Source organism: Cryptomeria japonica, chromosome 7, assembly GCF_030272615.1.
Source record: "Cryptomeria japonica chromosome 7, Sugi_1.0, whole genome shotgun sequence".
Classification (NCBI taxonomy): Eukaryota; Viridiplantae; Streptophyta; class Pinopsida; order Cupressales; family Cupressaceae; genus Cryptomeria; species Cryptomeria japonica.
The window spans coordinates 10,055,632-10,127,720 of NC_081411.1; the positions used below are offsets into that span (position 1 = coordinate 10,055,632).

Sequence of the window (72,089 nt, forward strand, 5' to 3'; positions counted from 1 at the left end):
AAAATCTTTTCATCCAATGGTGAAAACCACTTCTTGTGGCGCCTTGGGTAAGTACCATGATGAGAACTTGGAAAACAAGCATCATGTGTAATCCCCTCATCCCCTTGCACTATACACTTGGGGGCAAGCTTCATCCGCAAAATCCTCCCATCCATCTACATCACATCTAAGTCCATTCTCCTTTCCTATCTTTGATCTTGACTATCCTATCCATATCCTCCATCTCATATTCCTCATCCTATCAAAATAAACCCTCCATTCATATCTTTCATCTTGATCATATAAGAGGCAAAATAATGAATCATGCATGCATGCTTTAGAGCATTCAAGCCTTAATCGCCTTAATTCTCTACCATCCATATCCATTACACATTATCCTCCTTCAAACTCATACATCTTTACCCACCATCCTTGCATCCTTAATTCCACTACCTCTAGTGTGGGGCATTGCACTCCTTTGCAGCATAGTCCTTGGGTCTCCATCACCCTACCCTCCATCCTTTATTCCTCCATTTCCTATCCATATCCATCCACTTATTCCCTCCATCTCCTATCCAAATAAATCCCTACTTCCATTCATCCATCCTCTTACCCACCCATTGTTTCTCCCTTGTCATTGGTTCTATTCAATCAAAATCCTATCCACCAATCCACCCAATCCAATCCAATTTCCAATCCAATTTTTAATCCAATCTTATCTTATCCAATAATATTATCCATCTCTTCCAATTTAATTGATAATCCCATCCCCAATCCAATCCTATTCAATCATCCATCCCCCTTTTCATCCTATCTAATCATTTATCCTTCTTCCAATCCTATCCAATCCACAAACTGAGATTTCCCCATCTACTTGAGCTTCCACTAACTTGTGCCTAATCCAAGCACCCATCCATCCTTTGCTAATAAAATCCAAGTGGCAATCCTCTCATTTGCACATATTGCACATCCAACTTGTCTTTTGTCATCCATCAATCAATCCATCACCTGCCCATCGGGATATATCCTTCCCTAGTCGACAGTTTATCCAAATTCATGTCCTACTCTTGGCAAGAGATGTAAGTTGGTCATGTGCATGTTGTTTGCATGCTTGAGATTTTCGCTTTATTTTCACCTTGTGTCCCAGGACTGCCTTGATCATCCTATATCTTGGTATGTCTTGGGTGGTGTATAATGGGGCATAGTTTTCATGGCATGGTGTGTTTGAAGGTCTTCCTTGTACGAACCGACAACCTTGCATTAGTGTTTATCAACACTTGCATGATTGTGTGCAAGGCATTCCTGTTTGACTGAGCATTAGTCCATGCCTCGGATCTTCATATCATCCTGGTTCTTATAATCAATGGTGTAGACTATCCATGGCAATATCAAATCTAGGTTTGCTCTCTATATTTACTCAACAAGAAATCCAATCCATTCACCATTTCTTTGTCTCATTTCATTCACAACACTCCAACCCATCCTAGTTCCATCTTTCATTATCTTCATCATTTCATCGCTAATTCTTCTAATTCCTTTTCAAGAGCACACCCATGTTCTTCGAATTCGCATGTCCTTTCGAGGGGGCATACCACTACTTCCTCGTCATCCTTCCCCCTTATCCTTTTTATTCATCCCATGATTGGGGCATCATGCTGCTAGTCATTATCTTTTTTCTTCATCTCATGATTGGGGCATCATGCTACTAGTCCTTATCCTTTTTCTTCATCTCCTGATTGGGGCATCATGCTACTAGTCCTTATTCTTTTCTTCCACTATGTTTTATTCTTCTTTGATATAACATCATTTCACGATGCTATATCAAAGAGGGGCAAAATGTAGACACCTAAAATTAATATTTAATTAATTTAAGCCTATCAACATAATTAATTAATTTAATTGTGTTATCCTTATCCCTCTCAGAATTAATTAAATTAAATTTAATTAATCCTATCACTATTGTCCAATAATTATTTTATCAAATAAATAAATTATTCTCCTATTCTTCTAAAGTCTCCTCCAATAATTAGTTCCTCTAAACCCCACTTAGTTAATTAATTCTAATTAATTAACCTAGTCATGTGATTCCTACAAATCACTTTTCCTAATCCCACTCAACCTAATTAATCCTTCTATAATCTCTCATAATCATGCTTATCATTATCCCTCATTTTAAAATTCCCACCCATGTCACATCAACATTGAGTCTCTCAAAGAAATTCAAATTTCTTTGAATCCCTCAATGCATCTTTATTTTGGAATTTTTAATTCCTCATATTTGATATTCAAATTTCTCCCCCCTTTTCCCAAGGAATTTTATATTCCTGTTTATTTTCCCAAGGCACCCTTGATCCAGGCCTTCTATCTCAAATCAATCTCAACCCTTCATAATCAAATCAATCTTGGCCCTCCATTGGCCTTCTCCAATCTATAAATTGGAGCTTATTCTCCTCACAAATCATCCACTTCTCATGCATGGTCATGATGCCTATTTCTTCTCTCGTCCTCTTGTAATCCTCTCTCAAATCTATCAAATTCATAATCCATCACTCAAATTCAATCCTATCAAATCCATCAATCTATCTTGTTGAGCACAAATGAGATCAATCCACATCCGAATCAATCAAAGGAGCACATCAAGTGGAACATCATCAAAGGGCGCCTTCACTTCATCAAGCTCAATCCGAAGGAGAAGGTAAAATAGGAAGGTAAAATGATCTTTTGATGTTTTATGGTTTTCATGCTTATTTTATTGTGTTTTTTATCATTTGACCTTCTAATCCATTTTCCCCTCTTCGGGAGTTTCTAAATTTCTAAAAAGATGTAGTTAAAAATTCATAAATAATTATTTACTTTATAAACAAATATGTGTCACATCCGGACATGAGTCTAATACTTATATTATAAAAAAATATTATGATTTGATTGTGATTAGGGTGGTCAGACATACATCTACTTCTTATCTTTTTCCTGAAATTTAGTACCATTGCATTGAAATTTAAAATTTTCATCAAATAGGATTTTGTTTTTCAAAAAACAACTAGTAGCTTAGAAACTATATTCAATTTTCTATAGATTCTCTTCTTACATATTTTTAAAATAATGTTCACAACTTATTCAAATTTTCATGTCAAGTTGCATAACTCTGATTTTCTGAAATTTCATTGCCACTTAAGGGCCTGTTTTGGCACACCATGATCCTGCATATACTCACTTACTGTAGAAGTATTATCTGACTGTGGGTAGTCTTCCCACTATGGTTTTTCCCTTTACCAGGTTTTCCACGTACAAATCTTAGTGTCATGTGTTATGGTTGGATGGTAACTGCTCTGTGATTTATGTTTATGCTTAATTGTTCTATCTACTATTCTGGTATTTAGTTTATGCATTCTGGTATTGAGATTATGTGTTCCGGTAGTGAAGTTTTGAATGCTTAAAGTTCTATAATCTGTTGACAAATGATTCACCCCCCCTCTTAGTTGTCCTCCGATTATCTAACAATTGGTATGAAAGCTTGGTCCTCTTTTGCATAAGCTTAACCACTTGAGGAAGATCCTATGGCATCTAGTAGTTCAAATTCAACAAGTTCATCTGCAACTATTTTTCAGAGAGAAATTCCTAGGCTGGATGGAACAAATTATAGGGTATGGAAGATTCAGATGGAGACTCACCTGAGATATCTTGGAAAGGAAATTTGGGAGATCACTGAGAAAGGTGTAACACCTTATAATCTGATATCTGACAATCCTCCTCCGACAAATTTGGATAAAGAGCTTGAGAATGATTATAGAGATAGAGAAGCCCTTTTGTGTACACTTTTTGATCAACAGATAATGTGACTAACTGATAAATAAACTGCAAAGGCTATATGGGACAAGCTGGAGACTCTGAATGAAGGTGACCCTACTATTAAAATTTCAAAACTTGATGGTTACCGGGTGAGGTATGAAAACCTGAAGATGGAAGAAGATGAAAGGATTACTGCATTTATGGAAAGGGTAAATGAAATTGTCATGGGAATTCAATATTGTGGTGGATCTGTGAGCGAAGATAAAATAGTTTCCAAAGCACTGAGAGATTTAGCACCGGCTTATAAAATGAAGGCTAATGAAATTAATGAGTTGAGAACTATGGCGAACACCTCTATTAATAGAGATACTTTGGTTGGAAAATTATCGGCCTTTGAGCTTGAGGAGTTTGGAACTTTTGGAGCTATAAAATCTGAACCTGCTTTTCATGCATCTACATCATCCACCAGCAAGAGTGATTGGAAAACTTTATATGCAAAGGAAATAGAGGATATGAAGATAGAAGATGAATAATTTGAGCAACTTGAAGCCCTATTTTCTAGAAGAGTACCTAAAGGACCGACATGAAGTTAGTATGAAGGAAAATCACCTTTTAAATGTTTTGTATATAATAAGATAGGTCATTTTGCATCTAGATGTCCTGAAAGGAATTCAAGATTTGAAGAAAACGCTAGAAGATCTTTTAGGCCTAATCATGATTATCAGAACAAGCATAAGTACAAGAGAAACAAAGACAAATCATGTTACTATGCTGATGAGGAAGGTGTGACTGATTCTGATGATGAATTGACACAAGATTCTGCTAGTGGATCCAACAATGGAAAGGAATGGGTGTTCTTGTCTATCAAGGAAGATGATCCAGTACCTGAAGAGAAAGCACTTGTTGCTAAAATTGAAAACAATGATGAATGGGTGATAGACATTGGATGTTTACATCATATGACTGGAGATAAAAGGAAGTTTCTATCTTTGCAAGAGTTTGATGGTGGATTGGCTAGATTTGGAGATGACAAAGCATGCATGATGAAGGGAAGATGAACTATATCATTGGATGGTAAGCATAATATTGATAATGTCTATTATGTTGAAGGTTTAAGGCATAATCTTTTGAGTGTAGGACAATTGGTGGATAAGGGATTCCAATTATAGTTCAAGGATGGAAAATGCAAGATCATCAACAGATTTGGATTGGAGATTGCAACTTGTACTCAAACTAAAGGTAACATCTTTCATTTGAACTCCGGTGAGAAGACATGTTTGATTGCACAGATTGATGAAAGTTGGCTATGGCATAAGAGGTTGTGTCATGTGAATTTTGATTGCATTGTAAAGATCAGTTCTACTAAGGTAGTTAGAGACATACTTAAGATTGTGAAGCCCTATAATCCGGTATGTAAGGAATGTCAAATGGGAAAATAGGTCAGAACTTCTTTTAAGAGTATATAAAACAAATCTAATGATTTTTAGAGAGTTCAAATAACCGGAAGACAACTGAGAGGGGAGGGGGGTGAATCAGTTGTCTCAGATTACTGGAACTATTAGCACTTTAAACTTTAATACCAGAACTTAAAACATTAATATCGAAATGCTTAAACCAAATAACAGAATAGAAGTTAAAATAATTTAGCATAAACTATAATCAGAATGAGAGCCATCCACATGACACCAAGATTTATATGTGGAAAACCTGGTAAAGGGAAAAACCATGGTGGGAAGCCTACCCATAGTCAGATAATACTTCTGCAGTAAGTATGTGAATTACAATTGAGGGGCCTGCACTTCCAGGATGACCAACAACCTAGAGCGCATTGATCATCACGAAAGGGGCCTCATTGACTACATAGAAATCCAGACTATAATCTGGAGAAGTGTTGAACTACAAGAGATATCATCTCCTATGCTAGAGTACATTTCCAGTTAATCTCAATACCGGAGGACTCAATCCTCTTACATAAACCCAATTCAATCTCCAATGATCGACCAAATCCTCTGCCTGAATGATATTACATTATTTGCATAGTACATGCCTTGACCATGACCTCTAACATAACCATGGTGATCTACAATGAGATCTTACATCTATATATACAAACCCTCGACCATAAACAATTAGGTCGGCCACTAGATAATAAACTAATTACATATTTACAAACCTTGTCAGCCTTAGACCAAACAAATAATATCCAACACATAAGACATCCTAGAAATACATCGAGAGGTCCAATCCACACGTTACATTAAAGTGGTCCATAACCTAGATCAACCGGGACCCAATATAGGTCCACACGCTACAAAAATGATCTCCATCCGCCAAGTCTCAAACATGATCACCAACAACATCCTGAAACTCCACCAAAAGATGCACCAACACCACTCATGCGATTCATCAAAGATCTTCATCAAAAGCTCTGCCGATGAAACCCTTGCCTAAACCAGAAACTAAGCTTCTAGGCAAGCAGGATAGCATCCGATCACCAGACCAAAACCAACAGACTGAATATGAGCATGAGTATCATGAACAAGCCAATTCCATCACCAAACTATACTGGAGCCTACCGGATCATGCTAGATCCAAATCAACCAGAAACCACTCAACCTACTGGGACCAGAAGGGTGCCGGTAAAGCATCCAAACAACTAGTGTTGGCATCAATGACAAAATATCAATGCAACACATAATCAATTCCACCAAATGGCCAACAATGATGTTCCCGATCTTATTCATACTAATTTGTGTGGTCTTGCTAGAATCAAAAAGTTTTCAGGGTGATAGATACTTTATGTTAATCATTGATTTGACTATTCTAGAATGATGTGGGTTACTTTTCTAAGGGAGAAATATGAGGCTTTTGAAAAGTTTAAAATATTTAAAGCTAAATTTGAGACAAAGACAAGTTTGAAGATTAAATGCTTAAGGTCAGATCATGGTGTTGAATTTACTTCCAGTGAATTTAGTAGTTATTGTGAGAAAAATGGGATAAGGAGACAATTTTCAGCTCCCCAGACACCTCAGCAAAATGGAGTTGTGGAAAGAAAGAACAAAACTATCTTGGATGCGGCTAGAACCATGATGATGGAAGCTAATCTACCTCATATCTATTGGAGAGAATCTGTGAGCATGATAGTATACATATTCAACAGAGTTCATATCAAAGGAGAAACCGGTAAGACACCTTATGAGTTATGGTTTGGTCATACACCTAAAGTTAAGAATTTTAGAATCTTTGGTAGTAAATGCTATATCAAAAGGGATGACTCCATTGACAAGTTTGATCCTAGATGTGATGAAGGAAAATTTCTTGGTTACTCTAATGAAAGAAAAGAATATAGATGTTATAATAAGAGATTGCAGAGAATTGTGGAGAACACTAATGTCAAGGCAGATGAGCAAAACAGAGGTCAAATTGGAACTTATGAGAGAGAATTGAAAGTGGAAATGATCATAAATGAATCGATAGTACCTACACAGAACAAAATGTTGAACCAGTTACTCCAGCAACATATGAAAATTCAACAGTAATTGAAGATCAGGGTAGAGGAACAGAAAATCAGAAAACTCCTAAGTATGTAAGATTGAATCATTCAAAAGATCAGATCATTGGAGACAACCACAAAGGAGTGATGACAAGAAGAAGGTTGGCAGCTGATGAAGTATGTTTAATTTCTCAAGTTGAACCGACATCAATAATTGAAGCATGTAAAGATGAATGTTGGATGAAAGTTATGGAAGAGGAATTAGATCAGATAGAAAAGAATAACACATGGACTTTAGTTCTCCGACCTAAAAATAAGAATCTTATTGGAACTAAATGGATTTTTAGGAATAAACTAAATGAAGATGGACAAGTTGTGATGAATAAAGCTATATTGGTTTGTAAATGATATTCTCAGAAGGAAGGAATTGATTATGATGAAACCTTTACACCGGTAGCTAGGATTGAAGTTGTGAGATAATTTCTTGCTTATGCTGCACATAAGAACTATAAGGTTTATCAGATGGATGTTAAATGTGCTTTTCTTAGTGGAGATCTTGAAGAGGAAGTTTATATTGAGCAACCCAATGGTTTGTCACTTTCAGATGATAAAAACATGGTTTGCAGGTTAAAGAAAGCTTTATATGGATTGAAACAAGCCCCTAGAGCTTGGTATGCAAGGTTGGATAAATACCTTTTGAAGCTTGGTTTCACTAAAGGTAATGCTGACAGTAATTTATATTATAAGATCACTGATGATGACATACTGATTATTGAGGTCTTTGTTGATGATATCATTTTTGGAGGTGAGGATAAGTTGTGTATGGAATTTTGTAACAATATGAAGAATGAATTTGAAATGTCTGTGATTGGGGAAATAAAAATTTTCTTAGGTTTATAGATTAATCAGACTGATAAAGGAATTTTTCATCTGTCAAACTAAGTATGCTAGAGAGTTATTGAAGAAATTTGGTTTGGAGAACTCTAAACCGATTGGTACTCCTATGGTTACAAGTGAGAAATTGACAAAGAAAGATGAATCTGCACAGGTAAATCCTACAAGGTATAAGTTTATGATTGAAGGTTTTCTATATTTGACTCAGACTAGACCAAATATAATGTATGCAATTTGTATTGTATCAAGATATCAGAGTGATCCTAGAGAGAATCATGAGAGTGTAGTGAAAAAGATTTTTCAGGTATTTGCAAGGAACAACAGAATGTGGTTTGTGGTATCCTAAAAATGATGACTTTACATTATGTGCATATACAGATGCAGATTGGGCTGGAGATGTTGATGACCGAAAGAGCACTTTCAATGGAGCTTTCTTTTTTGGAAAGAAACTTGTTTCATGGATCAACAAGAAGCAGTCATGTACTTCCTTATCTACAGCTGAAGTTGAGTATGTTGCTGCTACACAGGTCCTATGGATGAAGAAAATGCTGAAGGATATAAAGGTGGATTGTAATGAACTGGTAGTTATTCACTGTGATAACTCTGCTGCTATTGATATCTCAAAAAATCTGGTATTTCATTCTAAGACAAAGCACATATCTATCAAGTACAATTTATTGTTCTAGAGAAGGTGGAAGCAAATGAAGTCAAACTAGTTTATGTGAACACTAAAGAGCAGATAGCAAATATTTTCACTAAACCTTTGCCTAAAGAATCATTTGAGTACTTCAGGGACAGATTGGGAGTTTCTGCCCCTCTGGTAGAAACTTGATTGCTACAGTTTGAGATCAGTCTGGTATGCATTATCAGAGCTATTGTTTATTCAAAATTGATGTGGTGGTGCTGCTACTCAGGGGGAGTAGCCAGCTTTGAGATTCAGTGGGTTCATGCTCTATCTTTGATATTCATGTTAGATCCTTGGCATTGATGTCAAAGGGGGAGAGATATTCATGTGAAAAACATAAGGGCGATATATTCATCAGGAGGAGAGATTTACATAGCTTAACAGAGACATCATTCATAGGGGGGAGTTTGGTCCTTTGGTCCAGAGCTTCATTGTTATACTATCTTGTGGAGATTGTTGGTTGTTTTCCATTTGGGGAGACTGGTTTGGCATTTCTTGGCACTTGAATGTTTTTCACATCTAATGTTTCCATCAATGCCAAAGGGGGAGATTGTTCAAAATTTGGAGGAATTGATTATGTGTTGCATTGATGTTTTGTCATTGATGGCAACACCAATTGTTTTGGTTGTTTACCGCTACCCGACTGGTTCCGATAGTCTGGTTGGTTTTTGATTGATTTTGGTTTAGTTGGATTATTGATTCAGAGCATTCAATATGCTTTGGTTTGTGGAATTTGTTTGGATTGGTTATTCATGTGTTCCTGATGCATATCTCGATCAGTTGGTTCCGAATTTGATGACTCGGATCCTATCATTTGTTCTAGTAAGCCTTTTTATCACCGGTTAGGGTTTTACCCGTAGAGCTTTGATGAAGATCTTTTGATGCACTTGATAAGTGGTGTTGGTGCAACTCCTAGATGGCCGTGGGATGATGTTGATTATCTTGTTCACGTTCCTATTGATCGGTGGTGTTGGATTTGGTTTATGGCGACCTATTTTGGGTTCGACGTTATCTAGGTTATAGACCGGTTTATGTAACGTGTTGATGGATGATCCCAATGCGTTACCAACAAGATTTAATGATTGGTTTACATTGCTTTTGGCCTAAGCCGATGTGGTCTTGAGATTGGTATATATATGATATAAGATCTCTTTGTAGATCATGGGCTATGGGATTATGCAATTAACTACGTGTGAATAATACTGTAATCATATGTAGAGGTTTTTGGTTGATCATAGGTGATCGAATTGGGTTTGCAAGTGAGGATTGAGTCCTCCGATACTGAGCTTAATCAAAACTATACTCAGGCATAGGAGATGCTATTATTGTAGTTCACTCATATTTCTGGATTGTAGTTTGGACTTATTTTGTAGTCAGTGAGGCTCCTTTTGTGATGAGCAGTGCGCTCTAGGCTGTAATCACATACTTACTATAAAATTATTATTTGTCTGTGGGTAGGCTTCCCACCGTGGTTTTTCCCTTTACCAAGTTTTCCATGTACAAATCTTGGTGTCATGTGTTATGGATGGGTGGCAACTACTTTGTGATTTATGTTTATGCTTAATTGTTCTATCTGCTATTCTAGTATTTGATTTGTGCATTCGGGTATTGAGCTTATGTGTTCCGATAGTGAAGTTTTGAATGCTTAAAGTTCTATAATCTGTTGACAACTGATTCATCCCCCCCCTCTTAGTTGTCCTTCAGTTATCTGAGCTATCTAACAATGTTTTGAAAGTTATAAAAAAGGTGCCATTTGTGGTTGCCAACCATCCAATTGATTTAGATAAAATTCTAATAGATTATGAAAGGACAACACTTCAATCTATAGAGGGCCATAATGATATAAAAATTTTAGGAATATGGGGCGTGGGTGGCTTTGGCAAGACTACTCTAGCCAAATAATTATATAATAATAAATATAAATATATGGACAAGTCTAGCTTTCTATTACACATAAGAGATGCTACTTCAAAAAGTAAATTGCATAAGAAACAAAAAAAAGCTTCTAGAAGATTTTGGTCTCAAAGGAGGATCAATTGACAATGTAGAAGAAGGAAAGGGGATTATTGCTAACTGCTTGTGAGCTATTCGAGTGCTTATCATTTTGGATGATGTAGATAATGTAGAGCAATTGAATGCTCTAGTGCCCAAGAAGGACAATCTTGGAAGGGGTAGTTTGATTATAGTCACTTAAAGAGAATTTGAAGTCCTTTGATGTTGGGGCATCTTGTCCATTTACGAAATGAAAGCATTGGATCGACCTCATGCCAAGCAACTCTTTTGTTGGCATGCTTTCTTGCAGCCCTCTCCCAACCAAGCATTTGAAGTTTTGATTGAAAAATTCCTAAATGTTTGTCATGGATTACCGTCTCTAAGTGTTTTTGGAGCACAGCTATATGGTATCTCCAACAAAGATTATTGGGAAATTCAATTGCACAAGATCTCTAGAATTTTACCCAAGATATCAAGGAGAGGTGTAGATATTGTTAGATATTGCTTGTTTCTTTATTGGAGAGAAAAAACTTCAGCCATTGCAGTTTGGGATGGATCAGGTTGGAATGGTCAGCATAGTTGGGAACGGATTTTAAATGCCTTGTAGAGCTCAGTAATGACGGCATAAGAATACATGACCATCTACGCGATTTGGGAAGAGAAATCGTGAATCACCAATCACCCTACCGTCTTTGGTCTCCCCAACAAATTATTAATGTTGTTAATGAAGGACAAGTAAGATTAATAGTTTTCTTTGTGATAATTGTATATGTTTGTGTTTGGTCTCCGGAGTAGATTATTAATGTTGTTAATGAAGTATAAGTACTTGATTAATACTTTTGTTTGTCATAATTGTATTTGTTTGATTCTCGTTTCAGTGAAGTTTAGTGTTTCCATATATATTTTATTTGAATTTTGAATTTTGAGTTCATTGAAAAATTTGAGAATTTTAGAAGATAATGGAAGATGGAATGGGAAATAGGTCTTAGAAGAATTATGGGAGACTGACAGCAATGTAAGTATCTTCCTTTAATAAGTTACATTCTAAAGCTAAGCTCCCATGTTTTTATTATTGTTCAGATTTTGTCGATCTCATTGAGAAATTTTTGCAGGCTCCTATGCAGTTAAGAGAGCTGGTTATTTATGAGTGCTCAGAATTCCAAGGATTTCCAAAGTCAATAGGATGGCTCAGGCATTTGAAAAAGATAGTCGTGAGGGGAGACAACAAGGTGAGGAGTTTTCCAAAGAATTTTGTAGTCTTCAATGGCTTGAGTACCTCGAGTTGGGTGGTGAAGAGCTATCATCGCTACCCAACAATTTTGGCTATTTGAGAAACCTCAGACATCTTAAATTGTTCAAATGTAAGAAATTGAAGAGGTTCCTAGACTCTTTTAAGGAGCTCACACTCCTGCGATACCTCTCCTTAAGATTCTGCGATGAACTCTACTTAGAGTCAGACATTCTGGAAAACATGACAAAGCTAGAGTATTTGAAGATAGGTTGCGACTCGTCACATTGCAAATCAGGTGTCCTTGAGAGAGCTCATTTGTAGTATACAGAGTTTAAGGGAGGCCAACTAAGCAAGTTGCGAAGGATTGAGATTGCAAGTAGTAGATTGTTGACAAGCCTACCGACATCAATTGCAGATTTGGCTTCTTTGACTTCTCTTGAAATTGCTAGGTGTGGAATAACAAGCCTACCGATATCAATTGGAGATTTGTCTTCTTTGATTTCTCTTGAAATTTCTAGGTGTGGAATAACAAGCCTAGCGACATCATTTGGAGATTTGTCTTCTTTGACTTGTCTTCAACTTTGTGATTGTGGAAACATTTACTAAAATCAATTGGGCCCGACTACTTAATCTTCAAAAGCTGCGTATAGGTATTGGCCCAATCAATAAATTGGATCTTGGGGCAGGTTTGTTTACTTGTTTGGAGTTGATAGAGCTATGCGCAACTGAAGTGTCCAAGGTGTCCATTTCTAAAGACTGTTATCTCGAGAAACTCAAACTTTCTAATAATCACAATTTAAAGAAGATAGAAGTCCTACCAAAAACACTCGAGAGCATAGTTTTGGAAGAATGCCCCGAGTTGAACGCACTTCCCAATCTTGCACAATCAGCTTTTCTCCGCGCATTTGATCTCAGAGGCTGCTACAGAGTTAAGGAAATACAAGGTTTGGAACATTGCAGAGCATTAGAGATTGGGAAGAGGCAGGTATAGAAAGTTTGGAGCACATTAAAAGATTGAGTAGAGTGCAACTCAAAACAATCGACAAATCAGGTGTTGAAGGTTGCATTCAAAGTATGCAGGTAATAATACTAGTGCTTTTCAATTGATTGTGCACTGGCTAATGTGTTGATGTGCAAAGGATGCTACAGAAATGGCCAAAAGAAGGGCCAGCCTTAAACAACACACACTAAGCTTTGACTGCTTTGGTGTGCTGTGGGCCCATTCCTTCCCTTAACGTCCTTTCCCGTCCGTTTCCGTTCAAATCACAATTGCCGTTAACTTTTGAATTCAAATAGTGTTCCCGCGTTTGATTGCATAGAACAAAACGAATCACATAGCAAACTCTCGTCTACTTCGTAGCTGTCATAGAAGACCTTTCGCGCTTTATGCAACGGATGAAAGACATGTTCGTCCTCACAATGCAGACAATGCAACAAATAGATTTCCATCTCGATCACTTTCATTTTTCAACGCACTCTCTGCCTGTGCTAAAATGGGGGAGTATGGGCTTCCATTAAAGCAGAACGAACGATAGGAAATTAATATCAGATGCTAAAGTTGGAAATGCTCTACTTGACATGTTTGCAAAATGTGGAAGTTAGACGAGGCGCATGAACTGTTTAGTCAGATGCCTCAAAGAAACGCGGTCTACTGGAATGCTAAGATTGCAGGACATGTGTTTGCTGGAATGGGTTTAGAAACTTCCAATCAAATGTGATTGGTGAGTATAAAGCCGGACTTTGCAACGGCCGGTAGCCTTTGCCCTCTGCAACCTTTGCCAGCATTCTTCCAGCCTGTGCGAAAATGAGAGCTTTAGAGCAGGGTACGAACATCCATCACAGACACGTATACAAAATGTGTAAGCTTAGACAAGGCACTTGAACTGTTTAACATAATGCATCAAAGATTACTTAATATCCAAAACATCCCATGATGGTTGGAAAAAAGCACCAAATCTTTGAGAATCTTAAATATTGGCAATTTTCACTATAAATGTAATCTTAATATCATGAATAATAATACCAATTGAAGCAAACCCATGTCGACCAAGTATACAATTCTAATTATTTTTCAAATATGAACTATAGAGCTTAGTTCAAGAGAAAAATATTTCATGAATTAGGTTCCCAATCACTTGATCCTATAGTTGTTAGAGTCACAACAAACGTAAATTAGAATACTAATGAAATAATAGAGGTTGAATATCTAGTGCATTGTAATGTGGTAGAAAATTTAAGATTTTGACATTAGGATGTTTGTTGATTCCTTTATTATATAAGAAGTTGTTGGCTATGATTGTCATGTTTGTAGGAATAGCATTTATAATTTAATATATTTTTACTATTTTTTTTAATGTTTGTATTGGTAATTTAATGTTTCTTCATGTTTTTCTATAAATTCTTTATATCTAACCATTGTGGATATTTATTCTATTATGAATGCAATATTTGTATTTTTTAATTAGGAAAAGATCCTAATAGAATCCCCAACTAATTAATCTAGAGAAAGATACCACTAAAGAAAGAATTCAATCCTCGCCTCTATTTACAATTACAAAAATTAAGATAAATTACCAATTAGGGAGAATAAAACATATTATTATATCATGTAATGTAGGATAAATTATTGAAATTAAACAATGACTAAACGAAACTTGGGATCTTGAATGAGTATTCTAAGTAGGAGGCCCCTATCCTCAAAACAATTACTTTGTGAAGATACTAACAAATAATTTACGATTGAGTGAAATTCCAAATTTCTATCACACTTTATGATTGATTTTTGAAAATTCATACAAAATTATTCATCATTATAACACATCATTTATGTGACTTAACTAGTTCCAACAAAAAAAAATCACACTAAAATGTTATTGGTAGGAAACTCAAACTATCAAGGCACATTCTAAGTGCAACTTGGGACATTTTCAATGATATGATTTAGTTAGATTCATTTTTTTCTAAAATACATTTTACAATAATATTTTTATTAAAAAAATAGGTTCAACCAAAAAGTTTATATCTAAGATAAATCTACCCCATTTTTTTAGAAAGAGTTATTAACAAAAATGTGTAGTAGCGTGTGGTGTCCAATTACAATTTTATTTTTATTTTTAAAAGTGACATTACCTCTATTTCTATTCACATTAATAACATTTTTTAGAAACAAAAAATATACATTTTTAGATCTAAAAGTATAGTTTCCAAAACTATTTTTTATTATTTTAATAATTAATGTTAATGTTTTTATTTTATTTTCTCTATAAGTAGATCATTAGTGCCCAAAAATATAAGGTTAATTTCTTTCTCGAATAAAATACCTTTTTTTTGGCTCATAGAAAACATAAGGATGACTTTGCCTCATATTAATTTGACCATTATTATAGAGAAGGAAATCATGCTACCCATATTCTATTGTCTATCATCCTCATCTTCAAACGTAGAGTATCAAGATTTAAAAATATCATTTTTATGATGCTAAAGTCTAAGCACCATTTTTTCATGTAGCTTCTTATGTTTCCAACACTATGTGGACTAGTTTGACTAGCAATTTCATGTAGTAGTTTTTATGCATACCATACACTCTCATGGTGTTTAGTGTTAGAGTATTCTGGTATTTACTTGATTAATTAAACATTTGTTTAATTATTTAAGTTCGCTTTATCTCTTTTACACTTAAGCTAACTTTAGGTGCATATAATTAATTATTTTAATTAAGTATTATGTGCAAACCTAGGTTTTCCCTTTTAGGGTTTCTTGAACTATTAAAGGTTGAGTTCTTTGTTTTCATTGTATGAAGAAGGATTATTATTGACAATAAATTTTGGAGATTATTGAGCTCTCATCTTTTGGAGCATATTTTTCCTGTGTATTCTTTCCTTCTGTGATTTGCTTCCTTGCTTCTTCTTGTAACAGGTTTTTCAGCTTGCAGAGATCATTTGGGCTCCTGTGGTGTTGTATTTTCTCAACTCCTATATGGTATCAGAGCCGGACCTTGTGATGTTGATTTTTTTTTCCAATTTTTCTGTTTGACTGTGTTTTTCTCCAGTCAAAGTGGGGTCTCTTTTTTGTACTCCGGGAGCCATAGAATGAGCATCCGAACTCCATTTTTCAAAAACTTTATATTTTTGGAAAGCGTTTGCTGTGTACTTTCTAGCAATCTGAGTTTTATTTCCAAATTATGCTCCATGCATATTTTATTTAGTTTTTTTCTTTTTAGCACTCTGGTGGATATCGTGGTTGTTTCAGGTCCTGGGATCTCTTCTCTGAGTAGGATGTCTCTATTTTTGTTCACGTTTCTATTTCCAGTCTTCTTATCATTGTAGCTTGTATTTATGCAAACGCACTGAGATAAAGTGCCATCATGCATTGTTTACTTGGAATCTTGTATATTTTGTGTCTTGTTGTACATGCACTATTGATCAAGTGCCATGAGGGGGTTGATATTTTCCTGTTGTTTGCCATCTTCCTTTGTCCAGTGAGTGTTCCTTCCATGACATTCGCCTCATGATGACGTGTCTCAGCACCTTTGTTTTTCTTGGTTCTTCGTCATGCTGTTTTTTTTGGCTGTCATTTTCAGTGTTCCTGTCCCTCTCCCACTTCCGCATTATGGGGAGGTTTATCCTGTTGGTTCTAATGATTCCATGGTTCGATTGATCAGCTCTTCAGGCTTTGGTGTCTCATGCCATCTGTATCTTCGAGTTCAGTAGTTTGCCTTTGTTTGCCATCTGATTCGAGTAGTGTCATTTGAGGGCACTCATGCAGATTACAGTCTTCTCTACCTGGTCATGTTCTATTTCAGTGGAGGTTCTCCAGATCAGTAGTTATTTTTTGACAGAGTTTGCAGGTTCTTCATGCTTCAGTGGTATTCTTTTCCATCTCTTTTTGGAGTAGAGTTTTGTTCCCATGTGGTTTTCTCTATTTCTCCAGTTCATAGAGATTTCATCGTATTTGAGTACCTAATCAGGCCTTGTTGCCGGGACCCATCTTTATTGCTTTCAGTAGCTGTTCTAGGTTTTAGCTTCTCCCTAAGTCTAGCTTAAGGGGGGGTGTTAGAGTATTCGGGTATTTACTTGATTAATTAAACAATATTTATTTACTTATTTAAGTTCCCTTTATCTCTTTTACACTTAAGCTAACTTTAGGTGCATATAATTAATCATTTTAATTAATTATTATGTGCAAACCTAGGTTTTCCCTTTTAGGGTTTCTTGACCTATTAAAGGTTGAGTTCTTTCTTTTCATTGTATGAAGAAGGATTATTATTGACAATACATTTTGGAGATTATTGAGCTCTCATCTTTTGGAGCATATTTTTCCTGTGTATTCTTTTCTTCCATGATTTGCTTCCTTGCTTCTCCTTGTAACAGGTTTTTCAGCTTGCAGAGATCATTTGGGCTCCTGTGGTGTTGTATTTTCTCAACTCCTATATTTAGCCTAAGGAGTCTTTGTTAACTAGGGTCTTGGAGGCTTTAGGACACTTGGATTCCTATTTTTCCACTTCTCTTCCTTGACCCCATGTTAAGATAGTAAACAAGTTTGAGAGAATCTATTGGGTGGACAAATACGCATGGTTGCAATTATTTTCATGCATGGAAAGTGATTTAATGTTTGGACCAATAGAGGATAAGTATTTCTTGAACCCTTGAGGATGTGTTGAGCACCACATGGATGTTTCTACATTATTTAACCCTTTGAATATGTAAGTAAATTATTTATGGTTTATTACACAGTAAATGTGGTATTTGTCTTTGTGATATGTTGTGGATAATATTAATGAAATGTACAATTTTTGCTATGCTATATACACTATGTTTTGGATTAAATTTAGGTAAGAAAAGAGGTAAAGGAAGAATAGAGGTACAAAATGGAAGAAGAGTAAAATATATGGTTTGGGATGGGGGGTTGCAAGTATATAATAAGTCGTATGGATAATTTGTTGTCTATAAAAATGTTAGAAAAGAGGTGCAAAACACACGCGCGTGCACGTGCGCGTAAACTATACATAATCCTTTTACAAAAATTAAAATCAATTCTGAAGAGGCAAATAAGCTATCACAACTTTAACATGAATAAATGCCTTACCTATAAAAGAAACACACATGAGCGCGTGCACACATATAAACTATGCATCATCCTTTTACAAAAATTAAAATCAATTCTAAAGAGGCAAATGAGCTATCACAACTTCAGCATGAATAAAGGCCTTACCTATAAAAGCAAAAGGTACCTCTAATGGTTTCATAAAATTGTCAAATCATGTAGGATATACCAAATAATAAATTGGAATATCTTTTAGGTAACTAATATTGTCTTCAAACTATTTATTTTGATTTTTATCATATATGGACCTAATTGCCCCACCCTTAGGAGATAACTATAAAAGATAATTTATTACATTATAAATCCCATCATAAATAAATTTATACATGCTATGTGAATTATAATATTGACCTAAAATGACAAACAAGGAGGTACAAGAAGGGCCACTTAATCACAAATTGATTTTAATTCATTTGTCTAGATGAATACACTCTTAGATTTATTAACTAGGAATGGAGCACTCACATGGACAAACAAAATGCTAGGTTTGAGAAAAATAGTTAAGAGATTGGATATATTTTTTATCTTGCCCAAATGGTTTGAGCATAATTATACTATAAATTATAAAACAAGTTTATATTACTTTCCTCTGACTTAGTCACAGAAGATCATCTAAACCCCAAATGCACCTTCATCTTTAAAAACATGTACTTTAAGGTCAATATTTTTTAGATCTTATCAAACATTAGAGAAGTGAGCTTTAAGAGTAAGAAGCACCAAGATGTATGCTCTAGTAAAAAAATTGTTGTCTTAAATATCCACAAATATTGGAACAATAATACATTTTTTTAATAATATCATATTGAAAAGGAAATGATTAGAATGGAACTAAACACCCTAAATAAATTAATCAGAGTTAGAGGGATAAACTAAGATCAATTCATGAAGGGAAGATCTCTTATCTCAAAATTAATAGATACATACAAGAAAATAAATTTTAAATCTAGAGATAAAATTCTTGAAAAATTTAGCTAGCTAAAGGTGAAAAGAACATAAAACATTTTCACAACTTAACCAAGGAAATAAGAAGCTAAAATAATCACTTCTATCAAATGCCATAGAGGAGAATCTCTCACTAATTCTAACAACTAAAAAGTGAGGAGGACTGAAACTTGTAGGAACAAATAGATTTCTTATAGTTCATCATCTTCTTTATCACAAGTGAAGATATAGTCAAATATTAATGGTGCCTTTCACTAAGGAGGAGATCAATTTGGATTCCTTGTAAGTGAACTCAAACAAATCCCTAACACCTAATGGATTTTATGTTGTATTTTTTTAGAAGTGTTGGTATGTTATTAAAAAACAAATTGTGGTAGCTTGTAGTGAAGCCCAAATATACAAAAGGTACTAAAAAGACTCAATTTTTCTCTAATTTTGAAAATTTTGGATTTGACCATGTGAAAAATTCTCTCTTAATGTTTTGGATCATTCTATGATCCATCATTATACGTAATAACTCACTTTTCCTAATGAAGGATCATGTAGAGTATGATCCAAATTGTTGAGATATAAATGTTCACATAGTCAAATCTAGCAGCATTCAAATTTAATAATATGGATTTTGATAATTTAATGTCTTAAATGACTTATACTTTTACTACACTAACCCCCAAGAATGCTTCCCTTGACTACTTTATATATTTTAAAAGAAACTCCTTTTGTAACAATCTAAATGAAACCCTCTTAAGGTCAAGGAAGAACCATCTAAAAATAGTGCCCCTTTTCTAAATACCCATGAACAAAGTGGTTTAATCATTTAAAGATCCATCATTGAAGGTATTTTCACCATCTACATGAAAGTAATCAATTAATTTCCAATACAAATAAAAAGGTATGATAATCAAGATTAATATTATCAAATCATATGATGAAGTAATTAGAGGTTCCTCATGAAAATCCTAGAAAAAGTTGGCTTTTAGATAATTTGAGGGAATTGATCTTACAATGAAGTAGAAGTTGAAGCCATTTTAAAAAAAAAAAATAATGCAACATTTATACAATAAAAACCAAGGGCATTTTCATGACGATCATTATGTGTATATAGAAAAGATGATTAATTAATTGGAGACTAAACATCAAGTTTTGAATGAACTTTGTGTTATATTAGGTAGTTTAAACTCTTTGATTGTCACACATTACTATCAATGGTTGACCTAGCCTTAACAATATATAGGACCAACAACACATTTAATATTAATGTTGATATAATCAATCCACCTTTTATGGGCATTCCTTAATGGCATGTACCAATCAACTCTTATGTTGGGGTGATACTTCCCACACATTTGATTTGGTTCAAGGAGGTTTTGGCCTCATTATTTTGTTAGATGCTTCTCACTCCCTAACTATATGATAATCACATCTCTCTCTCTTCTCCTCCTCTCCCCCCACCTACCCCACTTCGCATAGGCTCTTTGAAGTTTCTCATTCACTTTGGTGGTGAATTATGGTAGAAATCCATCCTTATGAAAATTAAGGAAGCTAGATTTACAAATGCAAGGTATGGATCTCATCAAACACAATATCACCATTGACATCTCTTCTATATTTGTATGTAATATTTATACCCTCATTAGTAACATAGAACTTATTAAGACCATGGACAAATATTACCTTTCAATATTTTGACAATCTGTGAAGATATCCTCAATCCATCTTGTTAATATCCTGCAATCAAGGGCATTCCAGGAGAACAATTATCTTTGAGGCATTATGTCAAACAGCTCATGTGTCTTGTCTAAGCTTACACATTTTGCATACAAGTTTACCTAGGCAGTTGCGAGCTACAACATCTCTGTGATGGATGCTTGTACCCTGCTCCAAAGCTCTCATTTTCGCACAGGCTGGATAAATGCTAGCAAAGGTTGCAGAGGGCAAAGGCTGCTGGCTGTTGCAGAGTCTGGCTTTATACCAGCCAATCACATTTGATTGGAAGTTTCTAAATCCATTTCAACAATCATATATCGTGCATATCCTGCAATCATAGCATTCCATTAGACCGCGTTTCTTTGAGGCATCTGACCAAACAGTTCACGTGCCTTGTCTAACTTCCACATTTTGCAAACATGTCAAACAGAGCATTTCCAACCTTAGCATCTGATATTAATTGCCTATCGTTCGTTCTGCTTTAATGAAAGCCCATACTCTCCCATTTTAGCACAGGCAGAGAGTGCGTTGGCAAATAAAACTGATCGAGATGGAAAATCTGTTTGTTGCATAGTCTGCACTGTGAGGATGCCCATGTCTTTCATCCGCTACATAAAGCTGGAAAGGTCTTGAGAATATCTCAGCGGCGAGGTATTTATGACAGCTGCGGTCATTTGCTTTGTTCTATGAAATCAAACGCGGGAACACTATTTGAATTCAAATGTTAACGGAAACTGACGGAAGTAACTTTAAGGGAAAGAATGGGTTCACAGCACATGCAGTCAAAGCTTAGTTTGTGATGTTTAAGCACAGGCCCAAAAGAAGATGTAAGTGTATGCACTCGGGCGGTCCCTGATGCAGCCACACTTGTAAACCCCTTTCCTAATCTCTCTGTCGTTGACTCCTTCGCTACTCAGGAATGAGATTTAACCCATCCCTCAAATGGCCCTCTACTGCTCCCTACATTCTTCTATCACTACTACACAAGAGGGGTATTTAAGACATTAATTTAAGACAAAAGATTACTTTTGTCTTAAATATAATTTTTTTTGTTTAATTACTTTTTTTATTATTTAATTGTCTAAAAATTAAGACAATAGGGAAAACACGTTTCTAAAACTATATTGTTTCCCTCCAGTCTTTTATTTTCTTCTATCACTAAGCTCAACATGTCAATGCTTCTCCGACGGCAGCGGCATCATGCGAGGCGTTCACAGTGTTCATGATCAATGGCGGGATCGCGGGAAGGAATGGAGGGGTTTTATTTAACCTACAAAATCCTCCCATATTTTCCCATCCAGCTAGCAGAGGCAAGAGCTACAGGGGAAGTAGGAGCACCGGGAGCAGAGGCAACAAACCAAGCTTTTATTCAGAACCTCAAGATTTTGAAGCATCCGTTGATTCAGAACCTCCAACTGATGTCATTTCGTGTACTGGTTTTCCAGCTCCAGATCGAGGGGTTTAGAGATCTTCAACAGTTTTCGATGCCATAGCCGGCCCAAGGGTTGAATCAGGTAAGTTCTTGCTTGAAATTTCCTAAAACATTTGCAACATATCCATTTTGTGCAGTCCTTGCAATCATTTCATTTTTTCCCTTAACATCTCTTCGAGATGTTCTATCAAACGGTTCAGGTGCATTGCTTATGATTCCACATTTGCATGTGCATCTGCTAGAACATTTCCAACTTTAATATCTGCCAAAAACCCATTTTCTGCAACTCTTGCTATCATAAGCTTCAACCATGAAGCATGGATTCATCCTCCGCTACCATTGCCCTGTCCGAGCCCAAACTCTGTGGGTTAGTATATTCAAATACATTACATTTCTGGGGAACCCAAATACGCATCCTTAATTTGTAATTTATTACCTTTTACGAAGATCAATGGGTAAGCCCTCATCGTCAAATCTCTGGTTTTTGTAAACTATAGCAGATATTTCCATGGAATACTTGTGTGGAAACACTGTACTTTTAGTTAATCCTCCCGCATTTATGAGAATATGGTGACCCATAGGATTGATGTTCATTGTATCATAAAAATGAGGGGCTTAGCAACTTATTAGGGGATGCAGGGCGCTCAGATTTCTCTTTCTGGCGATTACAAATGGTTCTGTGACTGCGTGTGTCCTCAGCCTGAAAACCCAAAACAAGAGCCAAGTCATGATTGAATGGCATTCTTACTTTGAGCGAGACCAACCCAGTAGCTGGAAGTTCTCCCGCTGAGTCCAACAGAGCCCTATGAGGTGGGTGGGAGGAAGAGGGGGTGTAATGTCCCCTTCTCTAATGACTTATAGAAATAGGGGAGAATTAGCTTCTTTCCTCAGAAGTCTCAAACAATGCTTAAATAATGATTATAAAGGTTTACTGTATAATTGTCATTGCTAGTCTGATAGGGTAATTAAATCTACGTAAGGTGGTCTTGACAAATATATAATCCTTTTCTGCAACTTATAATCTGCTTGGATGCTGCTGACACCGATCTAACTTGAAAGAATATGCTATGAGAGATCCTTTCTAGGCTAATGCAAAAAATTAGTTCTAGGCTAATGCACAAAATTAATTCTGTGTGGAAGCTGCTAAAAGAGCAATGAAAATAAATACATTACCAAAGATCTCAATTGTATTTTTGTGTAGTATTTGGATGTAATTTCTGAGTTTGGTGCATATCAATGAAGTTACCTATTAGGGATATTCTGAAAAGGTTTTCTATTATTGATGCCTGATGATTGTACTTAAAGGAAGTAGAGGTGCGGAATGTGCTTCCTACACTAAGCTATGAAAGGAGGTATCATGCACCTTGGATTCATGTTCTCTTTAAAAACAAGTAAGACTCGAGTTATAAGTTTTACTCTTATTGTTGATAGTTCATGGTATATTCAGGGAAATAGCAGCACATCATCATCTGAATATTTAGATGAATGAGCAGCAAGACCTTATCCAAGGACAGATGAATACTTCAATGAAATGATATACCAGCATACTGAACGCACTTCCTTACTCATGAACTGGCAAACCACACCCAAATGACTCAAACTGAACCAAAACAATCTCAAATGATAATATATTTTAAAAAACTCAGAATTTCTGTTTTCAAAACAACTGTAGCATGTAGGTACAGCAGGGTACAATCCTTTATTATTGACAGTACTCACCAAAGTCTACCTTGTTTTGGGTTTGCATCAACAAATATCCCTTAGATGCCTAAGGACAAGGTATTTTGAGCACTCAAATAGGGGTGCTTCAGCTCCACATTCCCACACCCCCTTCTCATGTGGTATGGCCGCCTCTAGGGTGTACAACCTTCTCAAATCTCCATAATTCTTTCTCAATAAGGCACGACCTACAGTCATATATGCTAGTAATAACAGAAATAACAGGTTAAACTAATACCCATGCCCAAAAATGAATCATTGACATGTTAAACTATGAAGTATCTTTCTTTGATCTTCACAGATTTCTTGTGCAATGTGGAAGAAAACCCATACAAATCTTTGACTACCATCCCATGCAACTCACCATGTATTCTTCTTTGATCATTCAATACTGTATTGTTGCGTTCTTCTCACTGATTTTTGAGGAACCTTGTGGGACTGTTAATAACTGCATACCATGGCATTTGCTTTGTGTGTTTGACTTTTGATTTACTGTGTCCACTTTGATGTCAGAACACTTTTAACCCCTGGCAATGTTACTGTTCTTTAGAACTTTATACTACCTTTTCCTCTATTTTTGAGTGTTGTAATGGGATCCTGCAAACACTACAATTTTCAAATCACTGCTCTTAGGCCTATTAATATGAATCTCCAAAACATTTCTTATATCTCTTTTAGGTTATAGTGTGATTGCCTACTTTTGATAGGTATTTTCTGATTATGGTGTTGTGGTTGTCCTTAAGCTGAGCTTTACTGCACATGATTGTCATTTTTGTGTCATGACAGGGAATCTAAATGAATGTACTAATATATTTCTTGCATCATTACATGACTCATAAAAATACTCCCCTTATCACTGCTATTTGGATTTGAATTACTTCGTTGGCTCCTATTGAGTTGCTATTGTGACAGTCACCTTTACCTCTGCCTTCAAACTGAGATTTCTCAATGTATTTATACTGCTCTCATTGGCTTTTTATTAAACTCTCTTTGGATCATTGTTCCTGAATCTTTAATTATGAGTGTTGTAAATCACAGTCTCTGTCTTTGGTTCATCTTGTAGGCTTCTACTGTATTGTCATTTATTGATGCATTGACTGTTAAAACCTTTGCACTTGCTGTCATATTGTTGTGTACAAGCACTGAAGCATGACTGTCCTGTGTTTCTTGAAAGGTCTTCTTCACAGTGTCCACTTGCAAGTTGCTGAGAGAGATGTGCTACATGAAATGGTCAAGATAGTAAAGAAAAAGGTCTGGAAGAAAGCTTGTGTATAATATGCACATGTTTTGTTGGGTTGTAGCTCAAATGATTTATGGTTTCTGGGCTTAGTGCATATTTTCAGCAATCCTTTATGTGGGTGTTAATTTTTTGTATTTTGCAACTGGATTTAAATGTTAGAGAAAAGATCTTGGTCCTGCTAGATACATGGGAGGAAGGTTTTGGGGGGCCAAATGGAAAATATCCACAATATTATTCTGCATACCACGAGTTACTGGTAAGAATAAAAAATAAAATGAACCTCAAGGAATTTCAACAAATCTCTCGGCTGAATATATTTGACTGAATCTGCCAATGGCGGGTTAACACATTTACCTTGATATGAATCCTCATTTTTGTCATCTAGATTTGTTTTCTAGCCCACATACTTTAAATGCCATATGGAAGTAGTGATATTGTAAAACTATTTTAGGGTTCAGATGCATTGCAACAGGGATGTTGGCATAATGTCATTAATTGTGTTAATGATCATGCATGATATCATGTATCAAGTTTTTATTTTGAAGTTTCATTTGTCATTTTAGAGTCTGTGGCTCTAGGGCGTAGAGTATGTAAACTTGAGAGTGAGTGCAACTCTTTTAATATTATATGATAATGTGGTATATCAAATTTTGAAAACTGTGAGCATGTGGCATTGAAGCTAACATCATTTTCATATTGTATTAGTGTGACTATGCATTATTTGCATTTAATATAGCTTTGAATATTTTTATACCTCTTTGAAATTTCCAACTTTGGCAGAATTTCCCCCTTCTAAACCTACTAAATGTTTTGAAGCTTTTTACTATGAAAACTGGTAGTGCAGGCTAACACAAGCAGTTTTGCTTGTGAACAGTCAGAGAATAACAAATGCCACAGTTATGAGATGCTTACATAAAGTGTTGTTAGGATATGTTGTACACTTTGCAAGTCCTTGTTATAAATTGACCTCTCATTAAATAAGGCGCTAGTCTTGTGAGAAATCTCAAGATTTGTTGGATGACGCACTACATCACTTGGCATTTCAAAATTAGAGAAAACATTTGAGGGTTCATCTCTCCTATTTGATGATAGTCATGGAAAAACTATTGCCACATCATGTTAAAGTCTTTGAATCTTATTCAAAAGTAATTTCCATTGGTTCCTATTTGTAAACTTCTTTTGTGATTGTACATGTACCTGATTGGTTTATCGCATCTTTATTATCCAAGGACTTAGCAACACATGGTCAATTATCAGAGACATTATAATACATTTAGATTCGACTTCTTACCAATTCATGGTATATTCAGGGAAATAGCAGCACATCATCATCTGAATATTTAGATGAGTGAGCAGCAAGACCTTCTCTAGGGACAGATGAATACTTCAACGAAATGATATACCAGCATACTGAACACACTTCCTTACTCATGAACTGGCAAACCACACCCAAATGACTCAAACTGAACCAAAACAATCTCAAATGATAATATAATTAAAAATCTCAGAATTTCTGTTTTCAAAACAACTGTAGCATGTAGGTACAACAGGGTACAATCCTTTATTATTGACAGTACTCACCAAAGTCTACCTTATTTTGGGTTTGCATCAACAAATATCCCTTAGATGCTTAAGGACAAGGTATTTTGAGCACTCAAATAGGGGTGATTCGGCTCCACATTCCCACACCCCCTTCTCATGTGGTATGGCCGCCTCTAGGGTGTACAACCTTCTCAAATCTCCATAATTCTTTCTCAATAAGGCACGACCTACAGTCATATATGCTAGTAATAACAGAAATAACAGGTTAAACTAATACCCATGCCCAAAAATGAATCATTGACATGTTAAACTATGAAGTATCTTTCTTTGATCTTCACAGATTTCTTGTGCAATGTGGAAGAAAACCCATACAAATCTTTGACTACCATCCCATGCAACTCACCATGTATTCTTCTTTGATCATTCAATACTGTATTGTTGCGTTCTTCTCACTGATTTTTGAGGAACCTTGTGGGACTGTTAATAACTGCATACCATGGCATTTGCTTTGTGTGTTTGACTTTTGATTTACTGTGTCCACTTTGATGTCAGAACACTTTTAACCCCTGGCAATGTTACTGTTATTGGACCCTTTCAGAATAATATGGAGATATTCTTTAACTGTATATTAATCTTGAAACAAAAAACTAACAAAGTAATTTGAAAATTGCAGAAGGGAACAACACCATTAGTAGAGAGAAAGCAAATATAAGGAAAGCAAATTGAACAAATCAAGCACTTTGCAAAGAAAGGTATGTTTATAGATGTTCAAAATGTTGTAATTTTATCTTTAGTAAATCATTATTATATCATTTTATGAGAGAATTTCATCTACTTGTTGATATTCACGTATCCTTCCTTGATATGATACTTGTCATAGAGAAATATTTATGGGGAATTATTTAATCCTTAATGACATCTAATCCTTGCTAGAATTTAATAAGTCAAAAAAACTACTAAAAGAACTCTCTTATAAATTGAAAATGAAAATGAGTAGTAAGTAAGAACTTGAAAGCTTTTAGTTTTATACATAAATTCACATTGAAGATGATTGTGAAAATAGTCGAAGTGTAGTGTTGAGGACAAGGAAATTTGGACACATAAATTACCTCATATTGGGTTGCATAATCTTGGTATTTACTCTATATTTTGTTGCTCATTCTTTAATTAATTTAAATCCATGTATTTCAGGTTATTCTACCTTGGCAATTCTATTAGGGCTATTTTCTTGGTTTCTATACGAAATGGCAGACCAGGTATTTATGTTGTTATTTTTGGTACTCGCAGTATTTTTGATATTTGAGACTCAACTTGAACTGGCATTCCTCGTGTGTAATGGCATTGTTAATGTATTATTTGAGCTTTACTATCCTCTTTTCAATATCCTTATATCACATTGTCTTAACTGTCTTTATGCTGCAACATTGTTGACAAATGAAACCCTTGTCAAAATGAGATCATTGAATCTTGATGGTTCTATTTGGACTGCTTTTTATGCTGATCAATACTTTGATTTTAGATTGTAATGACGAGTTCTTCAATTTCATCATGGTAATGACGAGTTCTTCAATTTCTATGTGATGCAAATCTTTGTGATGTTAGTCTTTTCATGCCCAAATGAACTATCTTTGAATCCATGCTGCTCATAACTTCTCATTATGGGACTGCTTGTGTTTTGAATTATTGACTATATCTTTTCTTTTGAGAATGTTGTGCCTTTTACTGTCTTAGGCCTCTTTTCTTACTGTGTTGACTTTGGTGGTGACCATCACTGTCAAATGGCTTAACATGAGAGACTTTTGTGATATGATCTTAACTAGTTCATAAATGTCTGTGTGCAGTTGTATATAACACTATCTATATGTGTGTGTGTGTGGTTTTTCATGTTTCAAATGATACTCAATAGACATTCTTTTTTAGGTCAGATTTCATCTAGAGAACATAGGATGCCTGTCCTCTTTCTCCAAGTGTGCCCTGGTACTATTAATGTAGACTATTCCTTACCTGATTTCATGAGTATTGGCTTATGACTATTGACCTGCTATTATTTTTGTTTAACAATATAAGCATTGATAGGTCTTAAAATGAACATTTCTATAATTATTACGCATAAACTAATGGAGTGGACATTAGGTGTGAATCAAACATGGGGCATTTAACATAGAAACATATGCAAATGTACACACACAAAATTAACAAGATGATAGGAATTTTTGTTTATATAATCATAATTTTTAGGAGGAGGATACGACGAGGTCTACTTTAGAGTCTCACTACCCAAAGCCCAAGAGAGGTTATTTCCACTTTTGTGTATCTCATCTTAAAGCCATGATTCCAAAGTTTCAAATTTATTAAGATATAACATATCATGCACCTAAGAGACATCTTCTTTTCAAAAAGAAGAAACACTTGAAGTAAAATCCGTTCTCTTATTGCTGATAGTACATGGTGCTGTAGCGTCCTAAAATTGCGACACTTACAATTTCGACTGCATTTTGGTCTTCACGATGGCGACGCAACACGCAACCTGAATGGAGACCCTGAAACTTGCTCACGACACTGAAAACTGCATTTTTCAAGCACCCTGGCCTGAACCTCCTTGCACCCTGCTGTCCCGGGAGGTGGGACCAGAGCGCCCAGCGCCCTGGTCCCCAGGACCATGGCGCTGTTGACGTGTATTTTGTACACAATCATACACAGAATAAAATACCAATAGGCATCTTATCCTCTCTTGAGAAAATAGTCTCTAACTGCTGAAGATTTGCGTAATGGATCAGTTAGGTAGACTCCAAGGTTCTTTTAGTAGGGTCTCTACGTGTGGACAAGCTTTTTTAGTGGTATGATGTGATTTGCTGTTTCCTCCAAGGGGTCTTACGCATTCTAAAGCTCGAAGATTTTACTAAACTAAAAGGAACTTTCAAAAAAAAAGCAAAAGATAGGGTTTAAAGAGGTCTAATCTAGCCTAACCCTATGAATGACTTAGTATGGACGAGATTTGGCAAGACTCAACCAACCTCAATTTTGCCATAAGATAACAACTCAATTGAAATTAGTGCGATCTTCTAAGGTAATATAATGGTATTCAATGCATCAAAAGATCAAGGACACTACTACGAAGGTACATATCCAAGACACAATGATAATTGAAGATTAAGGACTCAAAGTGTTCTCCAGTCGACCACACAAGGCGTTCCTACAATCAGCAAGAAGCTAGTGGTTTGGATTACGAATCCTACCAAATATCAAATCTCACACTTAGTCTTTCAAATTAACAAACTACTTCGATTGAGCACGATTCAAGTGTATCAAACAACCATGAAGATAACTCAAGAAATTTGCAACAAAACACCATAACTTCAATATTTTATTGATTTCCAAATCATCATGTACAACAATTGCTTGAATTTCTCTCTTCAAGACTCAATCTTGCTATAAAATAAAATTGCTTATAACTCTAATCAACTATTGACTCTCTATTACACTATTAACTATTACCAAATGAAATGAAAAATGGGGGTATAAATAGCATCCCCAGTTACAATGAAAGGTCCAGATTGAAAGTAAATCAACGGACAAGATCATGACACCTAAACCCTAATTAGGGTTTGTTACAAATGACCTCCTTTTTACTGAACAATATTAAATACATAGCCAAATATTAAATTTGGCACAAAAACCTAGGAGGTATCAACCAATGAGAAATAAGATGTCATGTCATCTGTAACAACCTTTCATCTAGAATCTTATTCCCTTTCCAATTCTCTTTCTTAGCATATGCAATGAATTTTGTCACGATTCCTTCGATTTCTGTGATTGGAATCTCGGGAAGATTCTTGATACTTTCTTCTAAGTGGATGATCTGATCGAATGCATCTAGAAGAGCTGCGTCCCAAGTAGGTTCAAGTTCCTTCGTTCTATCAATCAGGAGCATGGTGGCGTACATCTGATCATACTGTTCATTTGTAACATCTGCGTCCTTGCGAAAGATGATCTTGATTCTATCCTCAAATTCTTGCATATCCACATCTGTCTCGACCTCGATCCTTCTGCCAAGAATGGTACGAAGTACCTCAAATACTCTGTCCTGGATCGGATTGATCACCTCCTCAACTTGGCCACATCTAGTACTGATGTCTTCAAAGAAAACATTCTTCATATGGAGTAAGGTTGACCAATGAAACAAACTGTGATATTCTCCATCCAAGATCTTCTCTTGTGCTAAGACCTTCCTTGATGTGTGTCTAATAACTTTCAAGACAGGAATGATGACATCCTTGGTATGGGCGAATGCAGCTACTGTTATCATCAAATTGTGGATCATCTCAAGAACCTGGATAGCTTGATGAATAATCTTCATCATCCTTGTTACAAACTCTATAGCCACTGTATGAGATCTATCCATCCAATTACTTGTACGTTGGACCATGTTCCTGAATCTTTCTGCTTCATTGATTGATTGAAGTGGAAGTGCTTGCACTGGTGATCTAGCTGGATCCTGACGTCCCAAAGGTTCATTGATGTGACTGAAATATGTCCTCCATGCACCGACCTCTCTCTCAAGCTTTCTATTCTTTTCCACTTCTTCTCTAAGCTTGTCCTTCAATGCTTCAAATGTGTCGGTGGCATCGTCTAAAGTCTGCTCTGCTGTGGATGGTCCTAACTCAAAAGTCTGTATATCATATTCCTCTGCTAGGATCTCACCCTCATATTTGTCTGCTGCCGGTGTAGCTATCTGCAGTTTTCTGGATCCAGTCTCATCTCGAATCATCTTGGACATCTTGGTAGCCTTCTTCTTTTCTGTTACTTCATGTGAGCGTCCAACAAGGCTCTCTAAATCAATTGCATTGTCCTCGTCCTCTATTACGATCACCTTAGTCAATCTTTCCTTCAACCAATCTGGGATATTCGATCTTGTCTCTTGAACTTGAATCTCTTTATGCACTATTTCTTCTTGTCTGGGAGGAGATGTCATTTCATTGTCTTCTTTGTCTTCATCCAACTCATAGTCTTGGAGAGATCCATCTGACGAAACATGCTGTGCCTATCCTTCCTCCTGTCTGTCATTCTGTACCATAGACTCCATGGATTCTTCTACTTGAATTGTTGTATTCTCTGATCTAGAAGAAGTACCTGGTACTTGATCTTTGTTGGCCCCCTGCTTTTTCTTGGAAGACTCTTTCTTTTCTGTTCTTTCCTTTCTCTTCGAACCTCTCGGATGGAGATTGCCCTCACCGGCACATCGAAGGTTACCTTCACCTGAACTCCTAGGATTGGGATTGCCTTCACTCACACTGGCTCCACCTTCGGCTGATTTTTCTTCCAAAGTGAAAGACATAGCTATGCCTTGTTCTCTCAACTTCTGATGCTGAACGTCTACCCATCTGCGAGTACAAGACAAGACTGGTGCCATCAAAGCATCTAAATCCACGACCTCGGGCTCATTCCAATCCAACCTTATTGTTTTGCTTTCTCTATCATAGGAAGACTGGATATGCCTGCCATTGTCCTGAGCTTGGTCGGCCACTCTGTAAATCCTGCATTTCTTGATGAAATCCAAAGGCAATCTAGAATGTATTTTTCGTTTCACTTCAAGATCATCTAGGAGGTTCATCATAAAATCCTCAATTTGATGCTCATGTCTAAATCTTCTACCGACCGTCTCTTCCAAATGTCCATGTGGATCAAAGCTATTTCTCCAAGCAAAAGATGAAAAAGAATACAAGGCTAACTCCTTCTCTGCGTCATCCATGGCTAAGACATTAGGACATACCTCAACTGAATTACCCAAAATAATAGGTACCTGAACTCCATTCTGATGTCTGTGTCTGAATGCCTTCACATATGCTGCCAACTGCCTTGTTACCTCAAGTAACACAATTCTGTCTGTCGGATACCTCGGCAACATGTATGGAGGTAAAGGACATCCATGCACTCTAATGTAAGTGAATTTGGGAAACTGAATGAACCAAGCACCGTACCTCTTGATGAATTCCTGGGCATCCTGAGATAATCTATTGTGAATCCCACCTTGCAACGTCCTTGTGATGTTCATCGTGAAAGTATCATTAACTAACTTGTAGTTTTTCCCTGGCGGATGATGCAAGTAGGTATAGGATTCACAAGCTCTGACCTTGCCGGGTCCTCTTCCAATCACTCCTCTGTGAGGTAGTCCTGTGTACTCAACACTCCTGATCAAAGCATAGATGACGTATGAACTCATGTGGAAGGACTTAGTAGCCCTGAGTCTCCTCAACTGTACGTCTAAGCAATGGCTAATTATCCTAGCCCAATGTATCGTACCCTTTCCTTGAACAATCACCTGGATGAAGTAAAACATCCACTTCTCAAAATAGAAGGCATGAGGTGCTCCTGTAACTCGGTTGAGCATAGTAATCAAATCTCTGTATTCCTCCTGGAAATCAATCCGGTGCGGTGTGTTCGGTACCTTGCTTAGACGGGGACGACTCTTGAGTAGCCAGTTCTTGTTGATTATGCTTAGGCAAGCATCTGGATCATCATCGTACACTGATCTGGCTCCTTCAATGCTCTTATATATCATGTCCCTGTGCTCTGGAAGATGGAAAGCTTCACTTATAGCTTCCTTTGAAAGGTACGCCAAAGTGTTTCCCTCATTGGACACAATTGTCCTGGACTGTCGATTGTAGTGACGGGCACACTCGATCATCAACTCGTGGCACTGAATAGCTGGAGAAAAACCGGCCGCCTTGATGATGCCACTCTCTATTATTCTCCGGGCGACAGGTGATGGCTTGCCAATGTAAGGGACCTCTCGAAACTTCTTCGTGCTAAAGTTCCCCAAGTTTGTATCTCCAATGTTGCTCCATTTCGACACGATCTTGGTCTCCACTTCTTCGGTCTTCTGATCTTCTTTCATGAGAGCTGAGCGACTGGTGGATGCTCCCGCCTTCGGGGTCGCCATACCTACACAACATTTCATTATAAGGACTAGATTTTGCAATAAATAACATAGATTAGAGAGAGAATTTTTTAGGAAACATCATGATAAGTCTCTAGAGTTATCATTTCCTAAAAAAACAACGATGATTGAGCTAAGAGATTCAAAATTTGAAAATTTCAAAATTTAAAATATGACGATCAATAAATAAAACAATAAAATCAAGTCGCCATACCTCAATAGAGAGCTAACTCTAGAATGCAAAAAAGACAAAATTCGCCTAGGCAAAATTGATGTATAAATGGTCTTCAACGTTATCTCCTCAAGAAATCAACTTCGCCACCTTTGTCTTCAATGTGATCTCCTCAAGAAGTCAACTTCGCCACCTTTGGATTGAACGTGATCTTCAATTGCACCTTTGACGTAGTCTTCAACCCTTGGCAAATTCGCTCAAATGAAGATCTTGCAATATCGCACCACCTTGGATGTACTAGCGCCTCCTTGGATAATAGTTCGCACCTTTGGATTTGAATAGAAATTCGCACTCCACACTTGAAATATGCCTCGCACTTCCTTCTTTCTCCTCAAGATCGCATGTAGAAGGCTAAAAATGATTATGTGAAAGTGATTATTTTCACCCTCCATATATAGCGCTTGCATTGCATTCATCCCTCAAGGCCGACTTGGAAAATAAAACCATTTTTAAATGATTTTCAATAAAATAACAAGGCCGACTTCCAGTTATAGCGCTCCATTCGATTTTAATAATTAATTAATAATTAATTAAATGCCTTTCGTTTTTAAATTATCAATTTCGATTTTTAAATAAAGGCAAAATAATTAATAAATGATCAACGCCATATTAAATGCTAATTTAAATAGGATTTTCAATTTTATCGAACTTAGCATTTAAGGAAAATTTGAAATGTTTATTTGGCGCCAAAATTATGAAAATGAAAGGGACGTACCTCATCGCTCTGGTCCCTTGGAGAGGGACAGGAGCGATCCATGATTTTGTCATGTTTCTTGCAATTTTAACGTTCATCTCCTTCCTTTCCACGTTCAATATCGATCATTTTGATGGATCCTTTGAGTTAGATCGTCTTGCATGTGCGCGTATGTGCCTTTGGGTGTTCATTGCCCTAGTCCTTGTTCAAAGGACAGGAGCGATCTCCATTTTTCACGTTCAATATGCATCTTTGATCTTCGATCTTTCATTGTGAAGCGAATATCATCTTTGCTCGTTTCTTCTACGCTTGTTCCATTTGTTTGCATGTGGTGTTTGGACATTTAGAGGGATCATCGCCCTTGTCCCTTGGAGAGGGACAGGAGCGATCCATGTCTTTCTCCATAATCTTGGCAATTTCTAACTTCAATCTTCGTTGTGATGTCCTCCAAACGCCGTCCTTTACCATGCCCATCCTTGCTTTGCCTCGACTTTGAAGGAATATGAGTGTTTTTGATGGGATCGCCTTGGTCCTTGTCCAAAGGACAGGAGCGATGTGAGCTTTTAGCATGTTTGACGATGTTTGGACGTTCAAAACACTTGCATGTGATCTTCAAACGATGTCTCGAACCTTGTATGACCTTATGAAGTCTTGACTTAGCACGCATTTGAAACAAAATGGAGAGTCCAAGGCAAATCGCCCTGGTCCCTTGGAGAGGGACAGGAGCGATATGGTCCCTATGTTCATTTTGGTGATTATTTTACGTTTGAAATCTTCGTGTATCACCTTCCTATCATACCATGGACCTTCTAAGACCTTGCAAAACTTTGACCCTACGTAAATCTTGCATGAAGTGGCCAATATATCCAACATCGCTCTGGTCCCTTCCTGAGGGACAGGAGCGAAGTTCATCATTATGTGCTTGTTCTTGTTTGTACCAACTTGCAATCATCTTCATTACGTGAAATGATGTCCTTTCGACCCTCTTGGTTGCTCGAAACTTGATTGTCTTTTGAAATTTATGTCATTATGTAGATATCGCTCTGGTCCCTTCCCAAGGGACAGGAGCGATCTGGGTCTTAGAGTGTAAATCTCTTCATTGTGATGACCTTTAAGTGCTTGTGCTCGATGAAGATGTCTTGAAATGTCCTTGCCACCCTCGTTCCTTGACTTAGATCGATTTCAAACTTAAGTAAAAGGCAATATAACCATTGTATCGCCCTGGTCCCTTGGAGAGGGACAAGAGCGATCCATCTCTTGTAGCCTTCATTTCATTTTGTCAGGTTCCAAATTTATATTCAACGGATTCGTCATGCTCTACTCCATTCATCCATGCCTTGATATCGTCCGCAACTTGGCAAGAAAATTAATTATAACAAAAATCGCTCTGGTCCCTCCCTGAGGGACAGGAGCGAACTAGGTCTTTTGGGACCCTTGTGGACGTTTAAAAATCTTCAATTTGTATTCAATGAGTTCATCTCACGCTCTTCCTTGCCTTTGGACGTAAACTTATCTTGATTTTTGCCTGGATTTTGCCCAATGAAGGACATCGCTCTGGTCCCTGGGAGAGGGACGGGAGCTATAAGGTACTTCGCCCTGGTCCCTTGGAGAGGGACAGGAGCGAACTTTGCATTCTGGACCATTCTCCTCCATTTTTGCATCTCAAATTATATTCATTTGGTAAAGCATCTCCCTTTGGACGTCTTCAAATCATCGAGTCGCCAAAATCTTGCAAGGACAAGGCAAAATTTGATTTGTAGCTCCGGTCCTTCACTGAGGGACAGGAGCGATTTTCCTCCTGGAGGCGTTTCGGTGCTCATGAAAATCTTCAATTTATATTCAATGGAAAGATCTCGCCGTTCTCCATCACTTCCAATTTGAAATTCGTCTTGACTCTGCAGGAATAGTGAGATATTTGGAAAAGAGCTCCCGTCCTTGACTGAGGGACAGGAGCGATTTTCCTCCTACAGGCCAAAATAACATGATTTTTCACATTTTAACACTTCACAAGGCCAAAACAAATCATTTCCAATGCCCAGGAGCAAAGATCAAAAAGTCAAAATTTAGTCAAAATATTCAATCGAACAAAAAATTCACACTTCTCTCTCAACATTTAGACAAATTTAAGCTCTGCATCAACATTCCAATTGAACATTAAACCATTCTGGCGAATTCATTGCATTCAAAATTTGCATCCTAGAAAAGGAAGCTCAAAAGCTCTCAAAAACGACTGGATTTTGGCCTGAAAAGACAAAAATAAAAACCCTAAGGCTTGACCCTAAATCCAGACAACTAACTGACTAACAAAATCCTAAAAACGAAAGCGAAAACGAACGAAAAACGAGCAAAAAAAGGGGGTCCCCATTTGCGATGGGGCGATGTGTGAAATGGTCACAACAGGCGCCCAGCGCCCTGGTCCCTGGGTCCTATTTTGGGCCCGGTCTCCTAAGGGGTCTCGGGTCTTTTTGTTTGCAATTTGGAAATTAACTTTCCTGGTCGGCCTAAGGTCGGGAAAATCAGTCTATCAGCCCTAAATGACAAGTATATAAACTACATTTTCCTCTTTCATTCGATATAGGGATGATGATGATGGAAAAGGCGTGGAAACTATACTCAAACATTCAAGCATTCAAGCATTCAAGCATTCCTTCAAGCAATTGATCATTTCAAGTCTCCATTCAAGGCTAAGTGTTGCATTCAAGTCAAGGATTCAACCATTGAAGAGGAGATCACATACTACATGCTACATACAACATACAACATACAACATCTAAACCTTCGCACATAAGGATACCAACATCCTTAGAACAAGGTATTAATACTTGTTTTACATACATTTACATTTACAGCTCTTGCTCATTTCTTGGTTAATTCCAAAACCGGGGTTTGACCTAAAGGCAAACCCCTAATCCCTAACCCCCCAATCGTCTTCGCTTTTCTGTGTGTAGGTTGCAGGTACGTGGCTGAAATTGAAGATCTGGAATCCTTGTGCAGAGACGAACAGATCCCCCTTCGTTTCACGGATTTTTCGGAGGACCGTGGCGCCGGGCGCCATCGTCCCGACAACTTTTGCTCAAATTTGCAGGACAGCGCCGTATCGACATTTTACTGCTAATTCTAGGTCCGCAGCTTCATACTGTATTCCTATCTCAGTTTATAAGCGAATCTTTATCACTTTCTATGCATGCTTAGCTTAATTCTCCTATGCACATTCTTTACAAAAGAGGGTAGCCTTGCTTTCTTAACCCTTGAAACACATTTAGCATCCAATCTTGCATTGCGTGGGATTGGATCTTGTGGGTTTCAACCCCTCTTTTGAATGTAAAGTCTCTCCCCTAAGTGAAAACCATCGAATCCTAGCGAACCTCCCTTCTCTCTCCTCGGAGTTGGAAGAGGGGAGAACAACTAGGGTTCGATAGCGATTTTCCGCTTTACAGGTGCATTCAGGGAAATAGCACATCATCATCATCTGAATATTTAGATGAACGACCAGCAAGACCCACTCTAGGGACAGATGAATACTTCAACGAAATGGTGTATTGCATTTGCAATAGGTGCCAAAATAGGAAACTAAAGAAGCGATGACTTGTTGGTATCCATAGATTGAACTATGGGGTTTATATAGAAGAGGTACACTATAATTAACAAATTATTATTTTTTAAATAAATAAAGGTGCACATTATTCAATACATTATTATTGACCATTTCAATTGGTTTTCTGATAAAAAGCCGCTTCCAGTTCACAATATTTCTGAAGAACCAACAGATGTCACCGATGATAGCCACTCTCAAGATGAAGAAGAAGACACAGTTATGGATGAAGACACTTCAGAGATAAATGAGGCTGGTGTCAATGAATTCATCCAAGACTTCTACACATCTTTTGAAGAAGTTATTGATTCCCCCCTAGCTCAGTTGGCTACGACACCTGTTTTCCCAAATGCAGATACTTCTATATTGGCAGCACTTATGTTGTTGTTGAATTTGAAGGTTACACATGGACTGACAAATACATGCTTTACTGATATATTAAGGTAGGATTCAATATTCCTATAAATTAATGCTCTCAATGTCTTAAATTTTTTGAATAATGTGTATACTTATCTTATAAAAAACATTTGTTGCATCATGTTCCTGATGTGGGTTCAGTCAGAATTCTCCCACCAACAACCGAACAAGTTTCCTTGAGGAGTCTCATAGATTCACAATCAAGAATACTAAGGCTCCTACCAGATACTCCTGAAAATGTTCCAACCAGACAAGAAATACTTGTACAAATTCAGTTATGGGAAAGGGCATTGTTGGAGAGTGCAGGGCCTACCTCAGATGAACAGGTAAAATTAATTATAGATTTTTCATTTTCATAATTTAACAATTAATGATTTTTATTGTGTTTTATTTTCTTTAAATACTATGATTAGAACTTTATTATGATTGGTCATTAACCTTTATTCAATGGTTGTCCTCTTCATTTGTAGCATTGTAGATACTTTGGTCACTACAACTTAAGATGAACTGTCTCTGTTACATGTAACATCCTCTAGATACTTCTTCCTAGGAATCAATCACAAAGATGGAACAAACATAATCAGAACTATGAATGCTTGTGCGCCAATCCCAATCAAAACAAACAAAATCAAAACTACGGATATTGTCAAACAATCTTTCTCTTTATTGTTCGACCTTCATTCTTGTTGACTACTGCAACTTTACTGGCTGCTTAGAAATAGTTTCATATTTTGGTTGGGTTTCTAACAATTTCACAATCTCACTGTAAATACAGGAAATAAATGGCAAAGTGATTGATGCACCTATAGGAGCATCTACCTCAACCCCTAAGACTACAACAATATCCTTAGTGACTACAAAAGGAACGCAAGAAGTTACAATCTTGCTCACCTCAGAAGGAAATGTCTTGAAGGATGAAGTGGGGTTAAAATTTTTTCACTTTATTTTTCGTCGTGCAGAACAATTATTTGGAAATACCATTCAAATGGATTGGAGGAAGCAATCCAATGCTAAGAAAGAGGAACTCTTTAAAGATGTCATAACAACATTTGGAAATCCAGGTTTTAATAAAGATATCATTCTTGATATTGCACGGATACATGCACTCTAAACGAGATAATTTAAGGTCGAGTCTGACAAAAGACTTGAGATATCCACGTCCAGCTTGGATTATAGACCAAGTGACATGGGATGAACTTATGAAAGATGCCAAATTTAAGAGGAAATCCCACAATAATCCAAACTATAGGCCATCTACACGAGGAGGATCTAGAAGACGCCTTCGAGATACAACAAAAGCAACCCAAGCTAGGGTGTCAAGTATTGGATCCTATTAATTAGGATCTGGTGGGTATAATAGCATTCGTGGTGGTTTGGTGAGTGAATATTTTCATCTACTGTATTTTCTATTTCATAAAAAGTCATGAAAAACTTCTAAGTTAATTGTATCTTATGATTCATTATACCTTATAAATTTGGTTATGTTTGTTAATGTAGGTTCACCAATTTCAAAAGGAAGCTTCAGAGGAGGACCTAAAATATGCTTTATTACATGGTTCCCAAGGCCTACGACAACATTTGGTAGATCGAGGGGAGATTTTAGTGAGTGGTCATGAATCTGAGGTAAGTTCTTTATAATATCATATGACTTGTGCAATAATTTAACTAGAGGTATTAAGTTATTTAAATAAGTTAAATTTTTTTGTGTATAGGAAGCCCAACAATCACACTCATCAGGTAGTGAGCATGAAGAGGAGGTAGAGGATCATGATGAATTGTTTGTTGCACACAATGATTCGATTGTCATTCCTGAAACTCGGCAGGAAACCATCTTTGAATTTCAACAAGCGAGAGACAACAATATGGAGGAGGGTGTTCAATGTGATGAACTATCCACACCCACAATCAGAAAGGTGCCTTGTAAAAAGAGGACACAAAGCAAGAGGATGGATAGAAACAAGTGAACAAAAGACATGTTTGCTTCCTATCATTGTTCAGTTTTCATTGCTATTATAAACCTAATTTATATCATCATATTTTTTTAATTGATACTTGTGAATTTATTTACTCTCAAGCTCTTCCTTAAGAACATGTGGTGTTGGCTGTTTCTTAAATAATTATCAATTTTGATTAGGAAAGTAGGTAATTGTACTTGGTTTAGAGGTTGCTAAATTCCAGTAGCCTCACACTAATGATACCACATTGATAAATTATAACTTTCCGTACATAAGTGATGATAATAGAGATTAATCTATGGTAAAAAACAGAGCAATTATCAATTCTGTGACTGTCAAATCTGTGAGTAACTATTGTTAATTCTGTGACTGTCATGATAATAGAGATTAATCTATGATAAAAAACAGAGCAATTATCAATTCTGTGACTGTCAAATCTGTGAGTAACTTTTTTCCCAAAACAGTGTAATGACGAACTCCAGTGTATACTTCAAGCTAAATATGTTGCCTTTTGGAAACATGGATATGTTAGATTGTTACCAATGCGAATGCGTCTTGTGGTCAGCTATTCAAGTTATGGATCTTTTCACAAGAGCTGTTGCATATGATGCGATTATGGGTATGGTAGAAAAATGAGGGTTTTAAAAAAGATTGGTTTCCTTGCAGCAGTTGCTATTATAAATTTAAATAAAACTTAGAAATGAGGTTGAAACCGAGAGCTCATGCTTATCCAGAACAACGTGGACAACAATGTGGCAGTCCTTTATTTTCAAGGTTGGTGTTCTTTGGTTGGCTTGTAGTATGCTTATTTACAGCGGGGACTGTAGCCATGATATGATACAATATGAAGTTGCAGTGTAAACTCTTGAAATTGAAAACCAAGCAATGTTTCTGTATTGATCAAGCTATGAAAAACAGTGAATTACTGGAGCACAGACCTTCCCAGATCTCAAGATTGCAACTGTAGAGGAAAACAAAAATACACTTAAATACATCCATAGAAATAGAAGCCCAGATTTCTTTCAGTTTCAGACTGCTTATATTTTTTCCATTTTTGCCCATTTAATATCGCTATTATATTAACCCCTATAACACCTCACATGGCACTTTAACTTTACACAAAATATATTTTAATCTACTTATAACACCATGATATTGACAAGTCCAAAATACACTTTATGTTTTTTTTTTTTTGATTCAACTATAACACAGATCTGATCTAGCATTGCTAGTCATGGTGTTATGGATAATAGATACATAACATATAAATACATTTACCAAAAAGTGTATGGCTTCCAATTATTGAAACTTAAATTTTAAGGATAAGTATGATTCTTTGAAGAGCAAATGATACTATGTGGGTCACTGGCCTCAGACAAGTGCAACGAAGGTCCCAGATCAATCTCACACTGCGCTTGTCGGAGTTTATTGCACCACATGTCAAAAGTTGTGCTCAAATCAGGCCATGCTTTCTTAGATCTGAGGCAAGCACTTATCCAAATGTTAAAGATCCGTTCTTGATCTGCCATAGGAAGAGAGGTAGCCAAGTTTTAACCAGAGAAAGGCAGACAGATCTTTGACAAATCACTTGACCAATCTGTAGAGCTTGAAGTAGTCAAACTAGAATTTTGAATAAGGTCTCTGTGAAGGGATTCTGATAAATTTGACTAACGACCAGCTGTGCAAGTTCTTGTTCTTCAACAATCATTTTCACAGCCATGTCAGCTATCTCCAATGCAAACATTTCATCCAAAAGCCAACAGAGAGCAGAACTTGCAATGCTAATCTGATAAGAATTCCATGAAAAGTAGTTGGCAAATTTGCAGAGTTGTGATTTGACAATATCTAGATTATTCTGAAGCTCCCTGAAATATCTGCAAATGTTGGAGAGGTGGTTATCTGCATATTGTCGTGCAGAACTCTCTTTGTAATCTCACGGGCCTTGGATGATACTCCATTTGATGCTAAAGACAACAGTTCACTTAAAATTTCTCCCATGGTATTGAGAGGGTTGAAGTCCTGAACACATCCAGAGGTGGAAAGACGAACAGCTAAGTCAGGGGACAAATGCAATTGCAATGTGTTGACGTGTATTTTGTACACCATCATACACAGAATAAAATACCTAAAGGCATCTTATCCTCTCTTGAATAAAGCCTCTAACTGCTGAAGATTCGCATGAAGGATCAGTTAGGATGACTCCAATGTTCTGGTTAGTAGGGTCTCTACGTGTGGATAAGCACCAGCGGTATGATGTGATTTGCTGTGTTCTCAAGGGGCCTTACACTCCGAAAGTCTTACTAAACTAAAGAAGGTTTTCAAAAAATAACGAAAGGATAGGGTTTGCAAGAGATCTAATCTATTCTAACCCTAAGAATGACTTCATGTGGACAAGACTTGGCAAGATTCTACCAACTTCAATTTCGCCATAAATAACAACTCAATTGAAATTGATGCGATCTTTTAAGGTAACAAATGATTTTCAACGCATCAAAGATCAAAGACACTACCACGAAGGTACATATCTAAGATACAATAATGATTGAAGGTTAAGTGATTCAAATATCTCCAGTTGACCACGCAAGGCGTTCCTACAATCAGCAAGAAGCTAGTGGTATGGAAAGCGAATCCTACCAAAGATCAAGTCTCACACTATATCCTTCAAATCAACACACTACTTTGATTGAGCATGATTCAAGTAAATTGAACAACCATAAAGATAACCAAGAAAGTTGCAACAAAACACCATAACTTCAATATTTCATTGATTTCAAAGTCATCATGTACAACAATTGCTTGAATTCCTTTCCTCAAACTCAATCTTGCTACAAAAGTAAATTGCTTCTAAACTCTAAATCTCTCTAATACATCAATAATCTAATCTTCTTCTCACATCTAACATATGAAAATGAAATGAAATGAGGGTATAAATAGCATCCTCAATTACAATGAATGGTCCAGATTGAAAGCAGATCAACGGTCAAGATCATGACACCTAAACCCTAATTAGGGTTTGTTACAAATAGCCTCCTTTTTATTGCACAACATTAAATGCATAGCCAATTATAAATTTGGCACGAAAATCTAGGAGACATAGACCAATGACAATTAAGGTGCCATGTCATCTATAACAACCTCTCATCTAGAATCTTATTCCCTTTCCAATGCTCCTTTTTAGCATATGCAATGAATCTTGATACGATTCCCTCGATCTCAGCAATTGGAATCTCGGGAAGATTCTTCATTCTTTCTTCCAAGTGGATGACCTGATCAAATGCATCTAGAAGAGCTGCGTCCCATGTGAGTTCAAGTTCCTTGGTCTTTTCAATCAGGAGCATGGTAGCAAACATCTGGTCCTGTTGCTCATCTGTGATATTGGCGTCCTTGCAAAAGATGACCTTGATCCTATCTTCCAATTCCTGCAAATCCACATCTGTTTCAACCTCGATCCTCCTGCCAAGAATGGTACGAAGTACCTCAAATACTCTGTCCTGGATCGGGTTGATCAACTCCTCAACATGACTGCATCTAGTACTGATGTCCTCGAAGAGAACTTCCTTCATCTGGAGTAAGGTGGACCACTGAAGTAAACTGTGAGGTCCTCCATCCATAATCTTTTCCTGTGCCAAGACCTTCCTCGATGTTTGTCTAATTACTTTCAAGACAGGAATGATAACATCCTTGGTATGAGCAAAAGCAGCCACCGTTATCATCAAATTGTGGATGATCTCAAGAACCTGAATAGCCCTATGAATAGTCTTCATCATCCTTGTTGCAAATTCTACGACAACTGTATGAGATTTATCCATCCAAGTACTCATACGCTGGACCATACTCCTGAATCTCTCGGCCTCACCAATTGATTGAAGGGGAAGTGCCTGTATGGGTGATCTTGCTGGATCCTGACGTCCTAAAGGCTGATTGAGATGGCTGAAATATGTTCTCCATGCACCGACCTCCCTCTCAAGCCTTCTACTCTTCTCCATTTCTTCCCTAAGCTTGTCCTTCAATGCTTCAAAGGAATCTGTGGCATCATCTAGTGTCTGCTCGGCTGTGGATGGACCTAGCTCAAATGTCTCTATATCATATTCCTCTGCTAGGATCTCTCCTTCATACTTGTCTACTGCCGGTGTAGCTATCTGTAATTTTCTGGATCCAGTCTCATCTCTAATCATCTTAGACATCTTGGTAGCCTTTCTTTTCTCTGTCACTTCCTGGGAATGTCCAACAAGGCTCTCTAAATCAATCACATTGTCCTCGTCCTCGATCACAATCACCTTTGTTAATCTTTCCTTCAACCAATCTGGGATGGCCGATCTTGTCTCTCTAACCTGAATCTCCTTATGCAATATTACTTCTTCCCTGTGAGGAGATGTTACTTCGTCATTGTTCTTGTCTTCTTGTAACTCATAATCTTGGAGAGATCCATCAGGTGACCCTTGCGGTGCCTGTCCCTCTTCCTGCCTATCATCTTGTACCATCGACTCCATAGACTCTTCCACTTCAAGTGTCCTTTTCTCTTGTCGAGAAGATGTGCCGGATGAACGATCTCGGTTGGCCTCTTGTTTCTTCTTGGAAGATTCTCTCTTTCCAGGTCTTCCTTTCCTCTTCGAGCCTCTTGGATGGAGATTGCCTTCACTTGCACTTCGAAGGTTGCCTTCATTTGCATTTCTGGGATTAGGATTACCTTCGCTTACACTAGCTCCACCCTCGGCTGGCTTCTCTTCCAAAGTGAAAGTCATAGCTATGCCTTGCTCTCTCAACTTCTGATGCTGCACATCAACCCATCTGCAAGTACAAGACAAGACTGGAGCCATCAAAGCATCTAGATCCACAACCTCGGGCTCATTCCAATCTAACCTTATTGATTTACTTTCTCGATCATAGGATGACTGGAGATGTCTGCCACTGTCCTGTGCTTGGTCGGCCACTCTGTAAATCTTGCATTTCCTGATGAAATCCAAAGGCAATCTAGAATGCATCTTTCTTTTTACTTCAAGATCGTCTAAGAGATTCATCATAAAATCTTCAATCTGAAACTCATGCTTAAACTTCCTACCGACTGTCTCCTCTATATATCCATGTGGATCAAAGCTTTCCCTCAAAGCAAAGAATGAAAAAGAATACAAAGCTAACTCCTTCTCTGCGTCATCCATGGCTAAAGCATTAGGACATACCTCAACTGAATTGCCCAATATGATAGGTACCGGAACTCCATTTCCATGTCTGTGTCTGAATGCCTTCGCATAAGCTGCCAATTGTCTTGTTACCTCAAGTAACACAATTCTGTCTGTCGGATATCTTGGCAACATGTATGGAGGTGAAGGACATCCATGAACTCTGATATAAGTAAACTTCGGAAATTGGATAAACCAAGCACCGTACCTCTTTACTAGTTCCTGTGCATCCTTAGATAACCTGTTGTGAATCCCACCTTGCAACGTCCTTGTGATGTTCATCGTGAAGGTATCATTAACTAATTTGTAGTTGCTTCCTGGCGGATGATGCAAGTGAACATAGGAATCACAAACTCTGACCTCACCGGGTCCTCTTCCAATCACTCCTCTGTGAGGTAATCCTGCGTACTCGAAGCTCCTGATCAAGGCATAGATGACGTATGAACTCATGTGGAAGGACTTGGTAGCTTTGAGTCTCCTCAACTGTACGTCCAAGCAATGGCTAATCATTCTAGCCCAATGAATTGTTCCTTTTCCCTGAACTATCACCTGGAGGAAGTAGAACATCCACTTTTCAAAGTAAAAAGCTTGAGGGGCTCCTGTGACTCGGTTGAGCATTGTAATCAAATCTCTGTACTCCTCTTGGAAATCAATCCTGTGTGGTGTGTTCGGTACCTTGCTCAGGCGAGGACGACTCTTGAGTAACCAGTTCTTGTTAATGATGCTTAGGCAAGCATCTGGATCATCTTCGTACATTGACCTGGCTCCTTCTATGCTCTTGTAAATCATATCTCTGTGCTCTGGAAGATGGAAAGCCTCACTTATAGCTTCCTCTGAAAGATACGCCAAAGTGTTTCCTTCCTTGGACACTATCGTTCTGGATTGAGGATCATAATGACGAGCACACTCGATCATCAACTCATGACACTGCACTGCTGGAGGGAAGCCAGCCGCCTTAATGATGCCACTTTCAATTATCCTCCAGGCGACAGGTGATGGCTTGCCAATGTAAGGAACATCTCGAAACTTCTTCGTGCTGAAGTTGCCCAAGTTAGTATCTCCAATGTTGCTCCATTTAGACACGATCTTGGTCTCCACTTCTTCAGTCTTTTGATCTTCCTTCATGAGAGCTGGACGACTGGTGGATGCTCCCGCCTTCGGGGTCGCCATACCTACACAACATTTCATAATAAGTAACTAGATATTGCAATGCATAACATAGATTAGATTAATTGTAGGAAACTTCATGATAAGTCTTTGAGTTATCATTTCCTAAAAAACGATTGAGCTAGGGGAATTCAAAATTCAAAATTCGAAATTTAAGCTATGACGATCAACGTTCAAAATCAAAACAATAAATCAATATCGCCATACCTTTCTTGAGAGCTAACACAAAAATGCAAAATGAATAAAATCGCCTAGGCAAAATTGATATTAGATGGCTTTAACGTGATCTCTTCTTCAAAATAGCAACTTCGCCACCTTTGGGATGTCCTTGACGTGATCTTCCAATGTCTTTGACAAGTTCGCACAAATGAAACTAAGGTTCGCACTTCCCTTTGATGATACTTGCGCTTCCCTTGCTTGAACTAAAATTCGCACCTCTAACACACAATTCGCACTTTCCTTTGTCTTCCTCAAATCGCACTTGAAATGGTAAAATGAGAATGTGAAAATAACAATCTTCATCTCCCCCTTTATAAGCGCTTATACCACCCATCCTTTTAGGCCGACTTTTGCAAAATATAGCAATTAAAACGATTTTTAAATAAATAATAAAGGCCGACTTTGATAAAATAAACCCAATCCAAGCGCTCCATTTGATTTTTTAATTAATTAATAATTAATTATTAAATGCCATCGTTTTTTAATTAATAAATTCGATCTTTTTTTACAAGGCAAAAACAATTAATTAATTAATATCAAGCGCAAATTTTAAATGCCATTTAATTGAATTTTCAAAACCCATCGAATTTAGCATTTAAAATAAATTCAAAATGTTTGCTTAGCGCCAAAATTTGAAAATGGAGAAATGCAAACCTCATCGCCCTGGTCCTTGACTGAGGGACAGGAGCGATCTAGCAACTTGGTCTCGATCCTTGTGCTTTTGACGTTCAAAATCTTCATCCCTTCGTTGAAGTTGGCATTTTTGCTAGGAATTTCAAACTTAAGTGACTTGCCTGTGTGAATGAGTGCCTCTAAATGTGATATCGCCCTGGTCCCTTGGAGAGGGACAGGAGCGATCCTTATGTTTTACTTGAAATTCTCCGTTCTTGATATCAACTCCACGTTCATTACCTTTCAAGCAATGTTTCAAACCCTTTGCAACTTTGTTTTGTCATGATCTTCGAAGGATAACAAGTGTTTTAGCAAATATCGCCCTGGTCCCTTGGAGAGGGACAGGAGCGATCCTGGTGTTTCCCTTTGATCTTGCTTTTTAAATCACCAATCCTCTTTATAAGGCGAATAATAACATGGTATCTTCATCCCACGCTTGTTTCACTTGATGTATTAAGGCATTTAGATGTTTGGAGGATCATCGCCCTGGTCCCTTGGTGAGGGACAGGAGCGATCCTTGTGTTTTAGCCAACATTCTTCGTACTTAACCTTTAACTTCTCGCTCATTGCCTTCCAAACGACCATCTTGATCATGTGCGATCCTGCCTTGTCTTGATTTTGAGGAAAAATGAACGTTTTAATAAAAATCGCCTTGGTCCTTGTCCAAAGGACAGGAGCGATATAGCCTCCTTGTTCAAATTGGTATTCATTTGACGTTTAAAACCTTTGTATATCATCTTCACAAGACACCTTGAACCTTTTATCATCTCGCATAACCTTGACTTAACGTGATTCTTGAGAGATTTGGCCAATATAGTCAATATCGCTCTGGTCCCTGCCTGAGGGACAGGAGCGAACTTCAAGGTTTTGAGCCCATGCTTGCTCTCATCGATTTGCCACTGCTTTCATCGTGTAAAATGAAGTCCTTTGATCCTTCTTGACCACTTGATGCTTGGAAAACTTTCAAAATCTAGGCCTTTATGAAAATTTCGCTCTGGTCCCTGCCTGAGGGATAGGAGCGAACTTGAGTGTCTTGGTGCAAATCCTTCATTTTAGTGGTCTTTGTAACTTCGTTCTTGATTGAGACGCCTTAAAACATCCTCGCCACCTTGTACTTCGTTCTTGGAGTGTCCTGAACTTAGGTAGAAAGCAAAATAATCATCATTTCGCCCTGGTCCCTGACTGAGGGACAGGAGCGAACTTGCTCTTGTAGGCTTCATCTCACTTTGCTATCCTCAAAAATTATCTTCAACAGTCTTGTTGCACTCTCTTTCACTCATCCATGCCTTGGAATTCATTGTAACTTGGCAAGAAATTTGTCTAAAGTAAAAATCGCTCTGGTCCCTGACTGAGGGACAGGAGCGAACTTAGGCATTTGGGTCCCTTGTAGATGTTTGGTAATCTTCAATTTGTCTTCAACGGGTTCAATTCACCTCCTCTCTTGCCCTCAAACATAAAACTTGCTTGATCTTTGCCTAAGACATGCATTATGAAGAATTTCGCTCTGGTCCCTGGGAGAGGGACAGGAGCTACAATGGATTTCGCCCTGGTCCCTGCCTGAAGGACAGGAGCGATTTTTGCAATTTGGTCCACTTCTTTCATGTTTGTGTCTTCAAATTATATTCAACTGGTAAAATGCACTTCCTTGGACCTCTTCAAATCGTCAAGTTGTTAAAATCCTGCAAGGACAAAGCAATATTTGATTTTGAGCTCCGGTCCTTCACTGAGGGACAGGAGCGATTTTGCTTCCTGAGGCATTTCTGTGTTCGTGAAATTCTTCAATTTATACTCAACGGAAAGATCACGCCTTTCTTTACTACCTCCATTCGAAAAATCATCTTGATCCTGCAGAGATAGTAAGATTTTTGAAAACGAGCTCCGGTCCTTCACTGAGGGACAGGAGCGATTTTGCTCTTACAGGCCAAAATATCAAGATTTCACAAGTTTAATCACTTCTCAAGGCAAAAACAAATCATTCCCAATGCCCAGGATCAAATATCAAAAAACTCAAAATTTGGTCAAAAATACTCAATTGGACAAAATTCACATTTCATCATCAGCACTTAGACAAATTAGGACTCTGCACTCAAAATTCCAATTGAAAATAGACCACTCTGGCGAATTCATTTCATTCAAAATTGCATCTTGCGAGAGGAAGCTCAAAAAAAAGCTCTCAAGACTGACTGGACTCTGGCCTGAAAAGACAGTAACGGAGACCCTAAGGCTTGACCCTAATCCAGACAACTGACAAACTACCAAAACCCTAAAAAGCAGAGCGAAAGGCGAGCAACAACGAGCAAAAAGAGGGGGTCCCCATTTTAAATGGGGCGATGTGTGAAATGGTCACAACACAATGACATAATAGAGGCTCGAATTTGATGTTCATTCTCTGCACTCCATGGCACAGCTTCCAGGTATTGCATGCATGAATTTAAACAGTCTGTGAACAGCAATTCTAAAGCAATTTGTAGTAGTGACAAGGCCTCCTGGACACTGGAGAAGGTAAATCTCTCCAAAGAATACATCATCTGAATGCATTTGACATAACCATCGACATTTTGGCAATCGTTCAATGTAAGTTCTATGGGCCTTACACCATCAGCAAATGACCAGCGTTCTGATAGCCTAGCTTCAAAGAACTCAGACTTTCGAAGAGCTTGGGAATGGAGATACAGAGGAGATAGTTTTGGCCCCTCTGAGGGTATGAGTTTTAGTATTACGTCTGCCCTTTCTTGGTCTCCAAATATTGGGTGCAGCTGAGCCATTATAAGAAGAGATATACAGGTTAAGCTCAGTCCATAGAAGGCAATGCTACCCAATCAACTCGATGTTTATTGTAAAGGCAGGCGAATTGACATTTTTCGATCCAGTATAGCATTTCTGCCACAAATCTATATAGAATTATTTTCCTATATTGTCCTCCTCTGCTAAATTTTGCAGAAATTTCATCAGATACCTGTATCTTAACAAGTATTAAACTGTCTCCATGAATATTTGCCTGTGTTAAATTTGCATATTCTCTCCACAAATCTATTGCTTCACTCGCAATTAAACTGTCCTGCTTAAAGAAAGCACTCTCATGTAAGATTTTTTTGGATGTTTCACTCAAAATCAACAGCGTCAATAAGATTTAATGGTTCTGTTGTCCTTTGTAAATTTGTACAGATATACCACCAAAAAGATTAAGATTTAACCAGCGTTGTTAACAGATATACATACTGACAGAGAGATTAAGATTTAACCAGCGTTGTTAGCAGATATACATACTGGAAAATGATTTCCAGAAAACTGTCATTTAACCTTTTTTTTTTAAAGCCCGAAAACAATGTTCGATTCTATTTATAGTTTGAATGGGGAGACTGCGTAAAAATGAAAAACTTAATTCAAAATACACTTTATGTTGATATAACATAAAATTATAATTATCAGCAATAACTTTATAAAGTATTGCAGCATTAAATAACTTTTAAAACGGAACAATATATGAGAATAAAAAGCAGTTACTGTGGTAATAATTTTCAATATGCTAATGGAACATGGGAAAATAATGGAAAACACCAAGTCTTGTTGCCATTGCGAGAGGGAATTAATTGAATAAAATTGACTAATATTAATTGATTCAGAATATTAATACTTTTGTTTGAAAGATATTTTTAAATATATTGTTAAGATTTTGTTATGTTTGTTGAATTTGATTCTATTATTCTGTGATATTCATATTTTCTATTAGTTCTTTTTGAATGTGTATGGAATAGTATTTTTAATCACTAGTTATGTCTTTGTTATGATTCATGATGGGCTTTGTACTTTAACAGTTCTTGCATTTTATTGATGATATCTGGCTCTCTATTTCTATCTTCTTGGCTCATAGTAATCCTTCATGCTATGTTTATCACCATTACGACTATCACACAACTTGAGGTTGCTATGAGATATTCGGATGGATGTTTTAAGCTCATGGCTGCTCTATCTTGTCACTTGTCATTATTCACTGGTTTTTCCTTTTTTGAGCCCTTTTGACTGTCATAAACTTTTGACAATTCTATTGTTTGTTTTTTAATACATTTTTATTGAAAACTACATAAAAATATTTAAAATAAATTGTTTATTTTTTTAATACCTTTTTTAATATTGTCTCTAGAGAGACAATAGTTGAGATCTAAAGACATATCGTCTCTCGAGAGACAATAGTTGAGATCTAAAGACATATCGTCTCTCGAGAGACAATATGATTTTAATCCCAACTATTGTCTCTAGAGAGACAATATCTTTAAATCCCAAATTGTCTCTACAAAGACAAAAAAAATTATGTTTTCTATCGTCTTTATAGAGACAATTTTAAAGACGATAATTTAAGACACTCGGTTAAAGACATTTTTTAAGACGATACCAATTTTTTTTTTTTGTCTCAAGTTGAGACAATTTCCTCAAAAAATGTCTTAAAAATTGTCTTAAAACACCCCTCTATGTAGTAATGTATGCTTTGTTCTGAATTGTGAATCTCCACGAAATGAGTTGGATTCGGCATCCTCTAAAGTTGAATATGATCCTTTTTGGTCGTGTACTCGGTCATACGGTATAATGGGCAGTGGCACTTCGATGGAGTTGGAGAATGGTAAATGGGTATGAATAGCTTTCTTAACACAACATTGCAAGGTCTACAAATACTTTTCATGTCACACACAATCACAGGTTATAATTGTTAATAGGAATTCTCATGGAGAAGTGGAGAAAGGACTGCTTGTGATGGGTGAAGAGGAGAGAGTTTGGGAGGATTTTATTTGTTTATGTGCGTTGCTATTGAAGTAATATTATTGTCAATATTGAAAAAATGAATAGATTCTTGGTAATGAAAACCAAAAAAGAATAGATTCTTGGTAATGAAAACAATATTATGATTAATTTTTACAATATTTTAAAATAAATATTATTTAATCTATAAAATGAAAATAAAAAATATTTTTTTAACTATTTTGTTAAATAAATGTAAGTATAAAAATTATAAATTAAAGAATAATAATTTTTTTATGATTTAATAATAATAATTTTTTAATATTAATTTATATTAGAAAAAGAGGATAAATCATGAGTTAATTTGTCATTAACATTTTAGAAATGATATCATTTTATTTGGTGCTTGTAGTCTTTTTTGAAATCACTTTTAAAGGAGGTCTTAAGCAATGTGTACACTAGATTAGAAATATGAAATCATATACATATATATCAACTAAGGGATTGAGTGAAACCACCATAATGATAAAATATAACACACGCTCAAATTTACACAAAAATAAGGTCTTTTGATTCACATGACAATAATGATTATATCATTCAAGCCACCCTTATTTATCATGTACAAGGAGGTGGTTAAATCCCTCAATCTACGACCACTTATTTGACATCCTTGAAAACTCCCGAACCTTATAAGATGAATGCTTGCATCGTGTATAATAAATAGGAAGCATGTTCATGTAGATACAAGTCTCTTAATCATTTCTTTTCTATGTTCTTAAATCTAATCTTATAAAATTATCTTTGAAGTGCAATAAAATTTATTAAATGTTATGTTGCTTTATGTGCAAGAAACCTTGTGTATATACATTTCCTATCTTTAGAATTTGTTCTTTGATTAATAGTTATATTCTAAGTCTTGTAATAACATTACCCCAACCTAATTATCCCAACCTAATTACATATCCATTCTTTGACACACACAAATTTAAACAAATGATTATGCTAAATTGATGATTTTTCTCAACAAATTTAACTAAACCTTCATGAGGTTGATCTATGCTCTATTTCAATCCATACAAACCAATGCAAATTTGAGTAGCATTGTGGTATCTCATAGAACCAATAAGAAATACACACTTAAAACATTGTCTATGTAACCTTCAACATATGCAATATCTCATAAAATTTAGTTGGAACAGGAATCTTAAAAATAATGTAACCAATTCACATGTTATACCATAGTCATCTTTGTATCCAATCTATTATTTGGCAAAGATAGTAACACACTTATGAATGTGAAATCACATGAACATTTTGTTGCACATTAAAAAAAAATATTTATGTTTTTGGTTGCTTTATACAATTGATGACATTGACTATGACATAACTTTTAGACTTTTGCACATGTTTGTCACTTCCACCGTGCACGACTTTAAAATCCTTGGCACATCTTTGCATTCTTCTATAAAAGTGGCTTATAAAAATATCATTACATATGTAAACAAGGGTTGCAGGGTAGCTTAGTTCCTGCCCAGTCCTGCGAAGGTGGGTTTGGATTGGTTTATTGCACAAGAAGTTCAAAAATGTTTCAAACAACGAATAATTTGCATTGGAAAACTACAGAGCATTCTAGCACTACTATTTACAAGGAGGGAAACAACTGTTTTCAGCTGGTAAGATTCAATTTGTATGATTGCAACTTTTATTATCAATGCCTTGAGCTGTGCCAATTCATCTTACATCAAGTTGAAATAATCTTGTACAAGCTATTAAATGAATTGCTAAAGCTAAAGAGAGATTTATAGCATCCATTTGAAAGACATTTACCATATATCTATTGTATTAGTCTGAAGCAGTTGAACCCGAAAATTCTTTCAAACTCTGACATACTGTGAAGTAATCTACTAAAGTACAAACCACTTAGCATAGAAATTCCCAGATCTCAAAGCTAGAATGAAATTCTATCAATCCTATATGAGATCTCAAAGCCAGAATGAAATTCTATCAATCCTATATGAAATTCATCATGTAGAAGCAAATTGGGAGTGCTGCAACCTATGAATTCCTGGCTTTAAACATTTTACACCAAATAGGAACAGACAAAGTCAAAGATCGAAAAGGGGCAAACAAAACCCCATCATGACATTGTTATTGAAATACATACAATAAAACATAGCATTTCTTTTCGCTTAAAGTTCATGTAGTTCGTAGGTGTAAAGCGAAGTTCTGCAACCTTTTCCCAGTTTGCTTCCAGCCTATGCTAAAATGGGAGTTTTAGAATAGGGTATGAACATGAACCAAAGCAGAATGTGGAAGTATAGATAAGTAAGCCTTCTGGACTACATGACAAATAAAAATGTCAGAATGGCACATGCTTATAGAAGTTAACGACAACAAAAGGAAAGGATGAAATGATGCCCATGCTAGGATAGAACAAATTTCTAAATATTCAATTTGCAGAAATAGAAAATGGTAATTCAATATGCTTATTTAACTTTCTTGGAACTATGACAACATTTCTTGTTTTTAGGACATATTAAGAATGCACTGCAAAGCAAATTATTTCCATTTGAAAAGTAAAATGGATTAATAGTTTACCTACAACTCGATTTTTGGGATGACTAGAACACAAATTACTTCAATGAGCATAAAGGATAATTTGCATATCCTAAAAATTCAAAAGCCCGAAATAACCAAGTAGTAACTGAATGGTCTACTCATGCCTAGCCACAAAACTACAGATGGCAAAAGGATGATACCATTAATACAAATATGAAAACCTGAACAACTTATTTGAGTTCTATAAAATCAAAATAAAATTTTGCATGAGAAGATCAGATGTAATGATGAATTAACAAAAGAGCTTATGATAGTGTTGGTTAATGTTCAACTGAGAAATACATGTTCGATCTTTAAAAAATGATGCAAAAATCATGTATACAAAGATGGTTTCAGAAACAGTCGGTATATTCAAATATGAGCATAGGGCGTGTGCACAAAGATGGTGGTCAGAAAAGTGGACACCACCCAAAAAAAACTTGGAAAAATAGGCAGCGCGTATGCGGTTTTAAAATTTCAAATTCCTGCGTACACGCTTAGGTTTGTTCTTCCCGAACATAGAAAACGTAGTGCGTACGCGCTGCTTTTAGGAAAATAAGCGCGTATGTGCTACGCCTAGGAAAATTAGCATGTACGCGCTGCTTATAGGAAAATGAGTGCATACGCGCTGCTTATAGGAAAATGAGCGTGTACGCGCTAATAATCCAAATAAAACCGCGTACGCGGTGCTTGGTAAAAAACATTAAAAAAAAAAAACTAGGCCTCATTTACCCGTAAAGCGCATTTTTTACTTCGTTTTTTCCCCATTTTCTAACCTAAACCGCGAACGGGGTGCTAAATTTGTCCTCCAGGCTATGGATCAAGGTTAGTTTTTGTTTATTTTTGTCTTTCTTTCAGGTTTATGCAATTTGTTTTACATTTTGAATTTAATTTTATTAATTTTGATTAGGTTTTTTCATTTTTTGTTTCAAAAACCAGATTCTTCTAATCCAGAACAAGAACAACCAAATGCACCTCCTAAAAACCCACAAGAACAACCAAATGCACCTCCTGAAAACACACAAGAACAACCCCCAATTCCTCCTTTTGACCGCACAACCGAAACACAGGAAGAATTAATTAATTAGTTAGGACAAAATACGTCTAAAATCAATAGACTGATTGTAAAATTGAAAACTTCTAAACTTGACCATCATCAATCCCTCACCACTAGCCTAGAAACATTAGCTAGTGGTGCCATAGCTGTTTCCACATAAATTACCAAATGGGGAAGCTTTAGGGATAGGTGTCGTCAATTCTATGCCAATGGGCTATCATACGATGGAGTAAAAAACAAAAATATTTCTAAACAACAAATATTTGCCCTTTTTGTTGATCCCAAAACTGGTCAGTCATTACCTGTTAATGCAAAGAGGTTTCCCATACATTGGTGTACCAATGTGCAGATGAAGAATCTTTTTTGGCAGAGGTGGTGGATGGTCTTTGATGATCCACCTTGTAATAATTATGAGGTGCCATTATATTTTTTGAGAAAAATATATTGTGAGTTTGTGCTCAATGTGCGGCCAAACTATTTTGACATGAGAGAGTTTCATGGTAGAGGTGGTGGCTCTGCCCAAGATAGACCTGGAGCCCGTAGGTGATTAGCCGCAGAGAGTCACCGCCCCCTAGCACCCAAACCCAAGGTGCATCAGGCTGTCCCATTAGAGCTGAAAGAGTCGATGGAGCTACAGACTCTTCAGGTGGCCACAACATTGACTGGTGCCATCATCCAGCATGGGATGTCATTAGCACACCCTATTGTATTGGATGATGAGCCGTTAGAGGGCGACAGAGAGCCCATCAAGCATATGTGTGTCAGTTGCTCGGGGATATGCTCGGGGATAGATGATGCAGCCAGTGCAGATGAATACTCATATCATCTGTGCACGATTTGCAGTTGTAGATGTCAGGCTCACACGGTTGAGGATATCGCGCTGACAGATGAGTTGATGGACATGGTGTTTGCCCATGAGCCACAGACACAGGTGTGTTGATTTGAATTCATAACATTTTATTTATCAGTCACTTTAAATTTGTAATTACATAAATGAATTTTCATTTATACATCGATTTAAATTGAGATAAATAATATGCATTTCAGGATGCAGCAGCGACATCCCATACACCTCCCCCAGTTACCATAGCTGCAACTTCGATGCCTGGGGTATAAATTTTGTAACATGTTAAAATAAAATATTACACTCTGAATTCAAAAAAATACAAGATATACTAACTATCTTTAATTCTTTGTCCAATTTCTGGTTTGTAGGTGTTGACAGGGGACGAAATGTCCCAGATTGATGACATCATGCTCTCAGCGATCGATTTTGGCCTACAAGGCTATACGGTATCATATTTTGTACAACTCTTTTTATGTATTGTTTTGATGGAATATGCAAGTCATTTCATTTTAGATTTTTAAAATTATGTTTAATTTATTATCTGCACTAATATCTCATGTTAATTTTGTGTTTTCAGGGTACCCCCTCCACGTACTCGAAGCAATCAGTATAAGGAATATCTTGTGAAGTGGAAGGAACGACCAGTTGAAGATTCATCTTGGATTTCTTAGGCAGAGGTAGACCGCCTTGGTTTTCCTCTAACCCCAGCAAAGTGAGAGGCTCGCTTTTTCAATAACCCTAGATGTCTAATGCAGGAGCATCCCCGGTTCATCGTCTAGGGCTCGTCCTAAGAAAAAGAATTCCTCGAAGATGCCAAAACGTGTGAAGAAGGTAATTGAACACATTTTTAGTTGTACAATTGTTTGAAAATGTTGAAATCAAGTATTAGTTGGGGTTTGTAGATTGATTAGTGTTTTTTGTCTATTTTACATGTACAACGACCATTGAGCTTTGTGGATATGTTGAATGCACCTGATTCGCCCGCGGATCAAGAGAGGGCGGAGGTATGTATCTCTACTTTATTTTCTTGATTTCATGATTATATGCACACGTACATGTGAACTTGTGATATATTATAATCTTATAATTTTTTCATACAGGAAATATCCATACCTATTTCGTCAATGACGAACCCTCCTCCTTGCACTGGAGAAGCATCTCAGGATCCAGTACACTTTTGTTTGATATGTGAAATTAATTGTTTTCAACCTTCAATACTTATCATTATATTAATTGTATTTAATCTTTGTACATTTTTTGTATAGGTAATAGCGACAGTTTCTACATTGATGGTGAGCCATCCTTAGTCCATTGGAGAAGCATCTCAGGCACAGGTACGTCATTGTTCTCTATATTATAGCTTTTAAGTATTTTTGATATATTTATGTTAGTACATTGTATTAATTGTACATTTAATCTACAATAGACTCCTTTGCGGTACAACCATAATGTGGATCAATTTAAGTATGTCTTCAAGAAAACTCCTAAGAGTGACAAGGAGAGAAGAGCGAAGACATTAGCTCTTGGATTAGCCGATGAGGTAATCTACATTTCAATTGAAAAGGAATTAAAGTTAAATGCATAGTTATGTTGTTAATTATGAACTATTTTCTACAAAAGAATTCTAACTTGGCTTTTGAATTGTGGTTTTGCAGCCATCTACAGAGCCGCGTACTGCGCCGAAGAGGCTTGATTTTGATGATCCACCACAAGTTTAGGATCATATAGTGTTAGTTTTGGTCATAGAATGACCAATACATGTAGATATATTCTACATTTTTATTGTATATCGATTTGGACATGGCATATGCCACATTTTTGTAATACTTGTATTGACTTGGCATACATGCATTTTTTTAATATATAAATATCGATATTCGATCCAATAAATGTGTAATGAGTTAATTATTTTGTATTCGTTGTATTTTGTGGTTGTCCTTTTATAAATTTAAATGAATATTTGCATATGTAATCAACAATATGAATATAAACAACAAAAATATATGATATAAAGCATTGCAATCGTGGAATATGATTTGATAAAATTTCTAAAATGTTGAATTAACCCTACAAAACTCCTCGTATTCAGTTCATTATTGTGTATTCACTGTATTTGGTGGCTCCCTTTTATAAATTTAAATGAATATTTGCATATGTAATTAACAATATGAATATAAACAACAAAAATCGACAATATGAATATAAACAACAATGTGTTTGTTGCGAGAGCACCCTCATGCTCAAAATGGTCAAATTTTGTTCCTCGTGTGCACAAACCGACATCGGGAGCGCGTCCGGGTGGGCAGATTTACGCTAGGCAAGGCCCTGTCGTGCATCCCAAAGCACCAGAACGTCGAGAGTCATACCCTATTGGTGCAATCTCTCAAGTGCCCTGAGTCCAAAAAATTGTCAAAATTTGTCGGACTATTTCTTCCAATCCATGACACATTTTGTCAATTTGTTTTATCTCGTGGGGTCGCGTGAGGCTCCTCTACAATGGCCTATCTTGGTTTTCAACGACTCGGAGCCATTTTCAATTAGTAGTATTTTTTCGCCTGCTCAAAAAACTGTCAGTTGCTTGCAAGGAAAAGTTGCAAGATTGGTTAGAATTGATTATGTTCCTCGTGTGCACAAACCGACGTCGCGAGTGTGTCTGGGTGGGCATTTTTACGCTAGGCATGGACCTGTCGTGCATCCCAAAGCACCATAACGTCGAGAGTCATACCCTACCGGTGCGATCTCTCAAGTGCCCTGAGTCCATAAAATTGTCAAAATTTGACGGACTGTTTCTTCCAATCCACGACACATACGATCGATCTATTTGATCCCGTGGGGTCGCGTGAGGCTCCTCTACAATGGCCTATCTTGGTTTTCGATGACTCGGAGCCATTTTCAATTAGTAGCATTTTTTCGCCGGCTCAAAAAATCATCAGTTGCTTGCAAGGAAAAGTTGCAAGATTGGCTAGAATTGATTTTGTTCCTCGTGTGCACAAACCAACGTCGCAAGCGCGTCTGGGTGGGCATGTTTACGCTAGGCATGGCCTTGTCGTGCATCCCAAAGCACCAGAACATTGAGAGACATACCCTACCGGTGCGATCTCTCAAGTGCCCTGAGTCCAAAAAATTGTCAAAATTTGACGGACTGTTTCTTCCAATCCACAACACATACGGTCGATCTGTTTGATCTCGTGGGGTCGCATGAGTCTCCTCTACAATGGCCTATCTCGGTTTTCGACGACTCGGAGCCATTTTCAATTACTAGCATTTTTTCGCCTCAGTGAAATTCCAAAAATGTTGTACACAGCTTGTCACATGCATCCTTGTCAACCAATAAAACATCCTTGCATTCTTGAATTGTGGTGTGCAATTATCTGACCATATTAAGTGTTGGTTGTATCGTATGTTTGTTTCCCTTAAACTATCATAGAAAACTTTAAAGCATCCTTGTACAAACTCCGATGAATGAGTACGATCATCACTTATGTAGAAGTGATACTCTCTTACAACCTTTCTATCCTCCTCTGTGCTATCATCTGCATGCATGAATGCTATGTGTACAAAAATAGAAACTTGTGTAGAGTGATAATACATGGATTGCACTTCATTTTGAGGTTGTAGTGTATAATTTTCAGCGAAATCAATGATAAAGACAATGGTGCCAAGAGGAAATGTGTCCTTACACAACTTGAATTTCTCATCTAACCATCGAGCTCTATGTGTATGCATTATGTACTCATAAACTAGTTTCTCTTGAAACATTTTCATAAATTGAGCTACACATTTATCATTTTTCACTAGCTCACATCTCTTCAAATCTTTTCCATCTTCAACTCCATATGTGACTGTCTTGTATTTTTTCGAAAGAAACTAGTTTCATACCAATTTCATGTGTGCTCTCCAAATGTATGCATCTTGGTAAACGTTGCAAACCACCACATATAGCACAAGAACCTTCCAAACAAGGCATCTTATAATAAATGCAACCATCATGTCTATTACATAACACACTTGAAATAAATTCTCTTGCCGACTTAGGAGGTACTTGTATATTACATTCCTGCAAAACATCGTTAGTGTGCAAAGTAGAACAAATATGACAAAAAATATCATAATGCATGGAAAATTCAATATGCATCCTACAACAACACGTGGTGCGTACATGATTAATCTTAATATAAAAAGGTTTTGCCATTTCAAAAAATCTTTGAGAAATTTTTATTTGAGGAAACTTTTGAAGGAATCTTTCATAAAATTTAGTTTGAGTCATATCCAAATAGTGTTTTGCATGTGGCTCATGATTTTTAGACCCAATTCGCCTTCTAACAACATCTCTTTGGTTGGGCGATACTCTTGTGTTGTCGTGCCAAAAATTTTCAATTAATGTTTTTAGTGCATCTACAACAACCTTGTCTTTGCGTGGTAGTCTACCCGAGAATGCCCAAAGATAATTATTGTTAGGTTCCTCTATTTGTTCTCACCTCTTTAATGCTTTACTTAATGTTGCTCTACTAACGTTTAATGACTTACTTGTTTTTCTTATCAAAAGATCTTTTTTTATTTTCTTGCTCATTATGGTTGATGTAATGACACGTCGAGTAGCATTAGAATCTTTACTATATGATTTTGAACCAATAGATTGATATGCATCAAATAGATTTCTGACAATAGCTCTTTCACTGTTACTTTCAGATGATCTTAGGCCTAGAATTTTCATTGTCTCTCTAAAATTCAAATTTTTAATCATCTGAACAATTAATTGACATCTTGCGGTTTGATTTAAGTTTTTAAAATAGTTTTTCCATATTCTTTTAACCATTCTCCTACAAGTTCGTTCATTCATTTTATTGGGCATTGACTTCAATATATTGTCATCAATGTCAATTAGATACTTTGGTTTCCTACGAATGATTCTAGGAGGTGTTAACATCAGTGCATTATGTACATTCAATTCATCAAGTAGAGAAGGTGTAATATGTTTATCATTTAATTGATTATTCAATGCGGTATCTTCTTCAGTTGCATTAGGTTCAAATGGTAAATTATCAAATGTTTCTTCTTCAATTGCATTAGGTTCAAACAGTAAATTATCAAATGTTTCTTCTTCAATTGCATTAGGTTCAAATGGTAAATTATCAAATGTTTCTTCTTCAATTGCATTAGGTTCAAACGGTAAATTATCAAATGTTTCTTCTTCAATTGTATTAGGTTCAAACGGTAAATTATCAAATGTTTCTTCTTCAATTGCATTAGGTGCATTATATTCGTTTGGTAAATCGAATTGAGATGTTGAGGTTGACATACCTTCTTCTCCCATTGTTCTTATGTCACACAATTTCTTCATATGTTGCCTTTGTCTTTCCTTTTGATCCTCTCATTTTTCCATCATTCCTCGCTTGTTCTTTCCCATGGTTGAGATCAGTTGACCTAAATAGAATCATATTACATATATATGTAAAGAAAAGTTCAAAAATAAATAAATAACCATAAATATGCATCTTATCACTATTTTTTTGAGTCAAACTATTAAACAATCATAATTAAATCATTTGAAACCATGCAAAAACAAAAAACTAATAAAAACAACAATTCAATCATTTGAAATCATGCAAAAACAAAAAATTCACTTACTTTTATGTATACAACAGTGATAGAAGTGCAGACACAGTTCCAGTGGGGCCTTCAACGACCTCAAAAACTTCTTTTGAGGCTGTTGAGGCTCTTGGGAAACTAAAACTATGTCTATAAACTGGGTACGCGCTGTTAGACCATAAAATGTTGACAAGCCCAACGGTATTCTTTTTTCCCATTCTAGGCTGATAAGTAGCACGTACGCAGTACTAAGCCTAAAAATGTTATCGCAAGGTAATGAATAATGGGAATAGTACCCCGTACGCGCTTATGAGTAATAAGTACCATGTACGCACTACTGAGGCTTAAAAAAGCTATGGCAGGGCAGGGAACTAATAGTTTCAGTACCTCATACGTGCTCTTGAGAGAGGTAGAGGGAGGGAGAGAGACAAAGAGAGAGAGAGAAGAGGGGGGGTGGGAGAGAAGAAGGGGTATGGAGGAAGGGAGAGGGAGAGAGGGAGAGAAGAGGGGGGGGAAGGGAGAGAGAGAGAGAGAGAGAGAGAGAGAGAGAGAGAGAGAGAGAGAGAGAGAGAGAGAGATAGAGAGAGAGAGAGAGAGAGAGAGAGAGAGAGAGAGAGAGAGAGAGAGAGAGAGAGAGAGAGAGGTGGGAGAGGAGAGGGGAGAGAGAGAGAGGGAGAGGAGAGGGGAGAGGGAGAGAGAGGGAGAGAACATGGGGGGAAGGGAGAGGTAGAGGGAGGGAGAGGGAGAGAAGGGGGGGAGGGAAGGTAGAGAGAGGGAGTGAGGGAAGGTGAGAGAGAGAGAGAGAGAGGGGAGAGAGGGAGAGAGAGAGAGGAGAGAAGGGAGGGAAAGAGGAGGGTCTTAAGGGGTCACAGGATACCATATGACCTCTTAGGAAACAATACAACCTCTAATGACACCTAAGGGGTCATATGGTGGGCTAATAAAATGATACATTAAATTTAAAGTTATGAGTAGAACATCATACAATGAGACTCCAAGCGAACAAACAACGAGGCTTCACTAAAAAGCAAGTGTAAGAGCTTGACCTGACCCTAAGAGTACTGCCTAAGTTCTAAAACATATGATGCTATTAAATTTGTAAGGTTATAAGACTGATCTCGATTGTGACTATAGGAATTACACACTTGATTTCTTTCATGGGTATGTACCGTTCCAAACTGTTTGACAAGTGATGATCATCATATACTACCATTGCCATGCATACAACAAACTTTAATTTCTTTAGGTGACAGGCGTTTTCTAACAACATGAGAACTCTCGCATACCCACCACTATCATTCTACATGACATCATTTGTGTTACTCTCCCTCTCTCTTCCTACCTATTGTTTTCTTCTGAAAAACATATTGCAGGTAGAGAGAGAGGGAGAGAGAGGGAGAGAGAGAGACGGGGGAGGGAAGGTAGAGAGGGGGAGAGAGGTAGAGGGAGGGAGAGGGAGAGAGAAGAGGGGGTGGGAGAGAAGAAGGGGTATGGAGAGAGAGAGAGAGAGAGAGAGAGAGAGAGAGAGAGAGAGAGAGAGAGAGAGAGAGAGAGAGGAGGGAAGGTAGAGAGAGGGAGAGAGGTAGAGGGAGGGAGAGGGAGAGAGAGAGAGAGGGAGAGGGGGAGAGTAGGGGCGAGGGAAAGATGAGGGGTCTTAAGGGGTCACAGGATACCATATGACCTCTTAGGAAACAATACGACCTCTAATGACACCTAAGGGGTCATATGGTGGGCTAATAAAATGATATATTATATTTAAAGTTATGAATAGAACATCATACAATGAGACTCCAAGCGAACAAACAATGAGGCTTCACTAAAAAGCAAGTGTAAGAGCTTGACCTAACCCTAAGAGTACTGCCTAAGTTCTAAAACATATGATGCTATTAAATTTGCAAGGTTATAAGACCGATCTTGATTGTGACTATAGGAATTGCACACTTGATTTCTTTCATGGGTATGTACCGTTCCAAGCTGTTTGACAAGTGATGATCATCATATACTACCACTGCCATGCATAAAACAAACTTTAATTTCTTTAGGTGACAGGCGTTGTGTAACAACATGGAAACTCTCGCATACCCACCACTATCATTCTATAGGACATCATCTGTGTTACTCTCCCTCTTTCTCTTCCTACTTGTTTTCTTTTGAAAAACATATTGTAGGTACTCTGACTCATCATGTTGCTTTGTTGACACTATTTTCTGCATCTGCTCTGCTCATTAAAAACACATTCGAGAAGAATATTGCTACAGGTTTCCTTGTTTGTCACAGTAATACACCTGTGGTTCAATTTCAAACCCTATTCCTCTATTCAATATACACACAAAAATCCATCAGTCAATTTTTTTAGGAGAGGATACATGATAAAAATCAAAGAGGAAGTTGCAGACAAGAAATAAATTCACTTACTTCTATAGAAGTGCAGACACAGTTGCAGTGGGGTATGGAGGGAGAGAGGAAGAGAAAGAGGGTATGGAGAGAGAGAGAGAGAGAGAGAGAGAGAGAGAGAGAGAGAGAGAGAGAGAGAGAGAGAGAGAGAGAGACCTTGTATGCGTTTGAGAGGGAGAGATGATACACTTACATGTGTATATATATGTTTAATATATTATATATATACATATATTATATGTATATAAACATATTATATATACAATGTCATATTATACACATATTATATATTACATATATTATATGTACATACACATATTATACATAGAATATCATATTATACAATAGCGCGTATGCGTTGTTTATAGGGAAACAAGCGCATACATGCTGCTTACACTATACGTACCCCGTATGCGCTTTTTAAACCATAAATACCCCGTACACGCTTTTGACTGTTTAGGCTTGGAAATTGGCCTGGATGACAAAGCTACGGATTGCAAGTTTGATTTCCCTCCATTTCTCTCATTTTTGACATGTTTTATTTTATCAACTTGATTTATCGACTTTGTCATCATCAGGTTTACACTTCATAAAGTGGGTATTTCTAAAATTGCCACCATATTTTCACCCATCTTCTGAGCTTTCTAACCATATAATTTGTTTTCAATTTGAACAACAATAACATATTATTATTGAATTTCTTTTACTAGTGTCTCCATAGTTCTCACAGACATAGGTGCACCATTTTTTGAATAAATTTTGATATACGTATCCAAATTTAAAAAACTTTATATATTATTGTAGTGCACTTGATTCTTTATGATTTAAAAATAAATAAATTGTATTTTCGATTTGTTTAGTGCAACTTATGCTTCACGCACGAACAGGTATCGAATTTTCAGGATGTGCTCGATTGGAAAAATCATAAAAAAAAAAACTCAACAAAAAATTACAAAAAAATACACATCTTCTAGTTCTCACTCTTAACTATCTTTCTGCCAAAGTATTTGTCAAAATACTAAATCTAACTATGACTTTTTTGATGCGCACGTCAGACACTATGTTATGTTTTTCAGAAAAAAATAGGGTCAGTTTTTCGTGCATGAAGGATTTGACCCCCTTAACCTTATCCAATTTTGAACAAGTTTAGTAGTTTGGAAACTAGATTCAGAGTACTACAATATTTGTTCTTTGATTATCTTCATATCTTGAGTGGATGACTTTCAAATTTTGCCTCCAAGTTCAGGTTCACCTGATTTTAGAAAAAAAGTGTCCACTTATACCCCCCTTTTTGACCACCATCTTTGTGCACATGCCCCATAGACATTATTGTATGAATTTTCCACACATAAAACATTATATTCACAACATACGCAACATTATATTCATATTATATTAACATTGTAGTAGAGTTTGTGACAGTCAGGCAATATCATAGCTTGTAGGGCCATTCCCACCCAAAAAAGTAATAAGATTTACAAAGTTTAAAGGCCGAAGCATTTTTCAAGTTTGCAATATCCATTAACATGGACCTAGTATGGCTACAATGAAGTGATATATCTACATTGGGAACAAAATGTCATTTCTTTAGCAACTTCTCTCCTTTATAGGACATCTTTTAAACCATAATTCTATGTGATAAAAAGAAACGAATGTTGCTGACAATCTAAAGATAAGAAGATATTGATAATATGCATACAAGATTTGAATGTTATTTTTATCCTTCAAAGATTAAAAATGAACTATTTCAGAGTATCCCAAAAGTTTTTAAAATTAAAATAAAAATATCATAGAAAACTACAAGATAAAAGCACACCTCTTTTAGTACATTGATTCTTTTTATGACCGAGAGCAGATCACTTTGATAAATGGTTATATGAAAGCCTTTGAACCCCAATCATCTAAACTTACTTTTGAGATCTGTTGATGGCTTTGCTTCCATGTAGTCAATATCAACAAATCAACATCTTGCTTAAACTCATGCTATAGAAACAATATGCACATTGTTGAGGTAAATTTCAGAGAAGAAATCTTATGGACATCAGAACCATCAATACCAATATGATAATGAAATTCAAACATTTCTATAGTTTTTCTTTCCCACCAAAAACATTTCAAATGCATTGTGCAAAAAAATATTAAGAAAACAAAATGCACAATCCAAGCAACATTCACATCAAAATCAATCAAGCCAACAACTTTTTATATTTGGAAAAGTATTGTAAAATTCATGCCACAATTATGCATTTGATAATGATAAAGATGAAGGTGGCTTTATAAGTCACCACCAAGAGAGACACCTATTTAATGTATGAGACCCTCATTTAAATCCACGAGGGGATTATTTTCCATTTACCTCATATGCTATTCAATATAAGGCAAATGCCCCGCTCCTTTCTGAATTTCAACTTGTGCTTCCCTTATGGAGTAATCATACCTTCAACATCATACCCACCACTAGGGACTTCTCCAACTGCAGGCTCTTAAAATAGAATATGTAATTGTCGTTCACAAAGACTCAAAAGGTAATAGGAATTGAGATGTTACATGTTAGCCCATTAGATGGTTAGTTAGAGGCCATAAGCGGACAAGAAATATGCGATTCAAAAACTGATTCCAAGCAAGTAAAATTTTGAATAGACCTACTTGGCTTACGAAAATTCCATCCCTTGAGTTAAAAAACATGTTTACTGGAAATATTTACATGATGCCAAGTATAATTCTTTACATTTCTACACTTTACTAATTGGTAATCATCAATAAGCATATTTAATACCTTGAAAAGCTCAGCTTGCTCCTGTAGACACCTAAAATTGTCCAGTCTAATTAAATAAATATTTTATTTATTTAATTACTTTAGCCTAATTCTTCTATTAATTAAATAAATCTTTATTTATTTAATTAATTCATTTATCCTCTTCTAGCCTTATTTCTCATTTAAATAAATACTTTTATTTATTTAAATTATCCTTTTTCCTAAATTAAATAAATTTCTTATTTATTTAATTGATCCCACTTCCTCTATTAATTAAATAAATCTTTATTTATTTAATTAATTCATTAGCTTTTCTACCCATGACACATGTCATTCATCTCTTAATTCCTACACTACCTACCCTTTCATTATTTTATTATTTTCTCTACCTACCCTCTAATCATAGCTGACCATTTATCTTTTACACCTCTCAATCTTATCCCTCCATTTCATATAGTGTCTTCTATATAAGGAGATGCTTTCTTCATTATCAACCCCCGTTGACTACTTGACTACATTGCGCTTTTGAACATTCATATGCGATCAAGCCTACTTGCAACCACATTTCCGTTCTTTGTTGAGCTCTTGTGCACACATAAAATCTGAGAGCAAATATATCAAGCAAGATCAATGGAGATAGGAAGAATGGAGATTCAAACCCTATTGGACATGTGATGGTATAATCTTTGTGATTTCATTTGATTTGCATTATCTTAGGTAATCTTCATATGTTATGGTGGATCTTTGTTGTTGTTAGGCTAGGGTTTTGTGGTTGAATTCGTTTAGTCTTTCAATATTATTATTGTTGTATCCATTTTCACCGTATACATTTTGGCATGCCCGGTGGGACTCTTGTCCCTTTTGCATTTAACATCTTTTGTTGCAGATTTTGTGTTTTGAAGTTGCAGATCTGCCATTTTCGACAACATTTTGATATTTTCGCATCTGCGTGCTTTCGGATCGCGTTTTTGATTTTCTGTCGCGTCTACGACATTTGGAATCGCGTCTGCGTCCCTGACAACATTTTATTTTTTTGCAGATTCCTGGAACTGCGTCTGTGTTCTGTAAACGCGTCTATGAGGTCTTCAGGCGCGTCTGCGTCCAGAAGGTGCGTCTGTGTTCTGGAACCGTGTTTGTGTCAAATTTAGCCATGTTTGTGAAATTGTATAGCGTCTGTGTTCTGGAAATGTGTCTGTGTGCAGTTATTTCATTTTGGGTTTCTTTTGATTTTTGTTTTTCGTCATTTAGGTTTTCAGATCTGGTTTACATTGAGCTAACATTCGATGATCTAGAAAACGAAATTGGTGCAACTTGTCTTGAAAGCAAAATCGTTTTGTCAAAGGCCCCTATTTCACAGTCTGTTGGATTTAAAATTTACCTAACTTGTGTGCTTGCAGGAAGGGGTAATCATTTGAAACAATCCAAACTAATAATACATCTTTGTTGCAGGACCTTGGCGAGGGTTTTGATCTTTATTGTGTGCCTTGTTTTCATAGACTAGCAAACACTTCAATTGGTGCACTAAAATTGAACCATTGTCTTTTGTGTCTTGAGCAATAGGCTCTTTTTGTTTAATCTTTAGAGGGCCTGTCTCCTCGTGTGGTCATTAGGACTACTAGTGAGGAGAGAATGACCCAAGTGGTAGCAAAAGAAAAACCATCTTCTTCCAAACCACTATAAATAACTGTATTCATGGTGAAAACTATGAATAACGTGTGCTGATTAGTTCATACCGACACTATGTCTCCCCATAAACCCGTTTGATCAAATTCATTTGATCATTTGTAGGGTGTAAACCCTATCGGCTGGGAGTCTTCTGTATTTACAGAGCTGAAAGTGCCGCATGTATGGCTACACGAGCGGATGCCCTTACTAGCACCTTTTTGTTTTAGAAGCCAAAATCCTTCTAGTTGTTGGGGCAGGAGGTCGAACCTCTGGTAGCGGCCCACACACATACGATTCTTAGTAGAGATACAAAGTTCACCACGGGGAGTTTTCTTGGGGACTGATGCTTGGCTGACCCGAGAAGTGAGTGCCGAGGGTGGAGCCAGTGAGGTCAAGCATCTAAGTATCCGCTCTGAATAGCGTAGCCTCGGGGGAAACTCCATGTGGGATCAACAACTATTGTCTTGGCCAGCCATAAGAATTGTGCTTGACTTATTTTAAACATTCAAACATTCAAGACCAAACATCAAAACATTGTGTCTTTTGTGTCTTCAAGTGTATGCAAAACAATTTTACATCAAACAACACACTTTTCTTTGGAGTCATTTTGAGTCTTAAACACTTGCAAACATTGAGTCTTCATCAACACTGTGTCCTCTTGTCACGAAAAAAAATAGTCAAACAGTCAGATTTGGTCACAACAAGCAACTTCACACATTGGAAAAATTGCAGAAAATCTCCAAAAACACGTCTGTGTCTGACAGAATAGCGTCTGTGTCGTCTAAGAGCATTTGTGAAGGGCAAAAATGCGTCTGTGTCTTTTGAGCAACATTGCATTTACATCTCAGAAATGTGTCTGTGTTTGACAGAATCACGTCTGTGTCATATAGCCGCGTCTGTGAAGGGCAGAAACGCGTCTGTGTCTTTTGAGCAACATTGCATTTACAACATTTCAGAAACGCGTCTGTGTCTGGCAGAATAGCGTCTGTGTCATATAACTGTGTCTGTGAAGTATACTAGCACGCCTGTGTTCAGGATTGAAAACTTTCATAATTCAGCAAACAAGAACAGTCAGTTTCAGACTTATTGAGCTTCCTAGGTTATTTCTCTGGGTTTTTCATCTAGCATTTAACCTGTCTTTGGGTCTCACAAAGTCCATCATTGCTTTACACCTTACATTACATTCACATTTGTCTAAACTTGAGTCAAAAGGTCACTTGCTTGTCCTCATCATACTTTGTCAGCACATTACATACAACAACATTTTGCTAATTGGTCCCTCATCAAGGTCTATCACCTTTGGGTCTCATTTGGTCTTACTTAGAGTCAAGGTCAACTTACCTCATCAAGAGAAACTATCATCTCTTTGGAAGCCACACCTACTCTACTACATACATACTTGGTCTTACACTTTGGACATTGCAAGTAAACTTTAGATTCATTTACATTACATCCAACTCTTGGTCTTCCATACTCTTTCTATTTTCATCTAGTCTCACACATCTTGGTCAATACCTAGTTCATGGTTGAAACCCGTTCCCAAAAATCTAGGAGAGAAACTAAAGAGGCTCAAGAGTCCGCAAACATGAGTGTCTATGAATATGACAATGATGTCTTTTTCAATTCTGATCATAACACACTACCTGACATGGATGCTTATAGAAACATTCCAAATGTTGAGAACATGGACACTACAAACAACAACTATACACACAATGACGATATGGACAACTTTTCTGTACATTCAGCAGATGTGGAGGAATCCATTATGGATCCTCATTTCAATCGATTGGTTGAGGAAATAGTAAGGAGGAATAGACAATATTTCTTACAAATGATGGCACAAAGTGGAGCCAAGATCCCTCATGATTTTGACATGTCTTAAATAATGGAAAATCGACCTTTGCAACAACCTCACTCCAACATGGATCAAAGGAGGCCTAATAGTGGAGGCAATAGAAGAGCACATATGGTGCCTGAATCACCATCATCTTTGTTTCAAAAACCAGAGGTCCCATACACACATGGTCAAGCATATGATGCTCACCTTCGCAGACCATTATGGAAGTCTTATGCAGAAAAATATACTCAATCACATGCTAATGCTAAAGACCTACCACCAAAGCAATTGGATATCCAAAGGCATGATCAAAATTTGGACACAAGGAAACCCCGCATCAGATTTGGGGGCAACACACTAGAACAAACTCATGAAATGCCTGTAGAGTATGGTATACATGGACAAAGCAGATATTCCATTCCTCAACATGACTCTATACCAAGTGCTCCATATACGCAACATCATTATAGACCTCCTCCATATGAACATGTGTATGATCAATATCATCGATATATGCAACATGCTCCTCCACTCGGTTCTTCAGGTATGGGGTATGGCCCAAGAAGTTGGTCTCCACCTAAGAATAATTTGGAACAGCAAATCAAGGACTTACAAAAGAAAATGGAGGACATAAATACACCGAAGCCAACTTACACAATGAGAGACATATGTCCCTATGCATTTGACAAGAGCATTCCAATGCCTACGTTTCCTACAGACTTTGTGACACCTAAGTTTGATAAGTACAGAGGAAAAGGGGATCCTAAGGCACACATAAGACAATTTTTCACAGCTTGCATT

At 36.8% G+C, this 72,089-nt stretch overlaps 1 protein-coding gene across 6 annotated transcripts; it reads left to right on the forward strand.

The window, feature by feature from the left end:
* The first annotated feature begins 21,949 nt into the window (after positions 1-21,949).
* LOC131032137 (uncharacterized) lies at positions 21,950-40,839 on the forward strand. 6 transcript variants are annotated; one of them, XR_009358460.1, is made up of 9 exons: positions 21,950-22,328; positions 27,421-27,499; positions 27,939-28,003; positions 38,058-38,240; positions 38,341-38,645; positions 38,761-38,945; positions 39,395-39,995; positions 40,117-40,242; positions 40,332-40,837. XR_009358460.1 is itself a non-coding variant. In XM_059208952.1 (6 exons), the coding sequence occupies exons 4-6, from the start codon at positions 27,992-27,994 to the stop codon at positions 40,581-40,583; spliced, it is 390 nt and encodes a 129-aa protein (XP_059064935.1). In that variant the 5' UTR covers positions 21,955-22,328; positions 25,140-25,216; positions 27,421-27,499; positions 27,939-27,991; the 3' UTR covers positions 40,584-40,717. The 6 variants fall into 6 exon arrangements, 2 of the variants coding, with proteins under 2 accessions (XP_059064935.1, XP_059064934.1); XR_009358458.1 differs by having other exon boundaries at positions 38,058-38,645; positions 40,332-40,839; XR_009358459.1 differs by lacking the exon at positions 39,395-39,995 and having other exon boundaries at positions 38,058-38,645; positions 40,332-40,835.
* The last annotated feature ends 31,250 nt before the right edge of the window (positions 40,840-72,089 follow it).

Excerpts from the sequence above, each read along its gene's own strand:
- LOC131032137 (XM_059208952.1), top strand. Across the intron at positions 40,243-40,331 it reads TGAGTGGTCATGAATCTGAG|GAAGCCCAACAATCACACTC; the intron begins GTAAGTTCTTTA and ends TTTTGTGTATAG.